The 62591-nt window shown below is 41.3% G+C and overlaps 2 pseudogenes; one reads left to right on the top strand and one right to left on the bottom strand.

Moving 5' to 3' along the window:
* The first annotated feature begins 34471 nt into the window (after nucleotides 1–34471).
* LOC147416846 (protein ANTAGONIST OF LIKE HETEROCHROMATIN PROTEIN 1-like) lies at nucleotides 34472–35525 on the top strand (annotated as a pseudogene).
* A 302-nt stretch (nucleotides 35526–35827) lies between these two features.
* On the bottom strand, nucleotides 35828–37164 carry LOC147416845 (uncharacterized; annotated as a pseudogene).
* Nucleotides 37165–62591: the final 25427 nt, after the last annotated feature.

Genomic DNA, 62591 nt, shown 5'->3' with positions numbered 1-62591 from the left:
GGCAACCATCTTCTCTCCAACAAGTGTCCAACCTCGGCTCCATTGAAGCATGGAGAGAAGCAAGGTCCACCATTATCAAAGCTATTTATTTTCTCCCAGTGCTTCAAAACCATAATACGTTGTACATGGGGGGGGGGGATTCTTGTTTCAAGGTCCACCCCTTGGCTAAGATTGGATCCATTGAAACATAAAGAGAAGCAAGCTCTACCATTTGTCCAAGCTAGGAGCCATTGAAACATGAAAACCCATAATATGTTGTATACGGGGGTGTTTTTCAAGGTCTACCACTTGTCTAAGCTATGGTCCATTGGAACATGGAGAGAAGCAAAGCTCCACCACTTTTCTAAGCTAGGATCCATTGAAACATGGAGAGAAGCAAGCTCCATTGTTTGTCTAAGCTAGGCTCCATTGGAACATGGAGAAAACAAGCTCCACCACTTGCCTATTATTGCATAGAGATTCTGGTTTGAAGGTCCACCACTTGTCCAACCTTGCCTTCATGTATGGAGATAATCAAGAGTGCAATGCTTCTCTAAGCTAGGGACATAAAAGAGTTTCAAGGTCCACTACATATACGATCTATGATGGGTTGTAGCATGGGAGGTTCATTTTAAGGTTGACCACTTCTCCAGCTCCGCTTGTCCAACCTCAGATCCATTGAAGAATGGAGAATAAAGGTGTACCAACTCTCCAAAATAGGCAAGACAATCTCTATAAAACCCATGAATTGTTAATATATGCTATGCTGTGGAGTTTTTGTTTGAAGTTCCACTCCTTATCCAAGCTACAATCCATTGAAGCATGGAACTAAGTAAGATATATCTCTAGTCCAAGATAGGATCCATTGAAACATAGAGAGAATCAAGGTCCACCACTTGTCCAAGCTATGCATGGGTAATTGATATAAGGACCACTACGTTTTCACCTATACTATGCTCTATCATGGATGGTTTCATATCCCACCAATTTTCCACCTATTTAGTAGGTTGTATTATGGGGGTTTGGTTTCAAGGTACTTCACTTGTCTAAGGTGGGTTCCATTGAACCATGGAGAGAAACAATGTCTACCACTTGTCCGAAATATGCTCCTTTAAAACATAAAAACAAGGTCCACCACTTGTCCAAGCTAAAGTTTCTCTCCATTGAAGCATGGAGAGAAACAAGGTCTACCACCTGTCCAAAATATGCTCCATTGAAACATAAAAGCAAGGTCCACCACTTGTCCAAGCTAATATAACAAATGGTGTTGGTTACAAGGTGTACCACACTTGTCTAAACTAGTCTTCATGCAAGGTCTACCACATGTCCAAGCTATATGAGCTTGTGTTTTGAAGGTCTACCACACCTCTTGAAATTAGGATCCATGTAAGGTCCACCTTTTGTCAAGCTATGCCTTTAATGAGTACTAAAACTAAGTAAATTGCAGTACTTAAATACCTTTCCAAGCTCATTAAGATTTTGGTCTCTAAGGCCGGCCACCACCACATGTCTAATCTATGCTCTAATTGATTACTTATGCTAGTTCTCAAAGTCCAAACATAAGCTCCCTTCTAGCAAGGTTAGTTTAAATTTAGGCTCCAGCACCTGTCTAAGCTAGGTTCAATTTATGAAGCATCACCATTTAACCATGCTACGATCTAATGTATCATATCAAGGGGGTATTGATAAAAGGTCCAAAACTTATTGAGTTCAAGCTCTTAAGTAATTAAGTCTTTGTGAGTATTAAATGTTATAGTTTTAGTCTAAAGATCCACCATTCAAAAACTCAAGTAATTTACTATTTACATTCAAACCTTGAATGCTTGAGATAAAAATACAAACTCAATCAATACTATATAAAGCAAAATCTAACATTAAGAGTATCAAATCAGTAACAAGAAACACTAACATGCACAAGAAACTCAAAACATACGTGTCTCCATTTCCAAAAAGTCCTCCATTGACAGAGGATGTTGTTGTTGTTGTTCTTCTTCTCTTTGTGGAGAGCACTCCTCTGTAACAGGCACAATGTCGCCTGATTGCGAAGTGGATTGTTGAAGTCCAGCCCATTTTTCTATATCTTCATGAGACTTAACAAAGTCTAGCAGCATGGTCTCCACGCTTTTTGCCTCCTCCACACTATCAATTAAGCAGATAACTTCTTTTTTCTGTTGTATTCCTTCTTGTGCAACCAAGGAGCCATCACCAAAAACATCAACAAGCTTGCGGTCTTCAAAACAATATGTACGAATGTAGTGCTTGACCAAAGCTCTTTTTTTGGCCTCCAAATATTGCAAATCTGACATATCGTTATCTGCTACTTGAAGAAGAGAACAATCAATTGGCATGGGATGTTCCTCTGATCTTCTTCTCAGGTCTTCAAATGCATTGCCTTGTCCCAAGAAGGCAATAACTGTTAGGAATTGAATTGCTCCTTTGCAAGGAGCTGATGGAAAGTGATGCAATGCACCACAACAATGGTAGCTCAGATTATCTCCCATGGCGTGAAAGGCACATTGCAATTTTGTGAAGTTAGTGAAATCCACAAATGCAAGAAAGACAAATCCAGGATCTGTTGACCCTCCAGCAATAGCCAAGATCCCATCCAAAGCATTGTTAAATGTCTCCTCACTCCACTTCAAATTGCCTCCAACGTTTTTTGTCATATCTAAAACACATAAGCCAATAGGCACTTTATTATTGAAGTGGCGCATCAAGTAGAGATTGCCTTCCATTTGTAGGCTCACCACATAGATTGACCATGGCAAATCTCTAGGCTCAGTTTTCTCCTTTTGAAGGTGAATTGCCCATTGCATGTATTTTATTGCTCCATCTGGAAAAGCCATTTTCTTTGTTCCACGCGTCAAACTAGATCTGATCCATTCCTCGCATAGCATTAAAATTGTTTTATAAACAACATCATTGATGTTATACATTTTGACCACCTCCTCCCAGTCTTTACATGGTGAAGACTCATTCAAATTGTTGAAGCCTTCAAGAAGTGCATCTTGAATCAATTTGTCTTGCTTCAACTGCTTGATTCGATCATACATGTCAGTTGCATCACCATCCTTTGCACTCTTTGACAGTAAAATCTTCTCATCTCTAATCTCTTCTTGAATAGTCTTTACCTCTGATTCCTCAAGGCCACAAAGGTATCTAAATACAGTTGTTGGGGGTTTCTTATTCTCCTCTTCTAGCTTTTCAATGATTTTTATCCAGCAATCATAAATTAAATCAGAGTACGTGACCATGTGTGCCTGTTTAGCAATCCAACTTGCTGCTGCACTCATTCTTGCCAATCGAAGAAAAGCCTAAAAATAAATAGAGAAATAATTAAACTATTGAGCAAGATTTGTTAATTAAACACTATAAAAAAGACAAAGAAAATAACTTACATCCCATCCGGCACGAGATGCATGTCCCTCTGCAATTCCACTTGCTGCCTTTGGTGGTCGTCCTGAGAAGATCCATTGACTCCGTAAATGTCTCAATATTGGCTGTAAGGTTGCTTGACATACAATGCCTGAGCCTCCTCATTTGCAATGGCAGATATAGCAGTTGCAACAAATGGAGGAGCATTCACAACAATGCGAGCCTTTCTAAATTTATACACGCTAATCAGTCTTTCAAAGATCTCTTTGTTGTTTTGTTCATTGTGAAGCAAAACTTTTGCAGCATAGATTGAATGCTGCCCATCAAGAATCCAATAATGATAATCTTTAATTTTTTGCTCCTCTACCTCTTCTACTGCCAAAGGAGTCCCCTTCTTTGATTTTGCATTTCGAACAGGCATCAAATATGCACATGCTGCAGGCTTGGTCGTACTCCGTGAAAATCCAAATAACACACTTTCAGCGTGTTTTTTATCCATAATATGTGCATTATAGTGATCAGGAGCAAGCCAACAATTTTCAATAGGGATATCAAATTCCCTATATTGGAAAGGAAAATAATTTATGTACTTATTCATTCCACCTGTATCTTTTTCTTGTCCTTTCATGGCCTCAGCTTCTAAAACATCTGGATCCACAATTCTCATCTTTGACATTGAACCCTCTGTTGATGAGGATGCCAAAGATGCCTTGTCTACATCCAAAATGGAACTAGTTCGCTTAGCTTCTACTTTCTGCACTTTTGCTTACTTCTTTGTGGATGGTGGTCGTGAAGCTTTCACCTTTTTTCGTTGTAGTGTGGAAATGATGGAGCTTTGAAGTTGATCTGCTGTGATATTTGGATTTGATTCTGCAAACTTCCATCCTCGAGAAAACATTGTCTCTTGTTTGTTTCTAGACATGCGCTCCAATGCATATGCTCTTGGAGATAGTTGAAATTCTAGATTCATTGGAACTAGAATGTCAATGCATTCCACCTCTGGATGACTATCAACTACAGAGACAGATGCTTCCACAACTTGTCCAACATCTTCAAACAAGCTGTCATTCTACTTTTTGGCAATAAATAGATGCACCTTATGAAATTGTGCACCCTCTATACCATGTATGTCCAAATACCATTTCCTAAGATCATTGCAAGTATAGTCAACTGAGACAGCAACCCTTGCAACCTGTTTTCTTGGAGCCATCTTTCCTGAAACAAAAAAAACCAAATGTTATTTTAACATATACTTTTTTGTAATGGATTAAGTTTGTGTGAATACAAGTTCCACCACTTGTTCATGCTAGATCTAAGCAAGTATACATAGTGATCATTTAAGCTAGTAAACTAAGGGAAGGGAGAAGTAAGGTCCACCACTTGTCCAAGCTCAGCTCTAGACAACATGAAGAGATTCGAGGTCTACTAATTGTCTAATATAGGCTAACTATATTGAAACATAGAGAGAAGCAAAGGTCCACCACTTGTCCAATCTAGGGTCCATTGAAATATGGAGATAAGGATGCTCCACCATTTGTCCAAAATAGGCTCCATTGAAACATGAAGAGAAGCAAGATGCACCATGTCTTTGAGATGCTAGTCTCCATTGAAATACCTTAAACCCATGATATTTTGTATATGTGGGGTTTAAATTCAAGGTCCACCACTTGTACAACCTATTATCCCTAGTAGCATGAGTGGTTTGGTCTCAAGATTCACCACTTTTCCACTCTATATCATTATATTAAGAAGATCTGGGTGTTAAGGTCCACCACTTGTCCAACCTATAAGGCTATATCTTAAATGGTATCATTTACCACCACTTGGAATGCACATTATGGGTTTTACATAGGGGTATGGTTCCAAGGTCCACCACTTGTCCAAGCTAACTCTATTGAAACATAGAGAGAATCAAAGGTCCACCACTTGTCCAAGCTAGGCTCCATTGAAACATGGAGAGAAGGATCTCCACCATTTGTCCAAGCCAGGTTCAATTGAAACATGAAGAGAAGCAAGCTACACCATGTCTCCAAAATGCTAGGCTCCATTGAAATATCTTAAACCCATGATATTTCGTACATGGGGGGTTTACATTCAAGGTCCACCACTTGTCCAACCTATTATCACTAGTAGCATGAGTGGTTTGATGTCAAGATTCACCACTTTTCCACTCTATGTCATTATATTAAGAAGATCTGGGTGTTAAGGTCCACCACTTGTCCAACCTATAATGCTATATCTTAAAGGGTATTCTTTCTCACCACTTGGAATGACCATGATAGGTTTTACATGGGGGTTTGGTTCCAAGTTCCACCACTTGTCCAAGCTAACTCTATTGAAACATAGAGAGAAGCAAAGGTCCACCACTTGTCTAATCTAGGGTCCATTGAAACATGGAGAGAAGGATGCTCCACCATTTGTCCAAGGTAGGCTCCATTGAAACATGAGGAGAAGCAAGGTGCACCATGTCTCCAAGATGCTAGGCTCCATAAAAAAACATTAAACCCACGATATGTCGTAGATGAGGGGTTTACATTCAAGGTCCAACACTTGTCCAAGCTATTATTGGTAGTAGCCTGAGTGGTTTGGTCTCAAGATTCGCCACTTTTCCACTCTATGTCATTACGTTAAGAAGATCTGGGTGTTAAGGTCGACCACTTGTCCAACCTATAAGGGTACATCTTAAAGGGTATTATTTACCACCACTTGGAATGTACATTATGGGTTTTACATAGGGGTATGGTTCCAAGGTCCACCACTTGTCCAAGCTAACTCTATTGAAACATAGAGAGAATCAAAGGTCCACCACTTGTCCAAGCTAGGCTCCATTGAAACATGGAGAGAAGGATGCTCCACCATTTGTCCAAGCCAGGTTCGATTGAAACATGAAGAGAAGCAAGCTACACCATTCTCACCACTTGAAATGTCCATGATATGTTTTACATGGGGGTTTGGCTACAAGGTCCACCACTTGTCCAAGCTAACTCTATTGAAACATAGAGAGAAACAAAGGTCCACCACTTGTCCAAGCTAGGCTCCATTGAAACATGGAGAGAAGGATCCTCTACCATTTGTCGAAGCTAACTCTATTGAAACATGGGGGGTTTACATTCAAGGTCCACCACTTGTCCAACCTATTCACGCTAGTAGCATGAGTGGTTTGGTCTCAAGACTCACCAATTTTTCACTCTATGTCATTATATTAATAATATTTGGGTGTTAAGGTCCACCACTTGTCCAACCTATAAGGCTATATCTTAAGGGTTATTCTTTCTCACCACTTGGAGTGACCAGCATAGGTTTTACATGGGGGTTTTGTTTCAAGGTCCACCACTTGTCCAAGCTAACTCTATTGAAACATACAGAGAATCAAAGGTCCACCACTTGTCCAAGCTAGGGTCCATTGAAACATGGAGAGAAGGATGCTCCACCATTTGTCCAAGATACGCTCCATTGAAACATGAAGAGAAGCAAGCTACACCATGTCTCCAAGATGCTAAGCTCCATTGAAATACCTCAAACCCATGATATTTTGTACATGGGGGGTTTACATTCAAGGTCCACCACTTGTCCAACCTATTATCTCTAGTAGCATGAGTGGTTTGGTCTCAAGATTCACCATTTTTCCACTCTATGTCATTCTATTAAGAATATCTGGGTGCTAAGGTCCACCACTTGTCCAACCTATAAGGCTATATCTTAAACTTTATTCTTTCTCACCACTTGGAGTTACCAAGATAGGTTTTACATGGGAGTTTGGTTCCAAGGCCCACCACTTGTCCAAGCTAACTCTATTGAAACATAGAGAGAAGCAAAGGTCCACCACTTGTCCAAGCTAGGCTCCATTGAAACATGGAGAGAAGGACGCTCCACCATTTGTCCAAGATAGGCTCCATTGAAACATGAAGAGAAGCAATCTGCACCATGTCTCCAAGATGCTAGGCTCCATTGAAATACCTTAAACCCATGATATTTCGTACATGGGGGGTTTACATTCAAGGTCCACCACTTGGCCAACCTATTATTCTTAGTATCATGAGTGGTTTGGTCTCAAGATTCACCAGTTTTCCACTCTATGTCGTTATATTATGAAGATCTAGGTTTTAAGGTCGACGGTTTAACGTTAAAGTCAGCCACTTTTCCAAGCTATTATCCCTAGTAGCATGAGTGGTTTGGTCTCAAGATTCACCACTTTTTCACTCTATGTCATTATATAAAGAAGATCTAGGTGTTAAGGTCGACCACTTGTCCAACCTATAAGGGTATACCTTAAAGGGTATTCTTTCTCACCACTTGAAATGTCCATGATATGTTTTACATAGGGGTTTGGTTCCAAGGTCCACCACTTATCCAAGCTAACTTTATTCTTCTCATAGAGAGAAGCAAAGGTCCACCACTTGTCCAAGCTAGGCTCCATTGAAACATGGAGAGAAGGATGCTCCACCATTTGTCGAAGCTAACTCTGTTGAAACATGGAAGGTTTACATTCAAGGTCCACTAGTTGTCCAACCTATTAACGCTAGTAGCATGAGGGGTTTGGTCTCAAGATTCATTACTTTTTCACTCTGTGTCATTATATTAAGAATATTTGGGTATTAAGGTCCACCACTTGTCCAACCTATAAGACTATATCTTAATGGTTATTCTTTCTGACCACTTGGAGTGACCATGAAAGGTTTTACATGTGGGTTTGGTTCCAAGGTCCACCACTTGTCCAAGCTAACTCTATTGAAACATAGAGAGAAGCAAAGGTCCACCACTTGTCTAAGCTAGGGTCCATTGAAACATGGAGAGAAGGATGCTCCACCATTTGTCCAAGATAAACTCCATTGAAACATAAAGAGAAGCAAGCTGCCCCATGTCTCCAAGATGCTAGCCTCCATCGAAATACCTTAAACCCACGTTATTTTGTACATGGGGAGTTTACATTCAAGATCAACAATTTGTCCAACCTATTATCGCTAGTAGCATGAGTGGTTTGCTCTCAAGATTCACCACTTTTCCACTCTCTGTCATTATATTAAGAATATGTGGGTGTTAAGGTCCACCACTTGTCCAACCTATAAGGCTACATCTTAAAGGTTATTCTTTCTTACTACTTGGAGTGACCATGATAGGTTTTACATGGGGGTTTGGTTCCAAGGTCCACCACTTGTCCAAGCTAACTCTATTGAAACATAGAGAGAAGCAAAGGTCCACCCCTTGTCTAAGCTAGGGTCCATTGAAACATGGAGAGAAGTATGCTCAACCATTTGTCAAAGATAGGCTCCATTGAAACATGAGGAGAAGCAAGGTGCACCATGTCTCCAAGATGCTAGGCTCCATCGAAAAACATTAAACCCACGATATGTCGTAGATGAGGGGTTTACATTCAAGGTCCAGCACTTGTCCAAGCTATTATTGGTAGTAGCCTGAGTGGTTTGGTCTCAAGATTCACCACTTTTCCACTCTATGTCATTATATTAAGAATATGCGCGTGTTAAGGTCCACCACTTGTCCAACCTATAAGGCTACATCTTAAAGGTTATTCTTGATCACCACTTGGAGTGACCATGATAGGTTTTACATGGGGGTTTGGTTCCAAGGTCCACCACTTGTCCAAGCTAGGGTCCATTGAAACATGGAGAGAAGGATGCTCCACCATTTGTCCAAGATAGGCTCCATTGAAACATGACGAGAAGCAAGCTGCACCATGTCTCCAAGATGCTAGGCTCCATCGAAATACATTAAACCCACGATATTTCGTAGATGAGGGGTTTACATTCAAGGTCCACCACTTGTCCAAGCTATTATTGCTAGTAGCCTGAGTGGTTTGGTCTCAAGATTCACCACTTTTATTAAGAATATGTGGGTGTTAAGGTCCACCACTTGTCCAACCTATAAGGCTACATCTTAAAGGTTATTCTTTATTACCACTTGGAGTGACCATGATAGGTTTTACATGGGGGTTTGGTTCCAAGGTCCACCACTTGTCCAAGCTAACTCTATTGAAACATAGAGAGAAGCAAAGGTCCACCCCTTGTCTAAGCTAGGGTCCATTGAAACATGGAGAGAAGGATGCTCCACCATTTGTCCAAGGTAGGCTCCATTGAAACATGAGGAGAAGCAAGGTGCACCATGTCTCCAAGATGCTAGGCTCCATCGAAAAACATTAAACCCACGATATGTCATAGATGAGGGGCTTACATTCAAGGTCCAACACTTGTCCAAGCTATTATTGGTAGTAGCCTGAGTGGTTTGGTCTCAAGATTCACCACTTTTCCACTCTATGTCATTATATTAAGAATATGCGCGTGTTAAGGTCCACCACTTGTCCAACCTATAAGGCTACATCTTAAAGGTTATTCTTTATCACCACTTGGAGTGACCATGATAGGTTTTACATGGGGGTTTGGTTCCAAGGTCCACCACTTGTCCAAGCTAGGGTCCATGGAAACATGGAGAGAAGGATGATCCACCATTTGTCCAAGATAGGCTCCATTGAAACATGACGAGAAGCAAGCTGCACCATGTCTCCAAGATGCTAGGCTCCATCGAAATACATTAAACCCACGATATTTCGTAGATGAGGGGTTTACATTCAAGGTCCACCACTTGTCCAAGCTATTATTGCTAGTAGCCTGAGTGGTTTGGTCTCAAGATTCACCACTTTTATTAAGAATATGTGGGTGTTAAGGTCCACCACTTGTCCAACCTATAAGGCTACATCTTAAAGGTTATTCTTTCTTACTACTTGGAGTGACCATGATAGGTTTTACATGGGGGTTTGGTTCCAAGGTCCACCACTTGTCCAAGCTAACTCTATTGAAACATAGAGAGAAGCAAAGGTCCACCCCTTGTCTAAGCTAGGGTCCATTGAAACATGGAGAGAAGGATGCTCCACCATTTGTCCAAGGTAGGCTCCATTGAAACATGAGGAGAAGCAAGGTGCACCATGTCTCCAAGATGCTAGGCTCCATCGAAAAACATTAAACCCACGATATGTCATAGATGAGGGGTTTACATTCAAGGTCCAACACTTGTCCAAGCTATTATTGGTAGTAGCCTGAGTGGTTTGGTCTCAAGATTCACCACTTTTCCACTTTATGTCATTATATTAAGAGTATGCACGTGTTAAGGTCCACCACTTGTCCAACCTATAAGGCTACATCTTAAAGGTTATTCTTTATTACCACTTGGAGTGACCATGATAGCTTTTTGTCATAAAATCTAATATCTAACTAACCCAAATGATTTTCTCATATTAAATTGATCACTTAATGTGGGAGAATAAACGGGAACAAGTGTTAAGATATAGGTATGTGCTTATAGATCTATCTCAACACGGGGCCAATGGTAAAGGGGCCCAAAAGGGAGATGGTCTATCAAAGAGCAAGGCTAACCAATGGAGCATAAGACCTTAGGGTTAGCTTCATTGAAGACCTCCAATAAATGTGTGTAAAAGTCCTTTGACCTTAAGTAAGCTAGGGCTGAGCTTGAGGTGGGAACCCGGCCCAAGCTCGAGGTGCTTGTCATGCTTGAGGTGTTTTTCATGCTTGAGGTGCTTGATTAAGATGCTTGAGGTGCTTGACTGGCTCCAAGCTTGAGGTGCTTGACTTGCTGCATGATTAAAGTACTTGAGGTGCCTTGAGAAGCTTGCCTGAGATGCTTGTGGGAACACCCCCTAGTTCAAGTGCTTTGTCATGCTTGGTGAGTAAGGTGCTTGATCACCTAAAAGTCAAAAGCATTCCTACAAGAGGGGGGGCGAGCCCTTTTCCTAGGGGCTAGAGAGAGAACACCCAATCACACACACAAGGGAAGCCCAACTTGAAGAGGCAGCAAGAACACATGTCAGGCCCCTACCCATGTTACCTTCATGTGTTGCTTGAAGCCTATTGGCTAGGCTTCAAAGGGGTCCAATGATAAATTACATGAATTATCTAATTGTTTTAGCATTTATCAAGTCCTCTCTCTCTCAAAGGGGAAAGGGGGACACTTGTCCCAAGGCTACCCATGTTGCTTGTAATGGCTCTTGCTTGTGATTGGCTAGGCCTGCAGGGGTCCAATGAGCTTCAGGCATGAGCTACAAGGGGGGTCGACCCAAGCAAGCTAGGGGGGTGCCTAGGGGGTATACTCACCCACACACACTCACAAGCACTCTCATTGTGTGATATGCAAAGTGCAAGAGCTCCCTCTCCAAGCAAGTAGAGGTTGAGAGCCTACACCAACACTCTTGGCTATGGAGTGCAAATCCAACCAAGAGCCATGCTTCAATGCTTAAGCTTGCCATATCCTTCTTCTTCATTACTATGCTATTATGTATGCTAGCAACAAGAGTATGATAAGTGAGGAACTAATTCTTTCTCCTACGAAATGTTTCTTCTTCCTCTTCCCTACCCTCATTCCCTGCTAGCTCTCTCCACCTTCGAAGGTGTTTGAGGTCTTGGGACTGAGGCTTGGGATAGTTAAAGCTTTCGTCAAGTTTATGTTATGTTTGTGGTGCATGAAGCCTTCCATCTTCATGGCATCACCTAGGTCACAAGGAACACAAAGACTGTATTGTAACAAGTCTCTCTTTATGGAGAAATCATAATACAAATGCCTATTGGAGGGGGGACCGGCTCCACATAAATCCGGTCCTCAATTGTTGTCATGTTCTCTAAACTCTCTCTCTTGCAAAAGTATTGTCTATGCCAAGTTAACTATTTGCTATGATTATGTTGCTATCTTCAATTATGTCTACCCTCTATGCTCACAAAATCATTTCTTGAAAGTACTCTCATTAAATTCCGCTATTCTCAAATTGAATAGGCAAATTTTATTGTTCCAAGGTCCACCACTTGTCCAAGCTAACTCTATTGAAACATAGAGAGAAACAAACGTCCACCACTTGTCCAAGCTAGGGTCCATTGAAACATGGAGAGAAGGATGCTCCACCATTTGTCAAAGATAGGCTCCATTGAAACATGAGGAGAAACAAGGTGCACCATGTCTCCAAGATGCGAGGCTCCATCGAAAAACATTAAACCCACGATATGTCGTAGATGAGGGGTTTACATTCAAGGTCCAACACTTGTCCAAGCTATTATTGGTAGTAGCCTGAGTGGTTTGGTCTCAAGATTCACCACTTTTCCACTCTATGTCATTATATTAAGAATATGCCCGTGTTAAGGTCCACCACTTGTCCAACCTATAAGGCTACATCTTAAAGGTTATTCTTTATTACCACTTGGAGTGACCATGATAGGTTTTACATGGGGGTTTGGTTCCAAGGTCCACCACTTGTCCAAGCTAACTCTATTGAAACATAGAGAGAAACAAAGGTCCACCACTTGTCCAAGCTAGGGTCCATTGAAACATGGAGAGAAGGATGCTCCACCATTTGTCCAAGATAGGCTCCATTGAAACATGACGAGAAGCAAGGTGCACCATGTCTCCAAGATGCTAGGCTCCATCGAAATACATTAAACCCACGATATTTCGTAGATGAGGGGTTTACATTCAAGGTCCACCACTTGTCCAAGCTATTATTGCTAGTAGCCTGAGTGGTTTGGTCTCAAAATTCACCACTTTTATTAAGAATATGTGGGTGTTAAGGTCCACCACTTGTCCAACCTATAAGGCTACATCTTAAAGGTTATTCTTTCTTACTACTTGGAGTGACCATGATAGGTTTTACATGGGGGTTTGGTTCCAAGGTCCACCACTTGTCCAAGATAACTCTATTGAAACATAGAGAGAAGCAAAGGTCCACCCCTTGTCTAAGCTAGGGTCCATTGAAACATGGAGAGAAGGATGCTCCACCATTTGTCCAAGGTAGGCTCCATTGAAACATGAAGAGAAGCAAGGTGCACCATGTCTCCAAGATGCTAGGCTCCATCGAAAAACATTAAACCCACGATATGTCATAGATGAGGGGTTTACATTCAAGGTCCAACACTTGTCCAAGCTATTATTGGTAGTAGCCTGAGTGGTTTGGTCTCAAGATTCACCACTTTTGCACTCTATGTCATTATATTAAGAATATGCGCGTGTTAAGGTCCACCACTTGTCCAACCTATAAGGCTACATCTTAAAGGTTATTTTTTATTACCACTTGGAGTGACCATGATAGGTTTTACATGGGGGTTTGGTTCCAAGGTCCACCACTTGTCCAAGCTAACTCTATTGAATCATACAGAGAAGCAAAGGTCCACCACTTGTCCAAGCTAGGCTCCATTGAAACATGGAGAGAAGGATGCTCCACCATTTGTCGAAGCTAACTCTATTGAAACATGGGGGGTTTACGTTCAAGGTCCACCACTTGTCCAAGCTATTAGTGCTAGTAGCATGAGTGGTTTTGTCTCAAGATTCACCACTTTTTCACTCTATGTCATTATATGAAGAATATTAGGGTGTTAAGGTCCACCACTTGTCCAACCTATAAGGCTATATCTTTAAGGTTATTCTTTCTCACCACTTGGAGTGACCATGATAGGTTTTACATGGTGGTTTGGTTCCAAGGTCCACCACTTGTCCAAGCTTACTCTATTGAATAATAGAGAGAAGCAAAGGTCCACCACTTGTCCAAGCTAGGGTCCATTGAAACATGGAGAGAAGGATGCTCCACCATTTGTCCAAGATAGGCTCCATTGAAACATGAAGAGCAGCAAGATGCACGATGTCTCCAAGATGCTAGGCTCCATCGAAATACCTTAAACCCACGATATTTCGTAGATGGGGGGTTTACTTTCAAGGTCCACCACTTGTACAAGCTATTATCGCTAGTAGCATGATTGGGTCTCAAGATTCACCAGTTTTCCACTCTATGTCATTATATGAAGAATATATGGGTGTTAAGGTCCACCACTTGTCCAACCTATAAGGCTATATCTTAAATGATATTTTTTCTCACCACTTGGAATGTGCATGATATGTTTTACATGGGGTTTTGTTCCAAGGTCCACCACTTGTCCAAGCTAGATGTATTACATATATATTATACATACAATATCAACTAGATTCTCTACCTATCATGTCCAGTAGCATGGATGCTCTAGCTTTAAGGTCCACCACTTGTCCAACCTATACTCTCTTATGTAAGGGAGATCTCGCTATAAATTCAAAACCTTCCCGCCTAAATTTAAAATATCCCTCCCAAATTTTAAATATCCCGCCTAAATTTTAAAATATCCCGCCCAAATTTTAGAATTCAAACTTTTTTATAAAATCTAAATTTTACCACTTAAATTTAAAATATTCTACGCGAAATTGATTTTAAATTCAAGTTTACCACAAAAAGATATCATTATACCACCTAAATTCAAATATGCAAACCTCAAATCATTATATTGTACATAAATTCAAACAAATTCAAATTAACAAGCCTAAACTGATATTAGTTTGCATAGATATGAATTTATCACACCTAAATAAATGTCACCATGTTAGAGAGAGTGGTTAGAGAATTTGAACAAGGTCCACCACTTGTCCAACCTAGATACCAAGAAGGATTGAGTGTACAAGGTATTGTTTGGAGGTCCTTATAGTCCACTGGTCTCAAGGTCCACCACTTGTGGTAAGGGTCACCAAAAAGTGTATATATTCATCCAAAAAATACACGTATTCTTGGTCTACATGTCCTAGTTTCAACCATTTATGTCCATTAGGTGTATCACTAAACAACACTACTTTTTTTGAGAAACAGAAGTTACAATCATATCTACAAATGGATTAGAGGAAAATCAGCTCAGCATACATCCAGAACTCGCTACAAGAATCGACTTTAACAGATCACGCAAGTAAGTCTTCCATTCAATTTTACTAGTATTACAATGTGTTAGTTATTTGTGATATTTATGTATGTATATATACTATGTGTGCATATCGTAATTAAGTGTAATTGTGTATCTGCATTATGTATGAGTATTACAATGAAATAACACAAATATACATACATACACATAGATAACACAGACGCACACATACATGAGCATGTATTTTCAAGAGAGAGATAGCAAGATACAGAGATAGATAGATAGAGAGAGAGAGAGATAAATACCTGTTTTTTAGAGAGAGGAGAGAGAAAGATAACAGATTTCACTGTGTTTATGTATGTGGAAGAGAGGAAGACGATGTATGGGAATATGTGCACGTATTTTCAAGAGAGAGACAACAAGATAACAGATTTCATTGCGGTTATGTATGTGGAAGTGAGGAAGACGATGTGTGGGAATATGTGCATGTATTTTCAAGAGAGAGACAGCAAGATAACAGATTTCACTGTGGTTATGTATGTGGAAGAGAGGAAGACGATGTGTGGGAATATGTGTATGTGTGCGGGGATACTTTTAAACTATGTATCTCTGTCTTTTGACGAGAGAGTGTGTGTGCAAGAAGAGTTACAGAGAACCATCTTCTCTATATGGAGAAAGACAGAGAGTGAGGGAGAGAGAAATACCTGTTTTTTCTCTATTCGTGAGGTGTGCAATGTCTCCTGAGAAGAAGCTATGCCCGATCCTGCCCTTCTGGAAAGCGTTGTGTACGCTGCTGTTTCTTTATCTTGTGCGCGAACTTTCAATCCTGTGCACTCCACCTGTGTGTTGTGTACGATGCCGAGCTTGCTCCTCTACGCGCGCGTATACTCCAACTGTGTGCGATCCGTGTGCGCTTTCTGTGTGTTTGCTGCTCGCCTGCTTTCTCTGTGTGCGTTGCTCGTGCGCTCTCTGTGTGCCTAATCTTGATAGGGTTTATTAGAATGCCACGTATGCTACAAGTCCATGTTTTATCATAGGATTAAAAAAAACAAAAGCAATATAAAACATTAACCAATTCACACGGCCAAAATTAAAGAAATCATGGTTGAAAATATGAAAAACATGCGTAACTCTATACTAGGAATTCACTTTTAAAAAAGAAAATCTTTGGGTGCCCCTTGACCCCGCCCGGGGCGCTGCCCCGAACCCCGCCCAGAACAATATCCCAAAATCAACCTCCCAAGCCCCGCCGTCGAGAGTGCTATATTCCACATCCCAATCAAGAGCGCTACCCCCAAACCTCACGTGGAAGCGCTGCCTTGTCACCCCATTGTGGCATTGCCCTAAGACCCCGCATCCGGAGTGCTAAATGGGAACATTCTTCATTAGTGAAATTTTGAACATAAATTATATTAGCATATACTTAAATATAATACAAATATGACATATTAACTATACTACTAATTTACTATAGCAGTTCTAGATTATGTCCCATACTATATTTAAGGTGCCAAAGGTTTGGCCTTATGGTCCTAGATTTAGCCAAGTGGTCAACACATATAGGACCAAGTGCACACTGTGCCACAAAACTTGGCCACCACTTCACTTGCCAAAGTTTAGGCCACATGGTCAATCCTAAGTTTCCAATGTTCTTATTATGTCACCTTTTGCCTCGTGGAAAACCTAGGCTTGTTTTCACATACTCAGGCACTTCAAGCCACAATAAATTTTCATTACTCTTCGGCAACCCTTTTGTTCAAGTCTTTGAAAAAACATTGTTTAAGGCCACCCTAAACCATTTTCATTTAGGGGTGTCTAAAACTAGCTTTTTGGCAATTCGAGAAGAAAATGGTCAAAGTTTAATACTTAGTTTTAACCACTTGACCAATTCAAATATTGGAAAGCAAGGTCTTGTAATACTTTTCTTTGGACATCACACATTAAAACTAGGTCCCTCACTTGTCCAAGCTATGCTCTAATACAATAAAGGGCTTTTGGTTTCAAGATGCACCACTTTCCCAACCTTGATTCCATTAAAGAAGCTAGCTCTACTTAGACATTTAATAGCAAGGTCCTACAGCAGTTCAGATTGAACATTTTCCATGGCACCTAGGTCCACCACTTATCTAAGCTATGCTCTAATAGAGTAAGGGGGTTTTGGTTTCAAGATCCACCACTTGTCCAAACTTGATTTGGGAAGAAAGGTCCTATAATAGTTTGCTTTGGACATTCACCATTACAACTAAGTCCACCACTTCTCCAAGCTATGTTCTAATACACTAAGGAGGTTTTGGTTTCAAGGAGAACCACTTGTACGACTTTGTTTTTGGAAGTAAGGTCTTTACATAGTTCACCTTGGACCTTGGACATTGGATACTACAACTAAGCCCACCACTTGTCCAAGCTATCCTCTATATATAGCCAAAGGGTTTGAATTTCAAGATTCACCACTTTTCCAACCTTTCTTCCATTAAAGAAAGGAGCATTATAACTAGGTCCACCACTTGTCCAAGCTATGCTCTGATATAGAAAGGGGATTTTGGTTTCAAGGTCCACCACGTGTTCAACCTTGCAAGACTCAAGGGATACTTGGACATTGGAAAGCATAGTCCTATAGTAGTTGATAGGTGGCAGTGGGTATTACAACTAGGTCCAACCTATGCTCTCATATAGCAAAGAGGCTTTGCTTTCAAGGTCCACCACTTGTCCAACCTTGTTTCCATTAAAGAAATGAGGGGCTACGTAAACATTGGCAAGCAAGGTAGCAAGGTCCTAAGGTGTTTCACCTTGGATATTGGGCATTATAACTAGGTCCACCACGTGTCCAAGCTATGCTCTGATAAAGAAAGGGGATTTTCGTTTCAAGGTCCACCATGTGTTCAACCTTTCTAATATAGAAAGGGGATTTTCGTTTCGAGGTCCACCACGTGTTCAACCTTGAAAGACTCAAGGGATACTTGGACATTGGAAATCATAGTCCTATAGTAGTTGATAGGTGGCAGTGGGTATTAAAACTAGGTCCAACCTATGCTCTAATATAGCAAAGAGGCTTTGGTTTCAAGGTCCACCACTTGTCCAACCTTACTTCCATTAAAGAAATGAGGGGCTACGTAAACATTGGCAAGCAAGGTAGCAAAGTCCTAAGGTATTTCACCTTGGATATTGGGCATTATAACTAGGTCCACCACTTGTCCAAGCTATGCTCTCATATAGCAAAGAGGCTTTGCTTTCAAGGTCCACCACTTGTCCAACCTTGCTTCCATTAAAGAAATGAGGGGCTATGTAAACATTGGCAAGCAAGGTAGCAAGGTCCTAAGGTGTTTCACCTTGGATATTGGGCATTATAACTAGGTCAACCACTTGTCCAAGCTATGCTCTGATAAAGAAAGGGGATTTTCGTTTCAAGGTCCACCATGTGTTCAACCTTTCTAATATAGAAAGGGTATTTTCGTTTCGAGGTCCACCACGTGTTCAACCTTGAAAGACTCAAGGGATACTTGGACATTGGAGATCATAGTCCTATAGTAGTTGATAGGTGGCAATGGGTATTAAAACTAGGTCCAACCTATGCTCTAATATAGCAAAGAGGCTTTGGTTTCAAGGTCCACCACTTGTCCAACCTTACTTCCATTAAAGAAATGAGGGGCTACGTAAACATTGGCAAGCAAGGTAGCAAAGTCCTAAGGTATTTCACCTTGGATATTGGGCATTATAACTAGGTCCACCACTTGTCCAAGCTATGCTCTCATATAGCAAAGAGGCTTTGCTTTCAAGGTCCACCACTTGTCCAACCTTGAAAGACTCAAGGGATACTTGGACATTGGAAAGCATAGTCCTATAGTAGTTGATAGGTGGCAGTGGGTATTACAACTAGGTCCACCACTTGTCCAACCTATGCTCTCATATAGCAAAGAGGCTTTGGTTTCAAGGTCCACCACTTGTCCAACCTTGCTTCCATTAATATAGCAAGGAGGATTTGGTCTCAAGGTTCACCACTTGTCCAACCTATGCAAACCTTTTTCATGTTGTAGCATGATTTTTTGTTTGAAGAGATTTTTCTATAACTATGGATTTAACAATGTAATCTTTTTACTTACAGGATGGACTTCGAATCTGGGGAGAAAGTACATACGATACTTGACAATGAAATCGTTGTTATTGGTTGTGTGTGTAGAACAGATCCAGATTCCACTTGTGGTGGTACAAAGATAGGGCTGGGAAATGTCTCCATACTAGTGGAGGAATGCTTGAAGGATGTGGTCCTACCTTTTCCTACAATGGATACTTCATCTCTCCAAGGCTCATTATGGAGTGCTGTTCGATGGTCAAAGCTTCTTTTGCAATCTTTTGTATTAAATGGGAACTTAATTGATCCACACGAAAGCTACAATGGTGATGAAGAACATGATCATTCTGATCCTCTAGTTACAGATGCAATACCTATGACAAGCCCAGAATTTGAAGCAATGATTCGAGAGTCTTGGAGAAATCAGAGGGTCCTTTTAAAAGATGACACAATGATGCAAACCATGAATGAAGGGACCATCTTATATGTATTTCCACATGATTATGTCAACTTTCAGGAACTTGGTCCTGATTGTGTGGGTCTGGGTATTGAAAGAGAAAATGCAAGCATTGATGATGTGGTTGAAGTGGGTAGCATCACTTTGCTAAAGTGGCCCATCAAGCAGACAACAATGTTGAATGGGAGCCCATTACAACGCTTTGTTCCTATTGATGGCATGCATGCTACATATGAGGATGTATCCAACGATGACAATGTTGGAAAAAAAATTGATGGGAGTAATGTTGTCCAGTTGTCAAGGAAGAGACGATACACTTTCATGAACAAGACTCAAAAATCAAAAGCAGCACCACCTTCGACTTTTTACCTTTCAAACAAATCAATTCAAAGGGTATCATGCATTGATTGTTGTGCACAAAAATGCTGCCAATTTGCAGATCGTGATATGGTGACAAGGTTACGACAACAATTTTGGGGAGAGTCTCAAAAATCACGCACTAATTATGTTTATGATGTTCTTTCTATATGTTATCAGAAAGATGAGAAGTCACGATACCAATTCAGGCTAAATGGCTCTATTGTTTGTTGTAGAGCATGGTATGAGCTACATGGAATACCAAAGACATCATTTTATCGATACAAGGAGAACTTTGAAAATGGTGTGCGCCAATATGTACATGGGAACACATGTACATTGAGAAGGGGACTTCAACATACTAGTTTAGCAAGAGCACTACTAAATGAGTTTGTGGAAAAACTCTGAGAAGATGCCACATAGAAGTAGAACACTGCTAGATGGCTCAAGAGAGACTCAATTGGTGATTCCATCAACATACAAACAAGTGGATATTTTATGTGAAATCAACACGACACTTGACCAAATGGGCTATGAGAAGAAGCTATCCCAATCTTCTTTTGGTAGAATTTGGAACAAAGAGTACCCACATGTCACTTTAACAAAGACGAGTGAGTTCTCTAAGTGCAATATTTGTAGCTCAATCAAGGCAAGGTTAGAAGCTAAACCTTCTCTTGAAGAGAGAGCTCTTCTCTTGAGGGAGAGAGAAGTTCACATGGCACAACAAAAGAGTTGCAGAAGCCTATATTATGCATGGCGCACGTATTCAGAAACTCAACCACAAAAATATGTATGCATAATCCATGATAAGATGGATCAAAAGAAGACTACCATTCCTAGATTACGCATTGTTCCCAAGGGTGTGGATTCAGGATATAATCTGCAGGTGGCATTGATTGGCATGATCACTCATGGACATGGAGAAGGTCATTACGGACACTTTGTCTTGAATGGTTTGTGGCCAGTTGATCCAAATCTTACAATTGGCTCAATTGCTAATTGTTTACATAACCTCGAGAGGATAGATAAGCATCCTCTTGGTGATCTAGTAACAAATGGACTTCCAAGGAGCAATATTTCACTACTACATGCTTTGAACTCAAGGGATGCTTTGGACTACCATAACTTGAGTGATGGAAAAGAGCCCATTGTGCAGTCGTCAGAAATTGCAGAAGAGGAATTGGGGTCAACATTTCGCAGATTTCCAGAGAACTTGTTGCTACAATTGGATAATTGTGCAGGGGAAAACAAAAATCGATACTTATTTGCCTATTTGTCAATGCTTGTTGCAAGGGGTGTTTTCAAAACCATTCACACATGAGGACATAGACGCCATGTTTAGTAGGTTTTCAGAGAAGTTGAGAGTTACACAAACCTATACTTTGCCACATTTGATGGATACATTACGAAACAGCTCATCTTCATCTCCAGCTCCATTTTTTCTCACAAAGATCCCCGATTTCAAGCAATATTGTGATGGCTATCTTTGTGATGGACAAGACATACTTGTTGGACATTCCAAACCGCTTCAGTTCAGGTTCTTTATGCAAGATGAGACACCAATGATGCAATATAAGGCACATGTAGGTGTATCAAGTTGGAGTGGAAGTATTCGCCTTTGAAAAACAGACACAGAAGGCAAGCCAATGTTACCACATGGAGATCCACCTCTAGTACAAATGGCGGAGTATGTCAAGGCCCACGAAGAAGTCATTTTGGGGCTAAAGAACTATATAAAATTTTGGAAAAATTTAGGGAATGGTTCAAGTATTCCGCGATATTATAGACCCGTGATAGATTATTGGAGTAAGGTAATTGAAGAGATTGGAAAAGCAATCATATCAGAGGGAGTCTTGTATGAAATGTTTTGGCCAAAAACTCAAGAATATTCTCACCTACAAAGCACTACAATGAATTTGCAACAAGGAACAGAAAGATTCCTAGGCCTTGAAGAGTTGAACGATCATTTTTGTGGGCCTCAACGAGATAGGCCAAGGGAAGAGTTTGACCCTATGTCTGATGTGCACCAAGGTGACTTTCTTATGCTTGTTCCGAGTGACACAAAAATCTATCCAGTGTGGCTTGCAATGGCTTTATCTGACATTGATAATGAGCCTACATCACCAAACTACAGAAAAATCTTGATTCAATATTGGGCACCTTGCGCGAGAAAAAGTGGGATGACAGATACTCAAGCTTACAGTAATTGTTGGAAGGGTTATTGGGCTGTCAACTATAAGGACCCACAAGTGTGGGAAACTATAGATGCAATTGTTTGGTCCTAGAGACCCAACAAAGAAGGACCATTTTCTAGAATAAAGATTCCAGAAAGACATGCTCTAAAAGCCAAAGAAGGCCTCACTCGTGCACATCAGCCACACTTGGATCAAAGTTCAGATATGGTATCAAATGTGGAGTAGAATTATGTGGAGCTTCTATTGTGACTATACTAGTCAATTTGTAAACAAAATCTTTTTTGTATCTTCCTTTGTTTTATGTAATTTATAGTTATTATTCAAATCCATGTGTTGTACATCCTCTTGACTTTTGGTGTTTATCAACACCACAATCCTATGAGATTTTCACTTTATTTACTAGCCACACACCTCAATTTTTCCCACTTTAAGTGGAAAATTCCCAAATTACATGAATTCAGTCGATTTGGAGATTCCCATAATGTGAGGATTTTACCAAAATACCTAATATGGTCTTACATGCTTCCTCGGGAGAGATCATAGGACCTGGTCGCATGGCCAATTAAATACCCTGTCCTTCAACCGATAGTTAGCCGGTCAAGTAGAGAGAGAATGCACCCATTAAAGCTGAGTCACGTCACATAAAAAGTAGAAATTTTTTGTTCTTATGTCCTCAAAATCAGTGGGATCGTCGTTAAATTGCAAAATTTGCCTTTGATTCGATGTAGCCGTCGAACAACAGTCCTACCACAACGACGAGCTCTTTTCACAACCTTCCCCAACATTTATTGACTTGCCCCATCCAATGTAATCATGAGACTTCATGGCTCCCGACAAACACGACAAGCGGGCTGCACAATGGGTGCAAGCGACCAACTGTTCCATATCTTTTTGTAAACTAGAACCCACGTGTGTTGTTTAGTTGAGTCTAAGAACGTTTCAATTTTAATAAATTGAAAGTTTCATTTGCATTCTCTTCAAGAGAAATCTCTAGAGAAAGCTCATGATGTTTTTGGATTTTGAACCCACACCTTGCCATACAATCTGTCCTCGCAGCTCTTAGTTGTCAAGCCCTCAAGTTCTACCCGTGTGTAGCAAGTATTAGTAGGAGTCTAGCAGGTTGAGTAGCAGAGCTACTAATATAATCCAACAAAACTTTGTGGGGTTGTGGATTTTCGACTTGGTGCCACCTAACCTTATGGGATGTAAGAGTTGTCGACCATCCATGGCCATCAACAAGTCATTGCTAAGACCATTGTTTACACCCTCTCTTAAATCCTATGTGAGGCGACAACCACCCCAATCTTCCCCACAAGTGTTGTGTGTTCTAGTTGCAAATCTATGAACATTAATGCTACTTGCATAACCTTTTTTCTATAGTGTGATAGTGCCACAAATTCTTTCTAGCACCTAAAGGAAATTGTTACATCAGTAGATTACAAAATTCAATGGGATGAACCTCTAAGTCTATCATGTGTCACAAACACATGTTTAAATAAAGAGTGGTATAGAGGTACATAACACTACATATATGTAGGCTCTCACAAGAGGTACATAATACTACATGTCTCTAAATAGAGATCACGGAAGGGGTAATTGCAATGATGGACAACACATAAAACAATGCAATCACAAGGTTTGATTAGATTTTCTCTTCTTTCCCTTTGCTCGGGAAAACTTGCTCGGTGTTTGGTAAAACTCGACAGTCACTACAGGTGAAGATTAAAATTCAATAGTGAAAGAGAAGAGAATCTTATACATTATGGAGTTGGAGTCAACAAAATATTATCAAATTCAAGCATAATTCACTTGTGGAGACAAGGCTTGCACATGAAATCAAGAAGGGACCACCTGGAAGGCTTTTGGAAGAAAACAAATGGACACATTTTTGTGGAATTTTTCTCTATTTTTTCCATTCCGAATTGGAAAAAGTTTTCAACAGTAAAGTTGTAGGTGTTGAGCTTATCTTTTGGCCCATATTTTGTTTTTAATTTTTGGATCTATGGTGTGGGAGGTATGGCCAAAATGGTGAAGCCTGTCTATCCACATGGGAAGAAGTCATGATTGTCCAACTCCACACACAATTTCTTATAGTTTTCTCACCATTATTGCTCTATTTTCTCTTATTTTATCAAGATTCTCTCAAATATTATAAGGAAGCTCTTTGACTCAAGCTATGGAAGGTGGCATGGAGACAAATCTCGTCATGATGAAGGCGATTTAGGAGGAAATTGGTCAATAAGCAAGGCACACGGAGTTCTCTCATTGGGGGAATGCCTCTAGCTGAGGTTACTCTGTAATAACTCCCCTTGATCATAATCTCTCCCCTAATTACTCTCTTGGCCTATAAAAGAAGGTCTGCTCTTTTGTAAATGGGACACACTACACACACACACACACACATACACTATTCCATACACACATAGCCACACACCTACACATACACACCCTTGTGCTACATGCTAGTAGCATGAACCCTAACCAAATAACCCCAACACCATCACCATGCAAAAAATGAGCACCATATCTCTACACAGTTGTAATGAAGGATTGAAGGCAAGATTTCAAGAAGAAGAATGATGGCTACACTCATTATATTCCTTGCCATCAACTCCATCCCTCCATTATGCTTTATACGGTCTTGTTCCCTTCTCATCTTCTTTCCCTATGCTACCTATTGTATTCTTCTTTTGCAAGCAATCAATACACTCCATCTTGGTTCCATACCTTGTGTTGTTTGGGATACACTTCATTGTGAGTATGGTTTATGCTTGTTCTTTCCATTTTGCTTATGTTAAGGTCTGCCGATTCGCCACCATACACTGACTCTCTCTCTCCCTCTTATATTCCTATCATCTTGCTACTGATAGCCGTTTTTCGGCTCTCCGTAATTTCCATAGTGAGTTAACCCACCCTACCAAAATCATCCAAACACTGTGGCTATCCCTACCATTTCACTGTATATAGGTGTGTGTGAGTTAGGAGACTTTTCCCATATCTTCTTAAAAACCCTTAATTAGCTAGTCACTGGGCTAATTGAGCCAAAAAATATAAAAAATATAAGTATATTATGGCCCATTTGTGTGTAAATATTTCATTGTATATAGGGACTAAATAAAAGGATTTTTCATAATTATTTTGGTATTTATTTAAATATTTCTACCTATGGTGTGTTATTTATGCTATGTACATTGACTCAACATTACCATATTTTTTCTTACCATTTTGCGTACTCTTTATTCCATATAAAAATAATTTCATGCAAGCTTCTCTTATTTTTGGTGTAACTCCATCCCAACAAAAATCCAAGAAAACTAGTTTATTTATGTGTATATTTTTTCATTATTGTCATTTTTTCCTTCCTACATCTATTCTCTATTAGTCTCATAAATTAGACCACCAAAAATATTCATCTTTTTATGGTAGACTTATAATGAGAGAGATTTATTTTGACCCCTTTATATTTTTTCAACCTATATTATTTATATTTGACATGTACATATTTTTTTAGACCCCTCAATATTTGATTTTCTTAGTTGTACTATTCACTTATATCATGATCTCAATAATATCTTCAATTATAGACCTACCAAATAAGGTCAAGGGTATGTCGCATGCATGCATGCACTATGGGGGGCTCACTCTTGGAGGTATTCAAAAGAATCATCTAAAGAAGGACCTCACAAGGACTTTGTGCAGTGGAAAAAACAGTCGGTTTTGCTGAATTTTTAAAGATCACATGCTCCCCGAATTTGAAAAGGTGATACAAACAAAAGTTGTAGCTCGTAAGCTGAACTTTTACCTCAAATTTTTTCATATTTTTTTGAGCTACGAGCTGTGAGCTATGATTTTATTGGTGGAACCCAGTTTGCCCATGCTATGCAGCCACACTCCCTCTTCCACTTTATCATTTTTCTCTTTCACACACACTTCTCCACTCATCATCGCCACCTCTCTCACCACTCCTCTCTACACCCTACTCACCTTCTTCTCAACCTTGAAGAATAAGAGAAACCATGGTGAACTCATGTCTCCTACACACACTTCCATTCCAAAATTGACCACCTAGTGTCATTTTTCCTCATCCATATTACCCATATCTATCAAAAAAACCACAAAATTCAGCCTCTTCTCTTGAAAGACAGCATCATGGTGATTGATTACTCATGTTCACTTACCTTGGCTTCCAAGGAAGGTCAAGAGTGGAGAAAAAACGTACCGTCAAAGCTAGTGGACAGTCAACAAGCGTCAAAATTGACCCTACTCAAGACACTTGGAGCATCAACATTGTAAGAAATCCATGTTTTCTTACCTATTAAGAGTTTTTTCTTCCTTATTTGTATTCTACATGGATACTCCCATTGTAAATATCCAATTCCATTTGCAAATCAATAAAAATACTAACTCTACTAATTTACTAACACTAACCTACTATGAAAAATCCTATCACCTCCACTTCTCTCCTCTCTCTCTTCTTCATCTATCCACACCAACTTCTTGATAATTCCAAGCAAAAGAAATTAGATAAGTGCTGAAAATCTAACCCGACCATGGTTAGAGGAGTAACCCTAGCCTTCAAATATAAAAGGAGGGTGTAGCTAGCACAAATGGAAGAGCCATAAGCAAGAGCCCTATGCTATAGCTTGAGAATCAAAGCTCAACCTCTCTAGAAGGAGCTCTTGAGTGGAAGCTCATTGTCTTATGTATATGCATGTGTTGTATTAGGGGTGATTAGCAAGGGAACTCTATGCCATTGTAAGAGAGAGTGATCATTCAATTGAGAGTAGGAAATCTATCATTTCTCCTACTACTGTAAGCCCAATATTTGCTGAATCAAGGAGGGTGGATTTGGAGTAAGCTTGGATACTTTGTCTCTCTTCCAACGTGAAGTAATGGACAACAATGATGTGTAAGTGTCTTGGTGTTTTTTTTTTTAAAGTTCTTGATAGCTTGTCTCTGGGTGTTGTCATCAATTTAGCCATAAATCCCACATACTGTAAGAGGGCGACAAGGTAGAGAGGACTCCCCTGGCTTTAAGATAGTGATTGGGGTGGCTTTTCTTGTGATGTGTTGTGGTGTAATTTACTCAAGCTATGTTGAACAAATACTAATCTCACTTCCATTGGTCATGACAGATTTGTAAGAAGGTATTAGTGCAACAATCACCCCCTCCCCCTTCCCTCTTTTTCTTACATATAAAATTGTGTTTGCTTGATCACTGTTGAATATTTCAAAGCAGCCGGAGCACTCTCTCTCTCTCTCTCTCTCTCTCTCTCTCTCTCTCTCTCTCTCTCTCTCTCTCTCTCTCTCTCTCTCTCTCTCTCCTAGTTCGCATCCAAAACTAGATGGTGCCCCAAATATGTGTAGGGTTAGGTTGCAGGTTTGTGTGTGTGTTTGCTGTTTTTTCCAACCCCAACCCAATTGAGCAGCACGGGAGCCTAGAAAAGTGCTTAGAGGCCACTCTTCTTGTTGCCCGCCCTGGACCGCCTCACTACTTGCACCTTAAGGTGTGCAGATTCACCACTTTTGGTATGAGAAGTGAGCATACTTGCATGTCTTCCTTACCTCATTATCTTCCTTACTACATGCACGAGTAGTAAACTCATTCTCACTCACTCACCATTCCTCTCATCTTGTTTTTCGACCACCCCATCCCACACTTCGGCGTGGATGTTGAAATTGTTTTCCATGGCATGTTTGATTGTGTATATGTATGCGTCCTAGCCGCATATCTTTCTAAGTGGTGCCCCTATTGTGTACCTCCCATGATGAGGCCATTGTGCATAGTCTTGGTGTAGAGGCCACCGGGTTTGTTTTGCACTTCCACCTTTCATAACTACTAAGGCCATTAACATTTCAAAATTCCCCTTTTCTTTTTTGAATTTTCACAGTCCTTTCCAGAGTAGTCTCTTGGTGGTACCCCAAAAAGTGAAATAGTGGTACCACCAATACATGCTTAGACCCATCTAGCACGTAAAACCATATCATGTAGCATATCTATGAAAAAATTTTGATGTGTAGATTACAAATCTATGATCTCCACTCAAATTGGATATCATATATGGGAGTTAGAAAAGGCCAAAAATTATAAAATTATCCACCTCATTTTTGGGGGAAAAAGTAAACTAAGTTTGACCACTCTTACACATCTCTTGCACACATTGTATATACCTATTGGTCAAAATTTTAATCACCTCCATAAGCTCATGGGCCATGGAAAATAAAGAGGCCCTCCTAGACCACATTCTCTTCATAATGGACAGTGCACAATTTGGACATGCATTGCTTTTGTGAGGTTAAATTGGTGCAAGCAATTTTTAAATAGTGCACGTGTGATGGTGCTCATAAATTGGTACATTTATTCTTGTGATTTACTTATTAAAGTAGCACTTGGAGTTGTAACGTGAAGAGCTAGAGTTGTGAAGAGCTTCAACTTTTTAAATACAATGGCATCTTCATTGCTAAAAAACATGGGATAATCCTATATTGACATGGCATGCCAACAATTGACATGCATCAAACGCGAGGGAGGATTGCCAAAATGGGGCTCCATGGCATGCTGAGAGATTTTTGCATCTATGGTGGCCTCATCCAACACTTGTAGCAATCAACACAAACCCAAGATGATCCTCCTCCCTCTCCCCTCACTACCTTCACACCATGTATCCCTTTTCTCCCCTTATTCACAGTGTATTACTATCTTTTACTTAATGGTTTGCCAATGATTAGGTCCAAGTGCCCATGTTCTTTGGGCAGCTAACAAAGTTGTCTCACATATTGAGCAAAGCATCAAAATCTATTTTCAACACCCCTTGACTAACAATATCAGTGTGAATTCTTAATGCCCATATGAGACCCATATTAGCATTTTTGTCCCACACATGAAGCTCCTCAATCAATTTTCTTTTCCTATCTTAAGTGTACCACATTAGGCACACTTATCAACAAAGGCATTTCCAAAAGCACTCATGCTTTGGCAAATGCACATCACTTGGCATACATATCAACCAAAGCCCTAACTTGGTACAAACCCTTCTTCTAAGCACATCATTTTAGTTTGGTAAGAAAAGAGAACCTTGTTGCTTTTAACTCCTCATGATGACTTTCATAGCTATTCTTGACTTGAGGAAAACCCATATTATTATTTGATTTTTCCTCTTGTGGACAAAGCCTCGTGACATCGTAGGCTAGGTAGAGACAACAACTCCAACAATCCAGTCACTAAAAGGTTGACTTTTAGTAAGTATGATGGTAAAAGAATTGCATTTGTGCTTTATTCTTGGCTGTGGAAATTTAATGCTTACTTTGCTACTACCTAGTACCGAGAAGCTAGTGATAATAAATCTTTGACAATTGCCATGTATTTATCAGGTGATGCCATTGATTGGTATCAAGCTTGGAAAGATGCACAAATGGTTGTGCATCTTGAGCATGGCATGGGGTGGCAAACCATTATTACAATTTGGTCAACTTTCAATTCAAGCTCAAGAATCAATTTATGTCACCACAGTACCTTGATCAATTGAATGAGGATTGGCAAGAGCTCAAGCAAAATTGGACTCCCGTTATGTATTTTTCTAATCGTATTTTGCAGATCAGTGTTCAATCGTGTAAGTCAGATGAGGATTGCAATGAGAGTTTTCTTCTTGGTTTGATGAGTACATAAAATATGTTGTGAAATTATTACAACCACTGACTAAAATGACACCATCAAAATCACTCTCAAGAAAAGCACAATAAATGTAAGCCAAAGGCAAACAAGTCAAGTATCTTGAAGAACCCTTAGAACCAACAAAATGGTAAGAACAATGGTAAGAACTATAGTAGCTCTTCTTCTCAATATCTTACTACACCAAAATCACATAACTCTTCACCTAATAGTGATAATAAAAGAAAGGTTAAAACACAAGAAACTCCCAAGTTGACAACTGATGAAAAATCTACTCAAGGAATAGTAGGGGGCTGGTTAAGTCTTGAAGAAATAAGTGAGTATGGAAAAGTAGCAGGATCATACTAAAGGTCACATGGAATGAGCTTGTCCTAAGGAAACGCCTAAGAAAGAACCCAGAGAATCCACATATTTTGTTAGTATCATAAATGAACCAAGTCATCCACCCCATGTTATCAAGATAAGTCTCTCATTACATGTTAATGGGAGCACATAGTGATCTTGTTTGATTCTTGCAGTATGCATGATGTGATAATGACTCTCTTGCAAAGAGCACACGCTTAGAAGCTCTTTCGGCAGATCTCATTACGATTTTTGGATTTTCTCATGTCTTTAGTCACGCATGAATGTCCCAATGTGACATTTTTGTTCAATAGGCATGTTTTTATTGCAAGTTTGTTGTTTTTGCTCTCTAGATGTGTTGTTAATTGTGCAATACACATGAAGTAAAACACACAAACAATGAAACATACGCAATTGAGAGAAGACAAAAAAAGATCCTCCTTCTTCATTGATTATGTGGAACAAGATTACAATGGGTTTATCTAGGAAACTGAACAACATAACTTTGAAGATCGTGTAAGACTCCCAAGACAACCACACGAATATTAAGGTCAAAACAAACTTTAGACTTTAAACCTAATAAGTAAGTGTTGAAATAATTAATTGTTGGATGCCTTTTACACAGGCACTGCCTGATGGCATGAAATTTTCCCAAAATTTGGATTGACTCCCATAATCCCTTCATTCAAAATTAAAAAATCTTTGTTGGGTGGACTGTGTCCCTACAAATTTGGATTATAAGCTTTGTGTCTGACCATAGAATTTTTCACTAACGAAGTGACACCCATGACTAGAGTACTCTCCCCTATCTTCACCACCAGTGACTCGGTCTTCTTCTCTACAAGTACCATTGGACTGCCCACTTTCATGCTCTCTTATATTGCTTTAGTGATTAAAACCACTATTTGATCTACCAACATTGCCTATTTTGCATCCATAGTTACCATGTGTTCCTTAAAAAATATTTTCTAGGCATGCAAATCCTTTGCTTATAGCATCAAATCCTAGTCCTCTGCTTTGACAAACATCTTCTCCAGATATTTAGTCAGTTTTTGCATCCAATCACCAAGCGTCTTTTTCACATCACCCCACAAATCCTCTAATTTCTCCTACAACCGGTGCTTCAGTTCTTCTACCTCATCTGTAGTCATGACTACTCCTTGCATCTCTGCAGTGTCTTCCAATGCTTCCTTCTCCAAAGCACTTAAAGAATGTACCCAATCTTGCAGCATCGTATTTTCCGCATGCACCTTTCCAAATTCCGTCTGCAACTCAGTCATCTGCGCCATCACATCAGCCTCAACTACATCAGACCATGCCTTGAATTCATCCAAAGATACTTGGAATTCTAATAGCTACCCAACCTTGGACACCTTCGTCTGCTTAATCTCCACTTTCAATTCTGCCACATACTTTTGCAATACCCTATACTACTAATCTGCCACTTGAAGGGCTTCCAATGCTTCCGAGTTCTATTTAGCTCTATCTTTAGTAGAATTTAGGTCCTTCTGTTGTTTCAAAGTGAAATTTTGAATGGACCAACACAACCCATTGCATCGTCCCCATCTATTATCATCCACATCGGAGTAGACAATCTGCTCTTAAATACATTGAGTTCCTGCACATGAGCTTCAAAAACATCAAGTTGCTTCTTCTTCTTCTTGACAAACTTAATTTTCTTCCCTAGCTTCTTTTGCTCAACATTCTCTACATCCAAAATAGGAGATTCCATTTGTAGTGGAATATCCTCTATCTCAGTAATCTGCACCTTGCTTGGCTATTTTTTTGCCCAGCTAAGTCTCCTTTTCTTTGCAGCAGCAGCAATAGGCTCCACTCTCCTCTTCTACACCTTCTCAACTTTTCTTGAAACAAAAGCATAAAAACATGCTAAATAAGAAGTTAGATAGTCCAAGTGCGTATTCATGTGCTTATCTATCTAATCACACAGGTAATCTTTGAAAATTCCAAGTGGCCCAATCCACTGGCACATTTCTCTTTGATGTGAACAATAGTTGAAAAGCATCCTTGCTCATCTATGTATTCTGCAGTAGCCATGGGTGAAGTCTCACCTACTGCAAAAATCTCAGATTCCAACATTGCAAGCTGCACTCTTAGCTTATTTAGCCTCTCCAATGCTGATAGTTGCATGGTACCTTCATGAGAATAATTCATGAATACATAAGAGGGTAGTGGGTGCAATGACTTAATCCCATGCAAAATATCTCATATAGGATACTTAGAGCTGGGTCCCACCATGGGCTAGTGGGACTCCCAAATATATAGGGGAGTTTTAACTCTACCCCTACTAGTCCTTGGTAGCACCCAATGCCAAGTCTGAGATTTAAATATTTAACAAATTTGACCTACCGACGGCTGGCTGGGTTTGAAGCACCACAAAATTCTTTTGAATAAAAAATACAAAGCAACCAGCACCCACACTATGACTCTATCAACTCAGCACCTACAGCTCCTCCACTCCTTCAAATGTCAGTAAACCTAAAGCTGAGACTGTACCACTCTCTTGCCTTTGCATTCTACCAATCTCTCATCCTGCCCCATAAACCTTATAGAAAGCTTTCCCTTCACAAAGCCTCAAGCTTAATCAAATATCACCCCACCTTCATGGCAAGCAGATGTCCACTTGCAAGTTTTTCACAGAAATCACAACAGTATTTCTGTATTGCTGACTCAACGTCTACTGGTATGTGTAAGTTTTTGCGTGCTCTGATATCAGGATACCAAAAAACACATATGTTGATCTCCCCACTCTTTCTGTGCAGAATGAATGTTGCTTCGCTGGTCCCAGCACTTTTCTTCGAAAAAGCTGTCATGAGCATTTGGGTACTGAACATTTGCTCAGATGCCCTGCCATTACAATCATCACTAACGACCACATGATAGGAAACGACACCAAGTGAAAGGTGCTGTAAAATTTTCTCGCACTGCTTCTCTGTTAATCTAAACACAAATAAAATAACAACAACAGTCAGTTGTATGCATCAGTAAATATTTACTTCTCATTACGTTCGCTTGCCCACATGCAATGCCTTTATGTGCTCAAGCGCGCCCACATACACAACACACATTAACACACACAAAGATCACGGCATGATCAGTTCTTGAACCTTAACCACATTCTTGTATTTGCGCTTCGTAATAAGGAAGAAAAATTCTTGGAATAAAAAATCTGGACTTTCAAAACCACACGACGACCTGCAAGAGAGAGTAGGGGACTTGAACCCCTTACCGACTCGGTTTGCACCAGAGTGGATACGCCATGCTCTCTTTGGGGAAAGGTCAGTAGGGTATCTGGTCCACTTTACACTAACACCAGTAGCCCGCCTAACCCCCCCCCCCCCGCTGCAAACAAAACCATGAAAAGCATCAGATGGAAAATTAAACGACATACTAGTGAACAAACAAAATAAGATCCATGCATAGCATCAGATTGCATATGGAAAAACATGATGTTGAACAAACAAAAAAAAACCAAGTCATCTTTTACAAGTAAAAAAGTTTGATTTAGAAGTTTGTTCCAAATGCTACGTAAACCCGGTTTTGAATGGCTCTACACATATCGAGCTTTGGAAACAAAAAAATGGCCCTGCTAAATGGAACAGTACATTGTGATCCAACCATGAATGGGATTACTAAAGTCTTTGAAATGATTTCATCGAATCCTATAAAAAAAAAACATGTCAGCAGCTTAAACTACTTTTACTCATTTGAACTACTGAAAAGACGTAGTCTGAAACTGTATTTTTCATTATGAATAATTAGCTGGTCCTGAATTTTATTTATCTCTCGATCACTGGTGTCAGAGGACGAGCCTATACTTTCACTTTTTGTAATTTTCTGTTCCTCAACTTTTACCATTCTACATCATTTGCTGGTGGCATACCCTGAACCCACGTCGACAAATTTCAGTTGCTGTTAAATGCTAGTGTCATTTGCTGGTTTGGTATTTATAGGTACCACCACTTTGCTGATCCTGAATTGTCTTGTTTTCCAGGTCTAAGAGGCATGGATCTTAGATAGCAATTGAGAGGAACAATTCCATCACTAAATTCTCTAATGTGTGCGTTGCTTTAGGAGTGGGAGTCTTTGCACGGACTAACAATACACAGTCAATTGAGGAGGAGGAGATGGAGTTTGAGGAATACATTTCCCCATATTTGCCTCTTCTTTGGGCAACAGGCTCCATGCAACGCACCCCTAGGTATCAAGGTTCATTCAATGACGCGCTTGGTCGATGGTATGTAAAGCCACGCTCATCAACCGACTAGTGGAACCATTTTGTGTTCTACGCTCGTGTAGATGAAGAGCGGTGGAGAGAGATTTTCAAGTTGCCCGTCAACCTCTTCACAAGCTTGACTGACCTCATTCGCGAAGATGTGTAGCAGGGAGATATACCCGCCAGATTTCATAACTTGCCAGGAAGGGTATTCACTGTAGAGAAGAAGGTGGCAAATTTCCATGATGGTACTTGCCTCTAGAAAGACGTACTACCACGTGGCAAATGCTTTCGGTTGTGGAAGGTCTAGTGTCACCACCTTCATCCATGAGTTTGTGCGCTCCCTAGTCCACAGGGGTGGACATCTTATCAAATGGCCAACTACAGGATCTGAGATGTGAGACGTAAAGGATGGCTTTTGAGCTCAGAGGGGAATGCCCAATTGTTGTGGAGCCATAGATTGCACTCACATCAATATGGATTTGCCTAGGAATGAGCAAAGTGAACCTTGGCACGACCGCTACAAAAACTACAGCATGATTCTGTAGGGAATAGTGGACTCCAACATGCGCTTTCTGGATGTGAATGTAGGATGGCCAGGGTCTTGCAATGACAAGAGGGTTTTGTGCAACTCAGGGATGTATAGGCTTTGCCAAGGAGGAAACCGCTTGAAGGGCGCATCGTTCATTTTTTTAGGAAATGTCGTTCCCGAAATATATTGTTGGTGATGGAGGATATGTGTTTCTACCATGGCTCATGATACCCTTCCAACACCTAGAATTGGTCAGCCAACGTCATCGCAACTACAATTTCATGAAATCTTCAACCCGTATAGTCGTTGAGCGTGACTTTTCATGCCTGAAGTGTACATGGCAGATTTTAAAGGGAACCATCAGATCCCCTGACATACAAAAGCTTCCAAATGTCATTTTGGCTTGTTGTATTCTTCACAATATGTTAGTGTCTCTCACTGATGACCCCATAGACCTTCAAGAGCACGAGATAGATTTGAATGACCCTTTGGTGGATAATCCACATGCTCATGATGGGGTTGTAGAAGGTGAGAACGGTCTTGAGGCTATCAGTATTAGAGATGACTTGATTGATTATTTGGACATGCAAGGAATGAATAATTGAGTTTTTTTTTGGGTGGTCCCTTATGCTAATTGTTTCACAATCGTTCAATGATGCCAATTTTTGCTAATGATCTAATAGTCATTCAATGTCGTCTATTCCTGTCACTTCCTATCGAAGCTTGTTAATTGTACGGTCAAGTTCGAGCAATGTTTACAACAACCGTTCTCTAATCTTCCAAAGCACAACAAATTACCAAAGCACGACTAATTGAATGCATACCTTTAAAGTTTGTCTGCCATCTTCCCTAGGGCGGATGCCATAACCTGTACTGCATTTGCGAAGAGTAGGCTGATCTCCACTTTCTATCGTTCGATATCGACGAGCTCCTCATGTTGTGAATGTTGTGCATCCATTGTGACCTCATGTCTTTGTTTCTTCCCTTCCTCCGCAATCTCCCAACCCCGCATGAGGTCCTTCGTAGCCTCCATGAGGCCAACATCGAAGGTGTGTGTCCTTTTCCTGGTCTTTTTCTCCACACTACCATTTGTTGGCATCTTGTCAAATGATGCAGTGTCCGTTGTTGGATCGACCACATTAGGGTTTCTAGTGGAGCTAGACATGGTGTTCCTGTTTCAATGCGATCTCATTGCATGATTGTTCAGAGCTAGAGTGAGTGTTTGAACAATGTTAATCTTACAGCATAACACACTTACCATTGCTAGTGTCCACAACAGTAGCAGAAGGGTTGACTGATTTGTCCATACCAAAAAGTCGATCCATGAGTTCATACAACTCTACAGGAAAGTTGCAATGGGAAACTTTTCCTTCAGTAAAACTGATTCTGCAGGGGTCATTGTCCAATAGAGTCTTTCCCAGAAGGGGTGTTCCTGTCACTGATTTCTTGATAAGATGCATTTAGACGCTTGTACTTTTCATAGGCTTGCTGCCAATCGACCACCAGACCTCGTGATGAGCACAACGCCACAATAGCAATCCATTGCTCCTCGGTGGTTTTTAATCTTCTGATACAAGTCTGTTGAGTAGCGTTTTTGTCATCATATTGCTTTTTGCACTCCAAGAGAACCACCTGGGCACGTAGATCTCAATGAAATCTACCGCTAGGAGCCTTTTTGGGCTTGTATGTTGCTTTGTCTTCTGTCTTTCATCCACCCTTGCGACCTTTCTTGGAATGCGCATTGGATGTAGGCTCCACGGAGACAGTAGGCAAGGACCCTTCACTAGGCACATACACTTCATCGGGCAATTGTGTGGAGGGCACAAAATCATCGACAAGCGTATCCCTAATGCTTTGGGTGTGAGTTCCTGTGGCCTGCAAGTTTTGATGAAGGTCCACAGAATAATGTGAAAGAGTAATATTCTCCCTAAAATGGGAGGGCAATAGAGAGGTATGGGATGTCACCGACGGGCTTCCATTCAATGACGTAGTCCCTCGTCCCCGCGGATGAGAAAATGCGCTCACTTAACTCGAAGGAGACAAACCTCCCAACAAGCCCTCTTCCTGTGGTTGGGACATTAGATTCAAATCTACAGGAAAAATATGTTGCATAACTGGGTTGGACATATTAGCTCGTTGCACCATGAGCTAGTTGTCCAGATCCTGGAATGCACCACCGTTCGGCCTACGTGAAGGTGGTGTCCCAAAGCTGGGTCGAAATGAAAAAGGGTTCTGAAATGACATGTTGTACCTAAAAGAGAAGCAAATGAATAACATGGTCTCGTCACTTGGATGAATAGGGAGCACAAAACAATGCTTTGCAGCCATTTCACATGGGAGAGTTAATGCATTCATTATGGTTACGATGACTGAACAAGCAAACAAGTAAACCAGCAGGCTGCAAGGAGACAAACAAAGCCAACAGCAATGACAAATGCAGCAACTACTGACATAGTGCATCAATCTATAAATATAGTGTATAGAGATCAAGTATCTGCATGGCTCATTACTAACAATTCTGATCTAGTCATTGTGTCCAGTTTGCTAGTCATTAAATTTCTTTAATCTGTAAGTACCTATTACTAATTACTAATAAGTTAAGATTGAGACAAATATGCCATTTTCAATCAATCAGTATAACTCTTTTCTAACCAACTTTAATCCACTGAAGGACACTCATGAATTCTGAATATTTCTGGTTTTCATAAAATCATTTGGGCTGGGATGGTTGATTACAACACTACTCATTACTCACACTTCCAGAAAAAAAGTAGAAGGTGAAGTTTAGTCATTAAATTACAGTCATTATTTTTTCCTTCCTGCAATCACAGTTCTTCCATAACCAAGACATGAAGAGGCCAGCCCCCCAATAAATCAGCTACATAACAATTGTCATCACATGCTACAGTCCTAGATGGACAAAACAGATATAATCATGTACACCATGTGTACAGGTAGAGACCACAAATCAAATTCCCTCTCCAAACATGCATGATTGTGAAGCATCCCTCGCATCATGAGCTTTCATTTCAGCAACAAACCAAGAATTTAACCAGTTTGGCAAGTTGGTGAGCCCAGATTCACACAGCCAATTCTTCATTAAGCATTTTCAAAGCAACCAATCAATCACCGCCATGCAAAGAAGGGGGAAACGACTACGCCATCACAGGCATGCAAAGAAGGGAATGAAGTTTTACAAATTACATTTAGAAAAACAGTATCAGTAGCACTTGGCACTCCCCTCTGTTCAGCCTACTTCCCAGATGATGTGTCTTCAAAATTACCAGACAGTTCAGTTGATTACTACCGCAATGGAGACAGTCATTGCTCAAGAGAAGCTTCCCAGATTACAGTGCTCCCTATTTGAGCAGTACGTGCACCATAGTCCTCTCTCTCTCTCTCTCTCTCTCTCTCTCTCTCTCTCTCTCTCTCTCTCTCTCTCTCTCTCTCTCTCTCTCTCTCTCTGTGTGTGTGTGTGTGTGTGTGTGTGTGTGTGTGTGTGTGTGTGTGTGTGTGTGTGTGTGTGTGTGTGTGTGTGTGTGTGTGTGTGTGTGTGTGTGTGTGTGTGTGTGTGTGTGTGTGTGTGTGTGTGTGTGTTCACAAGGAGCTTTAGACGTACTCCAATATAGTAATCCTTCCAACATTTGATCTATTTGCTAGATGCAAATAGCAAGCTTTGTGTGCGAGCCCAATTGAACTAGCAATTAAGACTATCTTTTAACTTAATTGCTAGATGGAAAAAGGAATCTTACTTCTGAACCAATTGCTATATAGCAACTTTGTATATTTACCAAATAGAAGTAGCAAAATCATAGTCACTTTGAAATTCCCATATAGCAATTAGATGTTGTTGTTAGATAGAACAAGTAATATTGTTGTTCTTATGCACTTACTATATTGCAATTACTCATACTTAATTACGACATGTAGTTGTTATTCATAAGCATTTCATCTTTTCATGTTATACAACTATGAACATGTGACCCTTTCTCTCAACGGGGGAGGGAGGCGAAGCGAGAGAAAGAGAGGGGGGGGGGGGGGGCAGGTGGGGAGCATCGTCGATATGTCTTTCTTCACAGATGGGTGAGATTATCAGTTCTTTTCTATCGAGATCTTGGCTACATCACATAGAAGTATGCACCCCCACAATGGTTCGTTTTACATTCGTCATATAGGCCATTGTGCATCTCCAAAGGTCTCTTATGTACACAAAATACAACCCGATTGTGTGTGTGTGCATGTGTGTGTGTGTATGTGTGAGAGAGAGAGAGATAGAGAGAGAGAGAGAGAGAGAGAGAGAGAGAGTTTTTTGACATCTACTATTGGGCATACTCCACAATCAATGCACTCTTAGACACGCATTATCCTTCAAGATGCTCGCATAGGTGATTGCATCTATAGCTAGGAAGAGGTTCTCACTTTGGTTTTGTTGAAAACAACCTAGAGCTATTTTCCCTTCACCACTTGAACATACCATGTAGCTAGTCAATTTTGAGCAAGAAGCTAGCCACTTGGACATACCATGTACTTAATTTTGAACAAGAAGCTAGCCAAGCACTTTTACTGCTTCGGTAAATGCCGTACATTTGTCATATGTTTCAATTGAACATTGGCAAGCATTCTATTTTTTTGGATCGTGATTCGTCCTCGACTAATAATCTCGCCCTCCATATGTTCACCATATCAGCTTTTTGCATAATGCTATTTGAAGATGCAAGTCAAGATGTTGAATCTACTAAGAGGTCCTCTCTTTGCATCCGAGAAAAACAACCTAGACCTTCTTTGTCCTTCGCCACTTGGACATACTATGTAGTCAATTTTGAATAGGAAGGTAGCTAAGCACTTTCGTGCTTTTGCAAATACCATACTATTGTCATATGTTTCAACAGAAGATTGCCAAGCGTATCGTTTTTTTTGGATCATCCTCGACTAATAATTTCACATTGTATATATTCACCATATTAGCTTTTTGCATAATTCCACTGGCCTTGAATATGCAAGCCAAGATGCTTGAATCTGATGAGACACCCTCGCTTTGAATCTAACAAAAACTACCAAAAGCTTCGTTGTCTATGTGGTCATGTCCTTCTTAGAAGGGCACCGCACTAGGCATACATATTGACCAATAAGTGCTTGAAATATACATCTTTCTCAACCAATTAACAACTTTTTGGAATCTCAAAAGTAAACCACACTTGCATACATGTCAAGAGATGACCTTTGGGATTGGAATTTCATCAACAACTTGTTGTGCTCTCAAAGGTAACCATAGTCCAAGAGACAACAATTGAGACACTTTCAAACATATGGACAATCCAAGAGATGCCCTTTAAGGCATGACACACATCCAGAACTTGGCGTGCTGATTCTTCATCTCACCATGTATATTTTAGCTATGTCAACCTCTTACATAGTGCATATGCGCTCAAAATGTTTCCAAGAGATGACATCTCGAATCAAGATGTAGTACACGAGATGGCAAATGAAACTAAAATCTAATCAGTAACTTTTGTGCTTTGATAAGTCAATGTAACATTTAATTGTCTAATAACTTGTGTGTAGTGGAAAATAGCATGAACATAGTGAGCATTTCATTAGAATAGCTTCCTAATGAGAATAACAAGAGTGTTTGGGTGGAGAGAGCAACGAAAAGTATAACACCTAGTTAGATAGCATGAATAATACTTCAAAAGAGAGAGAAATTAAGCAACTGACAACAGTTGAGGACCGGATTTGCATGGAGCCGGTCCCCCCTCCAAAAGGCTTTGTATTATGGTTTCTCCCATCAAGAGAGACATTTTACAATGCAATTCTTTGTGTTCCTTCAATAGTAGCTAGTGCAATGAATATGGAAAGTTCATACACTAAGCAAAACACTTATCAAACACAACATCAATTGCCTCACGGTCTCAGGCCCAAGACCTCACACACCTTCGAAGATGGTGAGAGCTAGCGGGGTATGAGAGTAGATTTAGAGGAAGAAGGAGTATTCTTACGGGAAAGATGTACATCTCCTCACATAATCACTCATATTATCATAGCTTAGCTTATTGATTAGCATGGTAGAGGAGATAAGCATGCATTGAAGCTTGGCTCTTGGTTGGATTTGCATCACAAATCCAAGAGTTGTTGGTTTAGGCCTCCCTTCTCACAAGCTTGAGAAGGAGACAAAGTCTTCTTTTCTTCACACATGAGATTGTGTGAGTGTGTGTGTGTGTGTGTGATAATGCCTTCCAAAAATCAGTCCCCTCTCTCTCTTGATCGACCCCTCTTGCTATTTGCTCATTCTCACACCTCATTGGACCTCCCCAGGCCTAGCCAATGAAAATCAAAAAACATAAGTGATAGTCTTCTGACATGTGTCCCCCATTCCCCTTTTGTGAGATCTTTACGTAATTACTTAATTCAACTAAACTCTCATTGGACCCCTTTGCCTCCTGGCCAATAGGAATCAGGCAAGCCATTGGGTTGTTGAATGCTCATTGGACCCCTTGGGAGACTGTCCAATAGTTTTCTAGAGAGCTTAATTCTTATTGGTTCTTTTTGAAGGAGTACGAGCGGAAGTGCGATGCGAGAGAGAGTGCGAAAAGAAGAGCACGACGATATGGTGAACTCGCTCTACTGTAATGTGTAGAGCATAGTGAGTTCTTATTAGGTTTTTACAAAAGAATATGTGTACATACCTGGCGGCCCGCCCACTTACCTAGGCGACCACATTGGGCTTTATACCCCAACAACCTCCCACTTAAAGTCCAATGTGGTACTTTAAGTGTGAGAGAAGCTACTATACAAGCTAATATACAAGAGATGTAGAGAAGTGATGTACTACCCTACACCTAACTGCTTGCGAAAATGCGCAAAGCTCTCTGAGGGAAGTCCTTTTGTAAGTAGATCAGCAGGATTTTCTGTGGTGTGAACTTTGACAAGCTGAAGTTGCTTATCCTTGAGCATTTCCCTGATGAAATGATACTTCACATCCACATGCTTTGTCTTTGAGTGATAAACTGGATTGCGAGCCAATTGTATAGCACTTTGACTATCACAATATAACACAGGCATCTCTTCTTTGATTCCCAAATCTGTTACTAGTCAATTAAGCCAAATTGATTCTTTGCATGCCTCTGATGCTGCAACATATTCAGCCTCTGTAGTAGACTGAGTAACACAATCTTGTAATCTAGAATGCCATGATACTGCTCCACCAGCCAATGTAAAGACATACCCTGACGTAGACCTTCGGTTGTCTAAGTCACCTGCATAATCTGAGTCTGTAAAACCCTTTACACTTAGCTCCTGACTCCCATAGCATATACGCATACTCTTTGTAGCTTTCAGGTATCTCAATATTCCTTTCACTGCCTCCCAATGTTTCTTGCCTGGGTTTGACATGTATCGACTTACTACTCCCAGTGCAAATGCAATGTCTGGGCGAGTAGCAATCATTGCATACATCAAACTACCCACTGCAGACGCATATGGAATCTTATCCATTTCAGCCTGTTCTTCCTCAGACACAGGACAATTTTGTTTGCTAAGTTTCACATATGGTGGCAGTGGAACACTCAATGCCTTTCCCTTCTCCATATTGAAACGTTGCAAAACCTTGTCAATATACTCTGTTTGAGATAACCAAATCAACTTCTTTGATCTGTCTCTCTCAATGCGCATACCAAGTATATGACTTGCCTCACCCATGTCTTTCATGTCAAACGATTTTGCCATCTTTGACTTCAAAGCTGAAATTTCTTCCAAGTGCTTGCCAGCAATCAACATGTCATCCACATACAAAATAAGGATCAGCCAACTGCCATCCTTAGCCTTCTTTGTATATAGACAGTGATCGCACTCACTACGTTTGTAGCCTTGAGAAAGCATAAACTTGTGGAATTTATGGTACCATGCCCTCGGTGATTGTTTTAAGCCATAAAGACTCTTTAACAACTGGCATACCCAATCTTCCTTGCCTTTCTCAACAAACCCTTCTGGCTGCTGCATGTAAATTTCCACATCTAAATCACCATGCAAGAACGCTGTCTTGACATCCATTTGGTGCAACACCAAATCTAATATGGCAACCAATGCAAGAAAGCATCTCAATGTAGTCATCTTGACCACCGGAGAGAAGACTTCATCAAAGTCAATGCCTTGTTCTTGCTTAAAGCCCTTGGCAACAAGCCTTGCTTTGTACTTTGGCTGACTATCATGAGCGGTGATCTTATACCTGTAAACCCATTTACAAGGTAGAGCCTTTTTGCCCCGTGGTAATTTAACTAGCTTCCATGTCTGGTTTTTATGCAGAGCTGTCATCTCTGACTGCATGGCCAATTGCCAATTCCCGGAGTCCTTCATTTGCACTGCTTCCTTGTAACATGAAGGCTCATTGCAATCAGTCAACATGACATAGTTCATAGATGGAACAAACCTATCAGAAGGTCGCGTGACACGTCCAGATCTACGCACAATAGGTGGCTCAGGCTCAGCCACAACCTGTGGTTCCACTCTATCCTGTCCTTGCTCCTCTTGAGCCCTGACATTTTGTCTTGCACGTGCAGATCCATCTTCTTGGAAGACAACTCTTCTAATCTCCTCAACCCTCTCTGGTTTAGAATGATATTTGGATTCATTAAAGTGAACATCATTGCTGCGGACAACCTTTCTGGATTCAGGATCCCAAAGTCTGTACTCCATCTCACCAGAATTACCATAGCCTAGAAAGATGCACTTTCTACTCTTTGGCTCAAGTTTGTTCCTAAATTCCTTTGGAACGTGGGTATATGCCTCACAGCCAAAGAGTAGAGATGCTTGTATGAGGGCATTTTGCCTGACCATACCATCTTTGGCACTGAATCCTTCAGCAAAACCTTGCTAGGAGATCTATTTACAAGATGAACAACCGTTTGCTTACCATACAGACAATGTTCACAGAATTCAAAATCATTAAATGAAAAGCCAGGCAAATAACCAGAACGAGACAAGATTTCCATTCCCTTCTTGGACATATGTCCTAACCGGCTATGCCACAAAGAAACGTTCCGCTGCTCGGTTACATTGATTACATTTTTAGAGACATTTGATACATAAATCATGTAAACTCCTCCAGACTTTACTCCATGTGCTACTGTCATAGAACCCTTGGATATCTTCCACATGTTCTGTCCAAAAGTGGTGACGTAGCCAGCATCATCAAGTAAACCTGTGTTGATCAAGCTCTTTGTAATTGCGGGAACATGTCTCACATTCTTCAACGTGAAAGAAGAGACATTCTGAAACTTCAATTGAACATCTCCAACACCTAAGATCTCACATGTCTGCCCATTGCCTAGCCGAACATGATCTTTAGTGGTCACATAAGAGGTAAACCACTCCTTGTTTGGAGACACATGAAGTGATGCCCCTGAGTCTATAATCCAGTCACTCAGTGCATTTCCATCAGATGCTGTAAGAAGAGCTGAGTCCATTGTATTCTTCAAGACTTTTGACCTTCGGACAGAACCTTTGAATTTTGGAACCTTAGCATTTTGAAGTCTTAATGGGCTAAACCTTAGGGTCTTTGAAGCCCATTGGTGCACATTGCTCCTTTGCAGATGGTCCCCCCTTTTGGATCCCTATTTACCCTCCTTTAGATCCCTATTGTGGCCGGTCTACTAGCTTAACCAATAATCTAGCTTTTTCTCCCTTGGCAATTCCCCATTATAAATGATCAGTTTAACATGTGGAAATCATTTAGGAGATCAATTAGATATTGATTATTATGACAATCAACATCATTTAATTGAGTACTTTGGCAAGCAGCTGTCACGTTGCATACATATTGACCCCGAGGATGCTCAATATGTGTCGTGCTTCAGTAACCCACTAATTTTATTAGTGTATCCTACTAACTTTGTACAGATCCTTCTTCTTAGCAGAGGCTTTTAGCGATATACTAGAATAAACTTTCAAGACCTCATCATTCTATTCCCCTCCATGTTTGGGTTGTCTAGAAAATATTATTGGAGACTCTCTCTCTCTCTCTCTCTCTCTCTCTCTCTCTCTCTCTCTCTCTCTCTCTCTCTCTCTCTCTCTCTCTCTCTCTCTCTCTCTCTCTCTCTCTCTCTCTCTCTCTCTCTCTCTCTCTCTCTCTCTCTCTCTCTCTCTCTCTCTCTCTCTCTCTCTCTCTCTCTCTCTCTCTCTCTCTCTCTCTGCGTTAGATTTGCAAGGGCAAGGGAAGGCATGCTATGCGTCTGTGTTGGCAGAAAGTAAGGAAGTAGGGATTCTACGGAATATTCCAGCAAATGAATTTCTTTTGGCACTTACCAGTATGTCGTCACGATTTTGCAAATTGTTTTATTAGTGGGTATCTACCCAAGATACTCTCAAACCGAAAGTCGAATACCAGAAGAAAAGTCGGGCATGCGAGGTAGGAGGAGGGATGGGGCAAGGCTTGGCGCAGATGATGGCGCATGGTCAGTTTTGCTGACAACTGAGCCGGAGTCACGAACAATTGTAAACACCGGAGGAGGGGGTGGCATGAGCAGCAGGCTAGGAAGCGAGCGCGCGACAGAGAAAGGGGGGCCTTTATTATTTTTTTAACGTTGGTTGTTGAGTTGTCGACAACATGGATGTTCGTCGGCATGGCTTATGCGAAATGATGTCTAGAGTCGGCTAGCTCCCAGGTTCGAATTTGCCACACTGTTTGAGATTTTGGTGGTGGAGGATTTTACTTTAGGTAAGGGATCTTATTAGATTCTCTCCAATAAACTTGAGAAGCCACCAATATACGAGTATGAAGCATCAAGAGTCATAGGTCATAAGTCTTTTAATATAACATTTCATTCCATTTCATTTCATTTCTCTCTCTATCCTATCTCCAGCTGTCATCCAGGCGGGAAATTATACGCCTGCTAAACTCAGCCATGGCGCCGAATATCGAGCTCTCCTAGCTCTAGCCTGCTCCCCGAACTCGCGCGCTAGCATGTTTATAAGGCGGTATCTTGTTGCCTTTTGAACAAGCCATTGTTTCTTGCCCTTTGTATACCCTTCAAAACATTCTCTTGTATCTAAGAAGCTGATGATATCAGGCATAGCATCTCTACCTTGAAAGAGGGGTAGCTTCAGTTTGATTGCTCCTATGAACACACCTTGTATTCTTTCCTTGGCTAGAGCATCTGCTTCTTGATTTTCTGCCCTAGGGACATGAGATAATTGCACTGCTTCAAACTTCCTTAACAGATCCTTAACTTGGCATAATTGGCCAAGCAAACTTGATTTACAAACCCAAGTGCCGTTTATTTTCTTAATCAAGAGCATGGCATCACCAAACACATTTAGGCATTGAACCCCTTGCAAAACACATTGTTCTAAACCAAAAATTAGGGTCACGTACTCTGCTTTGTTGTTGGAGTGGGAGTGTAGCAGCTGCCCAATAGAGAATGCCTTTTCCTTTTGCTCATTGTAGATGACGATGCCAGCTGCAGCCTGGTCCATTGTTCTTTTGTAAGCTCCATCAAAGAAAAGAGAGTGAGCTCCTTCTAGCTTAGGAACTTCCACCATTGGTGTCACTCCTTTGCCTTCTGTGTAGAACTTTAGCTTCTTCTCATAGTGACGATGAGTAAGAATACCTGCTACACTAGCCCTGGTGGAGTTCTCCACTTTCATAGTGTAATTGAACTCTTGTAATCTAACAAGCCACTTAGAAATTCTAGATGAGACATCCATGTGTTGCATCACATACGAAAAGAACTCTTCCATTCTTAGAATTACAAAGGGTCTAGGAAATAGATAAAAGCGGAACTTTGTAGTGGCAAACATCAATGCAAGCACCGCTATCCTTGGTCTTGACTTCCTTGTACTTACCATCTTCGTCCATTGTTTCCTCATCCTTGGTGCAAGATGGAGGAATTGGGGCCGGGTTATTTTGGGACCCTGCATCAATACATCTTGAACTAGTTCATAAGGTTTAGCATACTCACCCAACAAAAAATCAACGATGTCGATCTTCCACCGAGGCTTAGACACATGCTTGCTAGACTCTCCTTTTCCTTTCATCTTCTCATCCCTTTGAGAGGCCTCTTTGTACCTAGCCGTTGAGAGGTATCAGCCACACAGGAACCGGCTGAAGATCAACAAGGCTTTCTCAACCGAATCACCAACCAGCTAGAGAATCTTTCAGTACATCTGGTGTAGTTGAGTCCTTCCTGGTTACTCTTCCTTGGTAGTTCTGGTTTGTAGATGCAACTTCTTATCTTTAAGGCGGGCTACTTCAACTGCTACCTCATATGTAGCAGGAAACCTTCCCTTCACCTTCTCTTTAAGAATTAGCCATAAACCAACCACAAACCGTTCTTTCTTTAGGAAATCGGGTGCCCCTTCACCCTCCCTCAGCGATGCAACCCATCGTCCCCATAGATCCACAAACTTTGATTCGTATGTTGCATACTCAGCCATACTTCCCTGCTTCAACTCCATCAACAATTTCCATAGCTTCTCGGATGTGATGCCTTCTCCAAAACACCTTAGGAATGCTGCTCTTAGCATAGTCCACCTCTCCTTGGTGGTTGGCACCAAGGCATTGTACCATGATCTTGCTTCCACTTTCATTGGCAGCGGAAAAATGCGCAAATGCAAAGCATCGTCATCCCTTCCAGAGATGACACATGTTATTTCAAGGTTATTCAGGAAATCTGAAGCATCTTCCCCCACTTAACCGTGAAGGTTGGGAAAGAAACATTTGCCATTGCCAAAAACAAGATATTTCTTCAAACCTTTTTTTTTTCCTTCTTAAACACAAATGACTTAGCGGCTTTCTTACAGGGTTTAGGTGGATAGATCAGAACAGGATGAAAATGGAAACATTGAAAGAGTGATGGTAATCCAACATGGGGAGGATAATAAGATTTGGGAGCTAGGGTTTTTTTTTTTTCCTTCTTAAACACAAATGACTTAGCGGCGTAAAGCGGCTTTCTTACAGGGTTTAGGTGGATAGATCAGAACAGGATGAAAATGGAAACATTGAAAGAGTGATGGTAATCCAACATGGGGAGGATAATAAGATTTGGGAGCTAAGGATCTCTCCTAGCACCGCAGTACCAAACAGATACACAATCTTTTGTTGATAGAATATTTTCCTATCTACATATATTTTTACGTGCATGTGTTACAAAAACCTAAACCAAAAAGCGATTGGTCCGTTATCCATGATGCACAGAGTGTAGAGTACTTATTTACACCCTTATCATGCCGGTGTTGACAAGTCAGCACATCCACAGGAGGTCATCGCCCTTCATAGGCTCCACCTTCCCTTCATCGCTCATCATGTATGAAGTGATGGAGACGTGTTTGACCAATCCTAGCTTTTTAGCTAGCAGCAGTTGCAAGTAATTAACGCGGTCAGCTTGTTGCATGAACTCCATACCATTTAGTTGTAGTTCGTCTCCGGCCCTTCATCTCCGGCCCACTGGGTTTCACCCGTGGTAGACAGTTTCTTTAGGATGAGTTGTATGGGGAGAGGAGGAAGGCCCTCTACCCGCCCTCCAAAACAGCAAGGACAGTAGCCAAACCACTCCTCTCTAGGGCATGGGAGCCCCCTTACCACCTCTGCTTTGGGGTTGTCAAAGTGAACTGACAGTACTCGCATGCATCACGCTAATTTATAATAGGTGATCTTCTGCCACTTTGCTTCAGATGACCTTCTTTTTGGTAGCCTAGGCACGATTCTGCTTCCCGAACTCGAAGCACTCGCATGGCCAGGTGTTTCTTCTTCCTTGGGAGTCATGTGATTCAGGATTGGCCTAGCCCTCCCTTTCCTTTGGCACGAGCAACCCCTTTGGGTCACTTAGGAGCAGAGGCTATACCTTTACTTGTTGCAGATTCCTTGGGAAAGAGAGGCCTTACCGACCTTTTTCCTTCCTTGATATGGATGACATCTTCGCGGTGGACGTCGATGTAGAGGATTTCCTCTTCTTCTTTACCTCCATTGATGGCACTCATTGATAGAGTGTAGTGGGTGACTATAATGAGAGCATCCTGTAGCCCTCCCTCTCTTGGCTCTTGATTTGTGGTTAGAGCGAGAGATGCGAGATGGAGGACTTTCCTGGATGTTGACGACAGTGTATTCCGGAAACAGCACTTCGATAAAGGCGGTCATTGCTCCGTTAATTTCTTTCTCCTCTGTTCTCCAATTGGAGAATTCCCACATCCATTCGTCCATGGTCGAAGACGTGCATCATTTTCAACGTTTCAAACTGAAGGTTTTCGAGAAGCCCTCCTCAGTGGGGGCACCAAATGACAAGCGCAAGCGTAAAATGGACCCCGATGGCCTCTACGCCAGGACTATGCATGCCGAACTCGTCACAAGAAGTGAAAAGGGGGCACCACCTAGCTTTGAGTGGCTAGGACGTGGACAGTAGTGATTTAAAATAGCAATAGCACTACACACTATAGAGAGAGAGACGTAGACGTAGATGTAGACGTAAATGATGAAAACCCCTCAAGATGTGAGGGCAATTTTGATTCAAAGTGGTATTTACAAAAAACTCAATTTCGGCGAGATGGAGACCGTGGTGAGAGAGAGAGAGAGAGAGAGAGAGAGAGAGAGAGAGAGAGATAGATTGAATTATCATCCACGGAGGTCAAAATATGACCCATGGGACCAAAAATAAAACATAACAATCGCTTCAAATATGTGAGGATGTTTGATACATATCAATTAAGGACTAAGGGTCCATCAAAAGGATAGAAGAAAAGAACAAAAACCTATGGGGGCTCAAGTGAGGAGATAGACGGTTTGGGAGTTCGAGATTCTTGAATAATGGCTTTACCGCCTCGATACACTACCCATTTACCTTGCTTGCGGGCTTCATGCACCCTCTTGAGTTCATTTGTTTTCATCTTGAGTTGAGTCAAGGTTAGTTCTTCGGCAATCCACAGCGTTGTTCCCTTCAAGAGTCGGGACTACATAGCAAATTGATCCGCTCCTCTTTGTCCTTGAAAGTGAGGATACATTGCTTGAGTGGCACATGCCTATGTGTGTCGTTGATCCAAGAAATAGCTTCGACTTGATATGAACTAGTTGAAGAATTTCATTAAGTTTGGTGATTGCTTCTTCGAGGGTATCCTCGTCAGAGCACCATGCGGGATGCAACCCTCCAATTCTGACCTTGAGGCCAAGAGACTCTTGTAGTTGGCACTCTTGTAGGGCCGCTTGTACTTTGGTGTCGATCTTCTTCTGTGCTTCCTCATGAGCTTTCTTTTCTACCTCCATGACACTCTTGATGAAGGAGGATTCAACTTCCTTTGCTTTTGCAAGCAAAGCTTGACTCTCCACTTCTTTCCCACCCTCCAGTTTACACAAGCGCTCCTTTAGCTTCCCGTTCTCCTCAATGAGTTCTTGTACTTTAGCTTCTAGATTTGTAATTCTAGCTTCTTGCCGAGCTGCAAAGTCCTCCCTTGGTGCATCTGCTGCCACTGCAAGAAAACTCGTACTTGTGCGAGAGATTGGAGTACTATTTGACATCCTAACTGTGTGAATAAGGTCTAAGGACACCTTATAATGGACCTACCCTTGCCACTAACGTAGATTTCTGTGATGAATGGACAGAATCGCTAATGAATTGACAAAGTCATTTTTGTGAGAAGTAAATGCTACGACAAAGTACTGGCCACCGACTGAGAGAAAGTGAGACTTGGCCTCACCACTAACGCTGCCCTGAATGATGCAAGTGGAGTGTAATGGTGAAGAAGTAGAGGAAACCGTTGCAAGGTGCTTTGTATTAAGTTGAGTGTGAAACACCCTGTTGTGAGCACTGGCTGAGTTGCAAGCTGCTGTGAGCACTATTGCACTTGTTGTTGGAGAAGGAGCACCTACACTAGAGGTCAATCATGCCTTCCTTGTGCCCTCCAAACTCTTGCTCGGCTGGACACAACTGCAGAAACGAGACAATTACTATCGGCCTGCGGGTCCTTGCAGAGTGAGACTCAGTGGGTTGGGAGAGCGGCTGAAGTCCAGGTTGATCTCCTATAAGGTGCGTATACTCTGACTGCAGGCGAGCTTGTGGGCTTAACACCCCTCCACAGGCCGCCCTTAATCCTCGGAGGGACACAGGTAGGTCTAGGGCTTCTTCAAAGCTAGAGAGAGAGAGAGAGAGAGATAGTGAGAGAGAGAGAGAGAGCCTATAGTGCATTCTCTAGGAAAAATTCCATATACACGGAGATTCTACTCTTGTGTGTGGTGACCCTTGGAGTCAGAGTGTGTGCATGGCTTCCTTCTCAAGTGTTGACTCCTCAGTGCTGCCCCTGATAGTGACCTCTCAGTGTTCTTTTATAGGTGCAGGTTGCATTAGTTTAGGAGTATTTGATTAGGTTAGGGCCCTAATCAAGAGATACAAATCAAGGCCAGGTCCTAGATGGTTGACCCTTGCTTTGTCTTAGGAGGACTTTAAAATGGTATCTCCTAGGTGGGCCTTTGTAACCATCACCTAGAGGAGGTGGCAATATACAATTGGTTTTTTTAAACAAGGTTTTTGGTTTAAAAACGAAACGTAGATTACCCTACAAACGTTCACTGTGGAGTTGCATTGTGGACAAGGTGCCGGTGAATGGCGGGCTTTGCTGGTGCGTCCGTGTAGCACGTTGTCACTTTCGGGGCTGGCCTGGGCATGCCTTCGGCATCATTTCTTGATTCGTTGTCGCCATCGCATGATTTTTGTCTTTCTTCTTTTTGTTGTTTGGATGTCGATGCTGAGATCCTTCTGGTTTTCTTCTTCTTCTCTGTGTGTATGTTGTGCGTGTGTTTGTTTGAATGTGTGTGTGCGCACATACGTGCAGTGTACTTGTGTGTGTATGTGCCTATGCTCGTGAGTGTGTGTATGTGTGTATGGAAAGAGAGAGAGAGAGAGAGAGAGAGAGAGAGAGAGAGAGAGAGAGAGAGAGAGAGAGATATTAACTGAAAGAGAGAGAGGGATGAAGAGAGATCGAGAGATGGGTGAGAGAGAGGCTGAGGGAGTGTGTGTGGGTGTGTATATGGGGTTGTGTGTGTGTGTAAGTGTGTGTGTTGGAAAGTGTGTGTGTGTGGGAATGAGAGAGAAAGATATATTTTCTTTTTTTTTACATGGCTGAGCCAAAATAGAAATGAGGAAGAGGGAGAGAGAGGCTAAACGGGGGGGGGGGAGAGAGAGAGAGAGAGAGAGAGAGAGAGAGAGAGAGAGAGAGAGAGAGAGAGAGAGAGAGAGAGAGAGAGAGAGAGAGAGAGTGGGTGTGTGTATGTAAGTGTGTGTGTGTGTGTGTATAGGTATGTGTGTGTGTATGTGTGTGTATGGGTGGGTAAACAAGATAGAGAGAGAGAGAGAGAGATTTTTTTTTTTTTTTTTGCTGCTACACAGAGAAAGAGAGAGAGAGAGAGAGAGAGAGAGAGAGAGAGAGAGAGAGAGAAAGAGAGGATGGAAAGAGTGAGATATAGAGAGAGAGAGAGAGAGAGAGAGAGAGAGAGAGAGAGTGAGGTGGGGTGTGTGTGTGTGTGTGTGTGTGTGTATTTAGGTGGGGGAAACGAGAGAGAGAGAGAGAGAGAGAGAGAGAGAGAGAGAGAGAGAGAGAGAGAGAGAAACTACTGGTCCGCCGGCTAGTGCCGACTCAAGGAGAAAGAGAGAGAGGGTGTGAGTGAGAGGGAGAGGGAGAGAGGGAGGGAGAGCGGGTGAAGGAGAGACTGAGGGGTGGGGGAGTGTGTGGGGAGAGAGAGAGAGAGAGAGAGAGAGAGAGAGAGAGAGAGAGAGAGAGAGAGAGAGAGAGAGAGAGAGAGAGAGAGAGAGAGAGAGAGTGAATAGGGAGAGTTGAGAGTGGGAGAGGGAGTGTGTGTGGGCGATAAAGAGAGAGAGAGACTTGATAATGGATGAGGGGGAGAGATAAAGAGAGAGAGAGAGAGAGAGAGAGAGAGAGAGAGAGAGAGAGATGGAGGCCCCTTGTGCTGGTGACAAACAAGAGAGAGAGAGATTTGTCCACTTGTGATGGGGGGGGGGGGGGGGGGGCGGGGGGAGAGAGAGAGAGAGAGAGAGATAATGGAGGAGAGGGAGAGGGTGGTGCCATGCTTGGTGGTCCCCTCTGTGAGCGCTGTTCAAGGAGGGAGATGGCGGCATGCAAGAACCCACAAAAAACGTTTTTATTATTATTTCATGCTCCCCAAGTGGGGTTTGTTCCCACGGCCGCGGCTTTGAAAGTCGGCCGCCGTCACTATCCTGAGACTCAGAACAAGATACTACATGGGCACTACCACCTCCAGACCATACACTAGCCTGAAAGGAGTCATCCATGTTGCAACTTTATAGGTTGTCCTAAAGGACCATAATGCAGAAGCAAGTTTATCATCTCAATTCTTCTTATTGTCAAACACAAACTTCTTTAATTTCTTCAACAATATCTTAATAGAACTTTTTGCATGTCCATTTGTCTGTGGACGATACGACATTGACTTCTTATGCATCATCATGTGTGTAGCAGCCAACTCTTCAATAACTGAACTCAAAAAATGTGCCCCCTAATCAAAAACCAGTTCAATTTGACAGCCAAATCTTGTCTTAATCATTTGATAAAGAAACGCCTCCCATTACTAATGTTACGTTATTCAACAAAAGAATAAGGGGTTGTGGATGATTTATCCACTCTGAACTCCACCCACACTGCACTCGCACTCATGCACGTTGCCTCTCGCCTCACAAGTGGTATCAATGCTATGGCGGCTTCTAGCTTCTCCATGTGTACAAGAGCTTCTCGATAACCTTAGATTTTCATTGGCTAAGGTCTGTGGTCTGTAAAACTCCCTGTTTGATTGAAAGTCTGCAATGTGTGTGTGGAATTGCAGGCATTTTAGCTCAAAAGGAAGAAGGCAAAGTGAGCATAGCATTGTAGAGTGTCCAGAGTGGGAGAAAAATAAAAGTATCACTTGAACTTTGAAATTGAGGTTTGCAGCAACAAGTAGCACTGGTAGTTTTGACAAAAACGTTGTGATCTTGGAACATTTGCAGACAGTGCTAACCGAGCTAGAAATCATAGCATTTATTTTTTTTCTCTTTTGCTCCCTCCCAAAAATGCTACAAAGAGGTAGCACTACAATAGAGAGAGAGAGAGAGAGAGAGAGAGAGAGAGAGAGAGAGAGAGAGAGAGAGAGAGAGAGAGAGAGAGAGAGATCAACACACATAGTGTGTATGCAACTCCGGTTTTTTCTTCGACATCTCTGACTTCTCCGATTTCACCTCCAGCTTCCTTGAATTCGACATCAACACACATTGTGTGTGTGTGTGTGTGTGTGTGTGTGTGTGTGTGTGTGTGTGTGTGTGTGTGTGTGTGTGTGTGTGTGTGTGTGTGTGTGTGTGTGTGTGTGTGTGTGTGTGTGTGTGTGTGTGTGTGTGTGTTCTATCATAAATAATAAGACAGCTGGCTTTAGAACAAAGGAACTGATAAGTACAAAAACAACTCAGCACAATATTTGTAAGAATGAAGCCTCATTCCAGTATATAAATAACAGAAGAACTCCCCTTGCAGTAAGTGTATGTGTAATCTGTGACGGCGGACAACTTGCTAAAGCCAAAAAAAAAATTCCAAGATAAGATAGAGTCCTTACCTGCATCCATCCAAACAAGACAACAATTCAATTAGCCTTGGATGTGTTTTACAGGCATCAATGGACTATACCAGTTGTTGTCCATGTCCATCTTACCAAAAAAAAAAAAAAACCTTTACAAGCTTAGTCCATAGTTTTATGTAGAAATGTTATCACTTTTCTTTTTTCTTTTTTTTTCTTCTTTTTTTTTAAAAAATCATAAAGTTTATAGTAAAAGGAATATCATTTTGATTAGAAGCCCATCACCCCTTATAATCCAAGTGTCTAAATCCCCCCCTTTTAAAAAAAAAATCAACAGTTTTATCAGTTCCTGAAAAGCCCTACCAAATAAAGTCTATATAAGAAGTTTTTTTTCCAAAAAAAATCCATTTAAAAGTTCTCATATAGTATCAAGCTATGTTTAAGATTGTTTTCAAGACAGATGCGCATTATGGTAAATTGGACTCTAAATCATCCCACTATCACTAACCATATATCTCTTTTTCGCAAACTAAGTAATCAAGGAGCCTTGATAAAAGCCAGGTTATGAGCCGAACCTTGAACGTTAAAAATATATATATCTTGCTTTACAGTGTTAGTTTCACCTCAACACTCAAGGCTTACAAAAGGAGCAACATCCACCCAAGTGACTGTAATTTACATCCTAACCAAATAAAGTAAAGACCAAGTACTACAACGGTGCGCAATAGGGCCCAACACCTCAAACCATTCTATATCAGTGTGCAGCTGGACAGAGAACACCACCACCAGCTAACCACCTATGTGAATGTAGGCAGTGCAATGTATAACCTATCCCAATAAATAGAGTAGTAAGTATAGCAAAATTGTGCAACCGGGCTCAATCACCTCTAAGAACCAGTTCATAGTAGGACAGAAAACACCACCCCCAAGTATGTACCTATACCCAACGAATACACTGGGCTACAGAGTCTATGTACTAAGTAAAAATGTATAGATGATCAGTAAGCCCCCATAGCGTGTCTGATTACCATTGACAAAGATTTGCCAAGCTAAGTTACACAACAGCAAACCCCACAACAAACCAGTGTTAACGTAGAGTAGCCCCCCAATCAAACCAATTATTATAGAGAATTAAAAACAGTTAACAATTGGTACACCATACCCAGAACTATCATAAAGTTCTTGAGACCAGTAACTACACAGCATTAGCAGCAATCTGAATCACAGTGTAGGGATCAACAGCCAAAAAATAACATCACCATAAAGTAGGATGTGTGTGTATCAATGTTTCATCATAAAATGTTTAAGACCAGTGCCTACACAGTGTTGCCAGCAATCCCAACCATAGTGTAGGGTTCAAAGCCAAGCAAAAAATAACATCACCATATATATTCACCGACCCATGGAACAACAACCAGGTATTGTTATACTAAGCGACATCCTCATACAAAAACACGCCAAAACACTTGCTACAGTAACATTCATACAATAATTATTTGTCATATAAAAAGTAGGCCTGCAAGACATTATGCATGAGCATAGTGGAAAACCTAAGTATTTTGTGTTGCGTGTCATAATAATCAATATCTAATTCTCCTAAATGATTTTCTCATGTTAAACTGATCATTTAATATGGGGAAGTGCCCGGGGAGAAAAAGCTGGAATATAGGTTAAGCTAGCAGACCGGCCACATTAGGGATCCAAAGGAGGGAAAATAGGGACCCAAAGGGGGGGCCATCTGTAAAAGAGCCATGTGCAACAATGGGCTTAAAAGACCCTAAGGTTCAGCACATTAAGACTTCCAAAATGCTAAGGTTCCAAAATTCAAAGGTTGTGTCCAAAGGTCAAACATGGGGGGAATTGGATGCTTTGTGTGTGTCCCAAAAGTTTTTATCAATCCCTACATAGGAGGGGACAAGCCTTGCAAGTAGGGGATGAGAGAGAAACACACACACACACACACACACACACAAGCTCCCTTTACACAAAGAGAATGAGGGACACATGTCAGCTCCCTAGCCCAGATGCCCACAAGGTGTAGCCAATTCCTATTGGATTGCCTTGGGGGTGGACCAATGAGAATTAGGCTAGAGTAAATCTAGTTTAATTAATTTAAAAAGCATTTAATAAAAGAACCAATAAGAACCAATCTCTCTACAAGACTCTTGCATAGTCTCCCAAGGGGACCAATGAGCATTCAGTAGCCCAATGGCTTAGCTGATTCCTATTGACCAGGACGTAAAGGGGTCCAATGAGAGTTTAGTTGAATTAAATAATTACCTAAATTTCTCACAAAAGGGGAAAGGGGGACACATGTCAAAAATATCACTTATGCTGCTTAATTACCATTGGCTAAGCCTGGGGAGGTCCAATAGGATGCTAGCAAGAGCAAATAGCAAGAGGGGTCGACCAAGAGAGACAGGGGGCTGATTTTTGCAAGGCATTATCACCTACACACTCACACTAGCTAGTGTGTGAAGAAAAGAATACTCTCTCTCTTTCTCAAGCTTTAATGGAAAGCTTATCACCTACTCCAAGCTTGTGAGAAGGGAGGCCTACACCAACAACTCTTGGATTTGTGATGCAAATCCAACCAAGAGCCAAGCTTCAATGCATGCTCATATCCTTTATCATGCTAATTACTAAGCTAAGCTATGCTAATATGAGTGATTATGTGAGGAAATGTACATCTTTCTCATAAGAATACTCCTTCTTCCTCTTAATCTACTCTCATACCCCGCTAGCTCTCACCATCTTTGAAGGTGTGTGAGGTCTTGGGTCTGAGACCGTGAGGGAATTGATGTTGTGTTTGATAAGTGTTTTGCATAGTTCATGAAGTTTCCATCTTCATTGCACTAGCTAGTGTTGAAGGAACACAAGAAATTGTATTGTAAAATGTCTCTCTTGATGGGTGCAATCATAGATCCAAGTCAGATTCCCTAGCATTTTGTATTTTCAGGCCTTTGCCTTGTGGATCCAAGATTCTACTGCAAGATCCCATCAACATCTAGACCCATTGTATCAGCATTTGTGTGTTATAAATCACTTTTGCTACACATTACATTAAGATATGTTTCGACTTTGGGTGATACAGTTGTAACCCTTGCATTTGACAACTTTATCATCCAATTTCCTACATTGTTGTGGCACTATAGCACAATCTACGTAACCAAAAACATGTATGTGACAATAGATGGCTTCTTATATGCGGTGCCTCATATGGCTTCATAGACTACAAAGCTTTTGTGGGGACCTGTTAAGTATGTACGTAGTTTCTAGCCAAAAAAATGTGGCAAAACTCCGTTGTTGACCATACATCATGTCATTTCCATAAGTGGTATATTTTTCTTCTCAACAACACCATTTTGTTGAGGTGTATAAGGCACTGTACATTGGCGATTTAACCTACAACCACCTAGAAATACATCAAATTCTTTTTGCATATACTATCTCCTCCCCTCGAAAAATGGAGGATGCCCACAGTAAAACCAAATACATTTTCAAACAACAGAAAAAATTGTTTGCACATTAACACTTGAGACTTAGCCTTAAGTACATATATTCATGTATACCGTGAGTAATCATCAATGAAAGTCATGAGCTATATTTTTTTACTAAAAGAAGGAGTGTGCATTGGGTTGGGGCCAAAAACACCACTGTGAAGAAGATGAAATTTGCAAGTAGGCATAAAACCATCTTTAGGAAACTTGGAACACTGCATTTTTCCAAGAATACAGCCTTCACAAACATGCTTAGATGGTGCCTCCAAAGGGGCTTTGGGTCGGGACCACAAACATCATTATGAAGAAGCTGCAACTTGAAGTCGCGGAGCGGAGCGTGGGTCGACTCTCTCTCTCACACACACACACAGTGAGCTTACACAGTACAGTACGCAGAGATCTGTTAGAAGGGTTATCTCCCAAATCCTTAGTATTCACAAAGAATATGTTAGTATATACAAAGAGTTAGAGGTAAGTGAGTTAGGCGGGCGGCCGGCCATATCCGCATAAGAGGCCACTTGGGCTTTAATCCCAACAACCTCCCACTTAAAGTCCAATGTGGCACTTTAAGTAACTGTAAATCTATGAACATAAATGTACAAAGATTTACATGGCTGCCATCTATCCAATGCCCAATAACTCACGACAATGCACAAAGCCCTCTCCTGGAAGTCCCTTTGTGAGTAATAACTCACGACAATGCACAAAGCCCTCTCCTGGAAGTCCCTTTGTGAGTAGATCAGCAGGATTTTCCTTGGTGTGGATCTTCAGCAGTTGTATCTGCTTGTCTTCAAGTACTTCCCTAATGAAGTGATACTTCACATCAATATGCTTAGTCTTCGAATGGAACACTGGATTCTTTGCCAATTGTATAGCACTTTGACTATCACAATATAACTCTGGCATATCTGCATTGATTCCCAAGTCTGCAACCAATCTACCAAGCCAAATAGCTTCTTTGCATGCCTCATTTGCTGCAACATACTCAGCTTCTGTAGTAGACTGCGTAACACAATCTTGTAATCGAGATCGCCATGATATGGCACCTCCAGCCAATGTAAAGACATAGCCTGATGTAGATCTCCTCTTATCCAAGTCTCCTGCATAATCTGAGTCAGTGTATCCTCTGACACTCAAATCCTGACTACCATAGCATATGCGCATACTCTTTGTATGTTTTAAGTATCTCATGATACCTTTCACTGCCTCCCAATGTTTCTTGCCGGGATTTGACATATATCTGCTAACCACTCCCACTGCAAATGCAATCTCCGGACGTGTAGCAATCATTGCATACATCAAACTACCCACTGCAGACGCATATGGAATCTTACCCATTTCAGCCTTTTCTTCCTCAGACACAGGACAATCTTGTTTGCTAAGTTTCACATATGGTGGCAATGGAACACTCAATGCCTTTCCCTTCTCCATATTGAAACGTTGCAAAACCTTGTCAATATACTCTGTTTGAGATAACCAAATCAACTTCTTTGATCTGTCTCTCTCAATGCGCATACCAAGTATATGACTTGCCTCACCCATGTCTTTCATGTCAAACGATTTTGCCATCTTTGACTTCAAAGCTGAAATTTCTTCCAAGTGTTTGCCGGCAATCAACATGTCATCCACATACAAAATAAGGATCAGCCAACTGCCATCCTTAGCCTTCTTTGTATATAGACAGTGATCGAACTCACTACGTTTGTAGCCTTGAGAAAGCATAAACTGGTGGAACTTATGGTACCATGCCCTCGGTGATTGTTTTAAGCCATAAAGACTCTTTAACAACTGGCATACCAAATGTTCCATGCCTTTCTCAACAAACCCTTCTGGCTGCTGCATGTAAATTTCCACATCTAAATCACCATGCAAGAACGCTGTCTTGACATCCATTTGGTGCAACACCAAATCCAATATAGCAACCAATGCAAGAAAGCATCTCAATGTAGTCATCTTGACCACTGGAGAGAAGACTTCATCAAAGTCAATGCCTTGTTCTTGCTTAAAGCCCTTTGCAACAAGCCTTGCTTTGTACTTTGGCTGACTATCATGAGCGGTGATCTTATACCTGTAAACCCATTTACAAGGTAGAGCCTTTTTGCCCTGTGGTAATTTAACCAACTTCCATGTCTGGTTTTTATGCAGAGTTGTCATCTCTGACTGCATGGCCAACTGCCATTTTTTCGAGTCAACCACTTGTAATGCTTCCTTGTAACAAGATGGTTCTCCGCAATCTGTGAGCATGACATAATTTAGAGATGGCACATAACGATCAGGTGGTTTGGAGACACGCTCAGAACGTCTCACCACAAATGATTCTGCCTCTCTAGCCACTATAGGCTGTTCCTGAGCCTGACCATGCTGTCTTGATGTGCTAGCACTAGGTCAATCTTCACTGAACTCTTCTTTTCATCTTGCTCAAAACTCTTTGTTTTGCTTTTTTCTTGTTTCCACTTCGTACAGTCTCGCTTCATGTGACCCTTCTTGCCACAATGGTAGCATTCTATGTCATCCTTTGACTTCGAATCACGAGACTTACTTCGGTTTTGTGCCTTCTTACCCTTCTTCTCTTTAAACTGTTGTCTCCCTCGAACGACCAAAGCACTATTGCCTTTGCCTTTGTCAATGTTCTTCCTGTTCACTTCCTCTGTGAGCAAGCTGCCTTCTACATTGGCACTTGTAAGACCTTCTGGCGCGACAGAATTACTTAACGCTGTACGAAAAGTATCCCAACTGTCTGGCAAAGTGATTAAGAGAAACATAGCCTTCACTGAATCTGGAAAGACTATCTCTTGTGCTGTTAACTGGCTGAAAATTGAGTGAAATTCATTCAGATGATTTGACATGGCTGTCCCTTCCTTCATCTTCAAATCCACCAATTTCTTGAGCCAGTAAATCTGAGAAGCAGCACTTTGTTTCTCGTACATATCACATAGCTTTTGCCATACGCCATACGCTGTAGTCTCTTCTGCTACGTTGAAGTAAACATTTTCTGCCAGTGTCAGCATGATTGTGGAACAAGCTAACTCGTCAAGCTCTTCCCACTCATCTTGAGCCATAAATTCTGGTCTCTCCCCTTTGAGCTTCAGTGGCTTCACTTGTTTTTTCTGCACCAAAACCTGCCAAATCTGCTTCTTCCAGAATGGAAAGTTTGTGCCATCCAGCTTCTTTATGTTGTAAAGAGTCTCACTGTGAGAAGATGCCATATCTGCCAAACTGTTTACTCCTGAGAAAAATCCGGCAGAGTTTCCCCTGTAAACTGGCCTCTGTACACAGTAAACAAGCTGTAATCAACAAGCTGAACACCTCTCCTCAGGAACTGTCAGTATTTTGAAAATTTTTGACAGAGTCTCCCCTGTAAACTGAGCTCTGGGAACCAAAAGATAGCTCAAGAAACAATCATAAATAGCTGACCAATGACAAATCTAAAAAATCCCTGTAATATGCTGTCCTGTAAGCATACACTGTCTCCTCTCTGGGTGATGACAGAACCTGTATCTGTCTCAAGACTGAACTCTGAACAATGCCTCAACGGCCTGACGCATAAGATGCAATCCAGTGTCTACACAAAGTCATACATCCTAAGGGATAAAAGTCGCCGAAGAGGATGCGTGTAGAGGGGAACTCCAGCAACCTAATCCACCTCACACTGGGTAACCCAGCCCCCAGTGCTTGGCTTCAAAAAACCTCACACACGACCCTCTCAGATGGCTCGGCAAACTGCCCAGAACTAGCATACATCCTATAATAGACCAATCACTGTCCTATGACTGCTGCGGCGGTCTGTCTGCTAGCGTGACTCACAACTAGCAGACCCACAATCACAGTACATCAATCTGCAATACATGCCAGTGGTGTCAAGCCGTCGTATGGCCACACCTCCCCTGGAACCTGGCAAGCACAAGAAGTAGCAATGCAGACTGCAATATATATATCTGATGATATATATGTGTACCTGGTCTATAGATGATGCTCTGAAGACGAATAAGTGATGTATGTCGATGTCGATATTGATGTCGACCACCTCCTGCTTGCCAATCTACACAAGACGGATTTCTTTGCGGCTGAAATCTATCTTCTGCTGTAGTGCTCAGAACGAAATTCTGAGGGCATAAACGGCTTCGAAAGGGGGGTAAAACCCCAAGTCGTCTGATGGAAACGCTCCCGGAACGCCGAGTGTGAATTTTCGAACTCCGGATCCAGAATCTGCCGGAAAAGTGCGCACGCGCGATTGCGCAAATCCGCATTGAACCAAGGCTCTGATACCAATTGAAGTCGCGGAGCGGAGCGTGGGTCGACTCTCTCTCTCACACACACACACAGTGAGCTTACACAGTACAGTACGCAGAGATCTGTTAGAAGGGTTATCTCCCAAATCCTTAGTATTCACAAAGAATATGTTAGTAATATAAACAAAGAGTAGAGGTAAGTGATTTAGGCGGGCGGGCCGCCATATCCCAGAAGAGGCCACTTGGGCTTTAATCCCAACACAACTTGCAAGTAGGCATAAACACCATCTTGTAGAGACTTAGAACACTGCATTTTTTTAGAATACAGCCTTCACAAACATGGTTAGAGATGTACCACCAAAGGGGAATGCAAACAACCTATCAAAAATTTTGCCC

This window comes from Adiantum capillus-veneris, unplaced genomic scaffold (genome assembly GCF_014529385.1).
Source record: "Adiantum capillus-veneris isolate H3 unplaced genomic scaffold, ASM1452938v2 Hic_scaffold_451, whole genome shotgun sequence".
Taxonomy (NCBI): domain Eukaryota; kingdom Viridiplantae; phylum Streptophyta; class Polypodiopsida; order Polypodiales; family Pteridaceae; genus Adiantum; species Adiantum capillus-veneris.
Note: the sequence above shows the minus strand (reverse complement) of the source record. Positions and strands in the feature narration are given on the sequence as shown.